The 72089-nt window shown below is 35.9% G+C and overlaps 4 protein-coding genes across 9 annotated transcripts; 1 reads left to right on the top strand and 3 right to left on the bottom strand.

Moving 5' to 3' along the window:
* Nucleotides 1-5763: 5763 nt before the first annotated feature.
* LOC147550073 (uncharacterized) lies at nucleotides 5764-17299 on the top strand. The gene is made up of 5 exons (XM_086668415.1): nucleotides 5764-6903; nucleotides 7603-9096; nucleotides 9919-10227; nucleotides 14391-14452; nucleotides 17119-17299. The coding sequence occupies exons 1-5, from the start codon at nucleotides 5764-5766 to the stop codon at nucleotides 17297-17299; spliced, it is 3186 nt and encodes a 1061-aa protein (XP_086524541.1).
* A 6959-nt stretch (nucleotides 17300-24258) lies between these two features.
* On the bottom strand, nucleotides 24259-25615 carry SGR9 (RING/U-box superfamily protein). The gene is made up of 2 exons (XM_086672579.1): nucleotides 24960-25615; nucleotides 24259-24788 (listed from the first exon to the last, which is right to left on the bottom strand). The coding sequence occupies exons 1-2, from the start codon at nucleotides 25528-25530 to the stop codon at nucleotides 24466-24468; spliced, it is 894 nt and encodes a 297-aa protein (XP_086528705.1). The 5' UTR covers nucleotides 25531-25615; the 3' UTR covers nucleotides 24259-24465.
* Nucleotides 25616-37907: 12292 nt separating this feature from the next.
* On the bottom strand, nucleotides 37908-41461 carry LOC147550075 (putative serine/threonine-protein kinase PBL7). The gene is made up of 5 exons (XM_086670804.1): nucleotides 41208-41461; nucleotides 40262-40452; nucleotides 39958-40147; nucleotides 39211-39602; nucleotides 37908-38657 (listed from the first exon to the last, which is right to left on the bottom strand). Exons 1-5 carry the CDS (start codon nucleotides 41293-41295, stop codon nucleotides 38337-38339), a joined length of 1182 nt encoding a protein of 393 aa, XP_086526930.1. The 5' UTR covers nucleotides 41296-41461; the 3' UTR covers nucleotides 37908-38336.
* A 9472-nt stretch (nucleotides 41462-50933) lies between these two features.
* Nucleotides 50934-55126, bottom strand: LOC147550076 (WRKY transcription factor 44-like). 6 transcript variants are annotated; one of them, XM_086669742.1, is made up of 7 exons: nucleotides 54681-55024; nucleotides 53893-53990; nucleotides 53540-53819; nucleotides 53323-53451; nucleotides 52501-53186; nucleotides 52171-52329; nucleotides 50934-51261 (listed from the first exon to the last, which is right to left on the bottom strand). In XM_086669742.1, exons 3-7 carry the CDS (start codon nucleotides 53747-53749, stop codon nucleotides 51084-51086), a joined length of 1362 nt encoding a protein of 453 aa, XP_086525868.1. In that variant the 5' UTR covers nucleotides 53750-53819; nucleotides 53893-53990; nucleotides 54681-55024; the 3' UTR covers nucleotides 50934-51083. The 6 variants fall into 6 exon arrangements, 4 of the variants coding, with proteins under 4 accessions (XP_086525868.1, XP_086525869.1, XP_086525866.1 ...); XM_086669743.1 differs by having other exon boundaries at nucleotides 54737-54944; XM_086669740.1 differs by lacking the exon at nucleotides 54681-55024 and adding an exon at nucleotides 54501-54661.
* Nucleotides 55127-72089: the final 16963 nt, after the last annotated feature.

The raw sequence follows: 72089 nt of genomic DNA on the forward strand, positions 1-72089 counted from the left end.
TCAATGGTGCTCATGACTGAGCTCCACCTCTCCTCGAGCTTCCTATTACAGTACATTAGTCTTACTAAAATATAAAAGGACAAAACGGTCATTTGATAGTTACATAACTGTCAAGAGTCCTCTTGCGGAGCAAGAATGCATGAAATGAATGAAACTATACTAGGAATGTCTTATCGGCACTGTAGAATTCACTGAGACGTTCCACCGAATAACTAAAATGCATACAAACCAACCAACCAACTTCCCATAAACTCTATTTTTACATTTTAGAGTCTTTGCAAGCTGACAAATCATCTAACAAACCCAATAATATGAATTTATAACTCAAACTGTCCATTCATGTGAAATATGACAAAGTTCGGGTAACCATCTCTATTCCAACTCACTGTAAAACTGATCCGAATATGAAATTTGAGCAGTAAAATAATTCAGCAGCAATCCGTCTATATTGGACACCCCAAAATAGTCCATAATCTCCTAAACATGATCCTGAACATAAATTATTCGAAGAAACTAAATAATAATTGCTTTAAATTATGGATCCAAAAGAGATTAGACCCAACTATACAGTTATGAATATAACTATCATAAAACCACAAATTTCGGATTAAATAGAAAATTCTAAACTGGGAAATATGTAGAATGATTCAAATATAATTACCTGGAAGAAGTTTCACTGAATTTCGACCAAAACCGACTTAACCCGACGAAAATCGACCAAGAGCTTCAAAACCCCCCAATGCTACAGTAGTGCTCGTTGGAACTAGATAGAAAATCCGGGAGGGAGTTCCATGTGCGCTTACGATGGTGTTTTCTTGCCTATTTTGCTAGAGAGTCTGTCTGCTTGTTGTTATTTCTTGGGATGTAGGAGAAAATGATGCTGGTAAATTACGTCTTGGGATATGGATTTCTTCTGTATGTTTGCTTGATTGCCATTGTATTGATCTGCTAGGGTCGTGAAGATGTTTGATGACGTTGAGATTATCACTTTCAATATGCAGATGTCTAATTTGTAGATTGATCGCCCATTGTATTGCACACAGGATCGCTATACATTCACATTCTTCTGAGTTCTGCCTCTGGTTGTATCTGTCAGGGCTACTATGAAGTTTGCTTGGTCATCATACATAATGCAACCAATGCCTGCTAATTCCCTCAAACTTTTAAACTGCATCTACGTTGATGTTGAGATATGGTGTTGTTGCGGGGCTCCATTTATGACGATGTTTTTTATCAGGTCTAATGCTTGTTTTCAGTTGTTTGGTGGACGTCGTTTTGATTATGTTTATTACCTGTGTTGGGGTTTGTATCTGCGTAGAAAAACATTTCTCACATCTAGCCTTCCATATAACCAAATCATAGTCTAAATCTTGCCATGAAGAATCAAATCATCATGTAAATTTGTACTACTCATTCTAATCCTCTGTGCTTTGAAAATGAGTTTTGAAATAGAGAAAGTGAATTTAAAATGGGGTGGTTTGGTGGCAGCGATGTGTACACAGGTGAGGTAAAAGCCAAACATTTGATCAATCCATTTGCAATTCCAATTTATTAACCAATCAATTTAAGAACCCACGTGTTTACTGCCCACGTGCAAACCCACTTTCAAAATCTTTGACCATTCAAACTTTAATCTTTTTTAAAAATATTAATATCTATACTTCTCAAACTTAGTTATAGAAAACCAACCATTTATTAATTATTTCTTATGACTGGTAGAAAAATGTCATAACTATGTAATTATTATTATACTAGATAAAATATTTTGACTCGAAAAAATATCGAAAATAGGTCAGCAGCTGACACCCATCCATCATAGTAACTTCTATCTGCCCTCCAGTAAAGTTTGAATAACGTTGAAACCTCACAAATGACCAGTCAAATTTTATGGGTCCTCGAGTGCTATCCGTTAAATGTCTCGGCTCAACCAAATAACTATTCAAAGTCAAATCTCAAAACAAATGACTAGATTCACTCGACATTCCAACTCGTCCGATTCTCCCACTTGAAGGTTTGGGTGGTACATGGACAGTAAGAAAGCATACATATTTCAAAAGTTTGATTGGAAATCTACGTTATATTACATGTACAAGACCATACATTCTTTATGGAGTTGGGCTAGTGAGTAGGTACATGGAGACCCCGGATGAATCTCATCTTAATGTTGCAACGAGGCTCCTTCGATATATTAAAGGTACGGCTTAATGATGGTTTATTTTTCTCTTGTGCACAAGATTTTAAGCTTATTGGTTATTCCTATAGTGATTGGGGTAAAGACTTAGTTGAAAGAAAGAGTACATCGGGGTTTGTATTTTTCATGGGCTATACGGCATTTACTTAGTCTTCTAAGAAACAACCTATTGTGACATTATCTACTTGTGAAGCGGAATATGTAGCTGCTCGCTCTATGGTTTGTCATGTCATTTGGTTAAGAAATATGTTGAAGCATGTTCAATGCTATCAAGTTGGTCCAACCGAAATGTTTCTTGCAAAAAACTCGGCTATTGTTTTAGCCAAAAATCCCGTTTGTCATGAAAGAAGCAAGCACATCGATACACACTATGATTTTTATTCATGAACATGTTAAAGAATGTGATATTATGGTGATGTATTGCAAGTCTCAAGATCAAATGGAGGACACATTTACAAAACCTTTGAAGCATGATGTCTTTGAAAGATTGAAGTGGATGTTAGGTATGAGAAGCTATGGAAATTTTGTTTGAGGGGGGATGTTGAAAATGGGCTTTATACCAAATTTGGGTTTGAGCCTATATAAAGTATGTGGTAGTTTGGGCTTGAGTAAATTAGTTGTATCAAATAGAAGTAGTAAAAATAAGAAGAAAATAATCCAAGAGTTAGTAAAAAGAAAAGAAAGAGATATATGAAGGTTTTTGTAGATCTAGAATATTCTAGAGAGAGAAAGAACTAGGGCTTTCTTTGAAGAAGATCATTTTGTGAAAAAACTTGAAGTAATCAATTGGTATGTATCTATAGCTATTATCTAATGTTTTTTAATGTCTATGTCGTTGTTAATGAAAAGAACAACAACAATGTTAGTTTTTATGTTAAATGAAGATTTGTGATTGAAGGTTAATTAATTTGAGTATATTGTCTTAGATTGTTTATGTTATAGTTGGTATATCTTATTAATCTCCAACATTAATATGCTTTTAGAAACTTAAATAAACAAGCTAAAAAGACTCGAGAAAAGAGTGAAAGATGGGTAAGCAACGGCTGAGCCGGATCCCCAAGTAGCTAGGGTAGCTTAATCATGGTTATTCTTTAACCTAACAGGTTCAAATATTATTCCTGGGTGCACTATTTGGCAAAGAATGACATGGTTTTAGGCAAGGAATGAAATATCGACTTCGGTCGGTCGAAAAGTAGACACGTTTTGTGGAAATATTTCGGTCAGTGTGGAAATTCTAGAAAACCACATAAATGATTTAAATATGTTGCAATTATATATTATACTCAAAAATAACATTGTTACTGTGAGTAGTTATAAATAGTTGACAGAAGGCGCAAACATAATTAATATTAACAAAATTATAACATAATCCGTTAATTTAAGGGTTAATATGCAATCTCACAGTTAGTTTAGGGATGAAAGTGAATGGCTTCTCCATATGACAGTTATAACAAGAGGTAAATTACAAATTAAAACTTCCCAAAATCAGGTGTGCCTTTAACAGTAACATGGGGTGACTTTAACAGTTGCAGGGCGCTTGTAACAGTTGTGGAGGGTGCATATATAATTTCCCAGATAAAGTATTAGGATTTCTTTTTCAATAATTATCTCCCTCGTCTTCCTCGACAAACTTTAGAGTTTTTTTATTTTCCTTCTCTAGATTTTGAAATCGAACCAAAACCACTTTAAGTTTCATGATTTTTGGGAGTGATTTAATGGGAAAGATGATATTAATGAATTAGAGAAGAAATTTTAAAGGATTCAAAAGAAAGTTTGAAGTAATCGCCCTCAAATTGAGAAGAAAAACTGTAGAAAGTTAAGCTTCAAGGTATGTTATTTCATCATGTCGAAAAGTTTATGAAAAACGTCGAAATTTCTTGATGTTTTGACCGAACTATGTTGACTTTTCATTCCTTAACTAAGACTATAAAAACTGTATGATAAATGACAAAAATTCTTTTGAAAGATTCCCTTTAGAAATTGACGAATAAGAATTTGTTAAAATGCAGACTTTTAATTCTGTTTTAACAATAGTAATTTATTATTTTAATTTAGATATCTTGAAGATATCTCCCCAAGATAGAAAGAAATACATAATATAGCAATTGTAATTTTAATTGTTTCCTCTTTGTAATATTTCCTTATTTATTATTTCTCTACAAACCCTATTGTAATCTCTATAAATATGTACCCAAGTCTATCAATGAAATTACCTTTGATAATTATATCTCTTGTTCCTCCTTCAATTTAATATGGTATTAGAGCAAAGTTGATATTTCTGGGATTTCTACTCGATAATAATTATTTCGTTTATTCGGATTTTATTCATTCTAAGGAGCTCTACGGATTCTTATTATCGTTATACTTTGAGCATCCCAACTCCATCTTCAAAGGTCAGTTACTAACACAATTTTTCTGAATTTTTTCAAATTTTTTCGAATTTTTTTCGATTTTTTTAACCTATTTTTAGGTTATGAATAGTTCTGTTCCAGAATTAGGTTAAAATTAATCCTGTTCCGATTCAGATTAGAATTTTTCCGTTCTGGTTTATCTAAAAACAGAACAGACCTAATCCGGTACATCTTTACTCCGGAATAGAGAAAACCTGGTATACTTGTATACCAGAATAGACTTAACCTGGTATTTTCCAATACCAGTGTATAAACTAAACCCGGAACACAACAAACTCTGTTCCCGATCGGAACCAAAAAATCACTTTTGGTTCCCGACACCAACTTCATCTTCTCCGGTGACTACTTCTAGGGTTTTTTTGTTTTTCCGCCGGAATTAGGTTACAGACGAAGGAAAGCAAAGTCTCCGACGTCTGACCGCGAAGGGTTTTCCCTCATCTAAACCGAGATATTATTTCCCCCGACGTTTCTCTCTCTACACCATTAAAACTTGATCGGAAACCCTAGTTTTTCTCGATCGGATTTTTTTAAAAAATTACAACCCACCATCTCGGTTTCCAGCCATCTCTCTTTGCGAAAACCTGTCCCTTCGATCACCTCACAAAAGCCCCTGTTTTTTTACTCGGAACCCTAAATTTTTGGCCGGAAATCAACCTCCCTGTTCCTTGATCGGAACCCTAATTTTGGCCGGCGAGATTTCATCGGAACCCTAATTTGGCCGGCGATAACTGACGCAACTGAGTCAAACCAATTTGACTCAACCCTGTTGCTTTGACCCGTGACTTTACTTCTGTTGACTTGACTACAGTCAGCCGACCTTGACCGACCCAGCTTTGACTTTGACTGACCCAGACTTTTGACTTTCTTTTTGTGACACCTCACGTTTGTGACGTTTTTTTTTCCCCACAGTCCATAAACTGTTTGGCTTATTTGTGACAGCATCTACTGTCATATTAACTTCCCAACACTTCTGTTAAGTTGTGACATTCTGGGCTGTCCCTTTTATTTCCTAACACTTCTGTTTGGACTATTTGAGACAGCACCTACTTCCTTTTTTCTTTCCGCCACTTCTGTTAGTTGTGCAAATTCTGAACCGTCCCTTACATATTATTGTGACGTTGATTTTAAAATAGATTATTTTCTTCTATTCTTTACAGAACAATGACTTCTGGACAATCTGCCAACATCAGTGATCTGAACTCGAATTCAGATGACACTCCACCGATGACAGACACTACTCCTCCTCTTCAAATATGTGAGGCTTATTATGTGCATCCTTCGGATAATGCCACTTCTGTTGGTGTTAATCCCGTTCTTACCGGTCCAGACTATGCTGAATGGGCTCACAGTATGCACGATGCTCTTATCATTAAAAATAAGCAAGGTTTTATCGATGGGTCGCTCCCTAAACCGACGGATCCTGCGCAACTTCATGCATGGACCCGTTGTGACACCATGGTGGCTGCTTGGATATCCAATTCTGTCAGCGAGGAAATCCGACGTAGCACGAGACGTTCGGCTTCTGCTTTTGATCTTTGGAAGAATTTGAAGGAGCGTTTTGCTACGTCTAACGCTACCTACATTTATCAGCTGAAGAAAAAGATTTCTGCCCTTACTCAGGAGCACCAGACTATTTCAGCTTATTATTCTCAGTTGAAGTCTTATTGGGACGAATTGGATGCTATCATCCCACCCACTTCATGTGCTTGCCCTGTTGGCAAAACAACTATTGAATATCATCTTACCTCGCGTACGATTGAATTTCTCATGGGTCTTCATGAACGTTATTCTGCGACTTGCAATAACATACTTCTCATGGAACCACTACCTTCTCTGGCCAAGGTATATAATTTGGTCATTCAAGAAGAGCAGAAAAATAAGATCAATGCTCCTTTTGACTTTCACGCTTTCAACGCTAAGATCACGGCTGCTAACAAGTTGAAAGAAAGTGATTTACCTCGCCCGAAAAATAAGCGAGTTCGTCCTTATTGTACTAAGTGCAACCTTCATGGACACATTGCTGACACTTGTAACAGAGATGTAATGTGCACTCATTGCAAACGTCTCGGTCATTCTGTTGATCGATGTTATCTCCTACATGGTCGCCCCCCTCGTCCAGGTGGTGCCCGTAGCACTTCTCAGGGTTCCAGCTCTTCTGCAGCTCCAACTCTTACCAGAGAAGACTATGACCGCATTATGGCAGTTATCAATGCACAAACTCCTTCCAGTTCTGCTATGATGTCAGGTACTTCCCTATCTCACCCTTCTGTTTGGATTGTTGATAGTGGTGCTTCAAACCATGTTTGCTTCTCTCTAGATGCTTTTAGCTCTTATGCTTTAGCACCACCATCTTGTTATGTTCAAATTCCTGATGGAGCGACTTACTTAGTCAAATACATTGGCAGAGTCGTCTTTTCCGACTCTCTCTCTATTGACCAAGTTTATTACATTCCTAATTTCAAATTTAATTTGATGTCTGTAAATCAGACTTGTAAATCTTTGAAATCTGGTATTTATTTTGATTCAACTCATTGCCTTTTTCGGACGATCTCAAATCATCAGGAGATTGGTCGGGCTGATGCTATTGATGGACTCTACATTCTCCGTAGGAATTTTACTGCACTTGCTTTGAATAAGTCAATCGACGTCTGGCACCGTCGACTTGGACATCCTAATTTAGGCCGTTTACGTACTTTATCAGAACGTTTCCCGTTTATTTCCTTTAATAAGTCGCATGAATGCGTTGTATGCCCTATGGCAAAACAATCTAAGTTGGTTTTTAATAAAAGTAGTAGTTTTAGTACTTTTGCTTTTCAACTTATTCATGCTGATATTTGGGGACCCTTTCCGGTTCCATCTTTAACCAACAAGCGTTATTTCCTCACACTTGTTGATGACTTCTCCAGATTTACTTGGACATTCCTTATGCAAACTAAGTCTGAGACTAAAACACATTTAAACTTCTTTTTTCAGTTTGTTTCTAAGCAATATCATAAGAAGATTAAATCTATATCCTCGAGTCCTGAAAATACATTTTCAAACCCGATTGAAACATTTCGTTCTGATAATGGAGCCGAGTTCTTATCCAATGATCTCCAAACTTGGTTCCATTCTCATGGAATTCTCCATCAACGCAGTTGCGTCTCCACACCCGAACAAAATGGTGTCGTCGAACGTAAACATCGTCATTTACTCGATGTTGCTCGCGCTTTGCGTTTTCAAGCACATCTCCCTTTAAAATTTTGGGGGGAATGTTTAAAAACGGCAACCTATTTAATCAATAGAATGCCGACTCCAATACTTTCATACAAATCTCCTTATGAAATGTTATATGATTCTCCACCGGACTACTTAGCTCTCCGAGTTTTCGGTTGTTTATGTTTTGCAACCAATACCAACATCCAAAATAAGTTCGATCATCGAGCTAAACCTGGAATATTTGTTGGTTATCCGCCTGGGAAGAAAGGATACACCATTTACGATTTAGAGACACACAATCTCTATGATTCCCGGAACGTGCGTTTTTTTGAGGATAAGTTCCCTTTCGCTGAACGTCAATCGACATTCTCTGAACCTACCTCCTTCACTCCGCTTTCATCGGACGCCTATTACTTCAGTCCCATCGACGATACCCACTCGCCTCATCCGGATTTGTATACTCTCCCGTCTTTGGTCGACGACCATTTACACTCTTCCACTGACGCGACCCCCATCCCACCTATTGTGTTAGACTCCTCATCTTCCGCTGCTTCTTCCTCGGAGGAATCTCCCGAGCTTCCTTCTGACTCTGTTATTCCCTCGCAAGGTATTTCCCCTCTGCAAGGTGCTTCTCCTTCGAAAGAACCTTCACCTTCGAATTCTGACACCACCCCGGTTTCAGCTACTTCTCCCGAAGAACCTTTACCTTCTTCTAGACCAGTCCGTACAACGAGACGTCCTGCCCATCTGGCTGACTATCTTTGTTCTTGTACTACTGCACCTACGACTTCCACCAAATATCCCTTAACTGACTATGTCAGTTTTGAAAAATTCACCCCTTCCCATCGAGCATTTCTTACTTCCGTTGTCAATACGGAAGAACCCACATCCTATTCCGCCGCCAAGGCTTTTCCAGAATGGCGTGCTGCAATGGATAAGGAAATTCAAGCTCTTGAACAAAATCAAACTTGGTCATTAACTCCCTTACCCCCTGGAAAGAAACCAATTGGTTGTAAATGGGTGTACAAAATCAAATACCGCTCTGACGGATCAATTGAACGTCATAAAGCGCGACTCGTTGCCAAGGGTTATACCCAAGTAGAAGGCATCGATTATCATGATACTTTCGCCCCAGTCGCCAAATTGGTCACTGTTCGTGCACTTCTTTCCGTTGCTGCCATTAAAGATTGGCCCCTCCATCAGTTGGATGTGAATAATGCTTTTCTCCAAGGTGACTTGGATGAAGAAGTCTACATGACTATTCCACCTGGGTTTTCCAGGACTGGTGACCACAAAGTATGTCGCTTGCACAAATCCCTTTACGGATTAAAACAAGCTTCTCGACAGTGGTTTGCCAAATTTTCTACCGGCTTACAAGCTGAAGGTTTTAAACAGTCATCTTCTGATCATTCACTGTTTTGTTTTTTTGATGGTCCGACTGCCATTTACGTCTTAGTTTACGTAGATGACATCATTATCACCGGCAATAATGCCTCGGAAATTTCATCTCTTCAATTACGTCTCGAGAAACGTTTTTCTCTTAAAAACCTTGGACGACTTCAATACTTTCTTGGAATCGAAGTATCTCGTTCCCCAAAAGGCATTTTCCTTTGTCAACGCAAATACACGTTGGACATTCTTCGCGACTCGGGTCTCCTCGGAGCTAAACCAAGTCTTTTTCCTATGGAACAACACTTAAAGTTATTACCTACTGATGGTACGCCATTAGACGATCCAACTTCGTTTCGGCGTCTTATTGGTCGACTTTTATATGTCACGGTGACTCGTCCTGACATTTCATTTTCTGTGAATTACCTTAGTCAATTCATGCAAAATCCCCACTCCAATCATATGGATGCGGCTACTCGAGTTGTTCGTTATTTGAAAGGCACCATGAATCATGGCATCCTTCTCTCTTCGTCCAGCACTCTAACTATTTCTGGTTTTACCGACTCTGATTGGGCTAGTTGTCCCATCACCCGTCGCTCGACCACCGGCTACTTCACTATGCTTGGTTCAAGTCCGTTGTCTTGGAAGTCCAAGAAACAACCGACTGTTTCCCGATCCTCGGCTGAGGCAGAATATCGGGCTCTAGCTACACTCACTGCGGAACTGCAGTGGCTGAAATATTTGTTTCAAGACCTTCGTGTCTCAATTCCAGAACCCTTTCAGGTCTTCTGTGACAATATGGCGGCTATGCACATTGCCGCCAATCCTGTCTTTCACGAACGTACAAAGCATATCGAGATCGATTGCCATTTCGTTCGGGAGAAAATTGAATCTGGTCTTATTAAAACGACTCACCTTCGCTCTGCCGATCAGATAGCTGACATCTTTACGAAACCACTTGGTTCAGATCCATTTCATCGGTTACTCTCCAAGTTGGGCTTGATTCAGATTCCTTCCCCTGCTCCAACTTGCGGGGGGGTATTGAAGTATATTGAAGAAAAGGAAGATATCTTGAAGATATCTCCCCAAGATAGAAAGAAATACATAATATAGCAATTGTAATTTTAATTGTTTCCTCTTTGTAATATTTCCTTATTTATTATTTCTCTACAAACCCTATTGTAATCTCTATAAATATGTACCCAAGTCTATCAATGAAATTACCTTTGATAATTATATCTCTTGTTCCTCCTTCAATTTAATACTTACGTTTTAGACGTAGACTTTTAAATACATTTTAGCAACAAACGTTTATTTACTTTCTAGATACAAACTTTTAGATCTGTTTTTACAACAAACGTTTATTCATGTTTTGGATATGGGATTATCAACAAAAAAAAAGGACAATAATCTCAAAAGAAGAAGAGATGAGAGAGAGAGAGAGAGATATATTCGTCGTATCGAGTAATCTGTGCCCTTACCATGTGGTATAAATAGGAGTGAACAGATGTTGTGACTTGGCACCCAAATTTGGATCATAGGATCTCTGATGGGCATCGGCTTAAATCCTAACTACCTTAGACCACCTGACTAAAGTGTGACTTGGCGACCCAATTTGGACTATTGGATCTCCAAATGGCCATGTGTTAAAATCCTAACTACCTCGGGTCAGACCAAAGTGTGCCACTAAAGTATCGTCGTGTAACATTCCATGTCTTCGGTTGAAGAAATAAATGACTACAGTTAGAAGAGGGACTATTTTGCATTTGGGCCAAGTCAAGATAAGGCTTAGATCTGTAACTAGTTCTGATTTCAGAGGTTATGTTGCGATCCGGCCAAATCCAGGGACTTAGTTAGAATTAGGAGCAGCCACCTGAGAACAAAACATTATAAATGAGATAAACTTTCCAACGATTTAAGAATGGGTTAAAATGGATAACGATGAAAGAGTTGTGACTGCTATAGTGCACAGTGCGTTGTTAAGAAACATCTGAGGTATCTTGCTATTTAGGAGATGATTCAATCTGAATTTGGCGAAGACATTTAATAACTAAATGTTAAGGATATCAATACCTTTCAAATGGTGTATGACTGAAAAATGGATGTGGCTATGAAAGTTAGAGATTGATCGAAAATCAGTTATATTTGAAGTCTTCTGAAGTTAGCGACTGTGAGTTTATGTTTTAAGTTTTCTTTGTTTTCTTTGTTTTATTTTATCTATTCTTTTTGTTGTACTAAGGTTCTTATATAAGAACTCAATGGTAGAGGGGGAAATCGGAGCTTATTATTGACGATCATGCTACGGTTTTGGCGGAGTAGAAGTACTGCCAGGTAGGGGTTCTGAATCCTTTGTCTATCATGGTTTTATAAATAATGAAATGTGCTAGGTCTTTTAGTTTTATGCACCATTATAACTAGAGTTTAGGTAGCATGAAACTCGATTTTACGTGATGGACTGAAATATGTTTGAATGGTTTTACTGTGATACGAGAAATGTCTTCGAACTATTTTTACTGTGATTGTGAAATTACTTGGGATTTTCTTGTATGTAACCGACTGCGGATTATGTCAACATAACAGCATGAGGCATAAAGGTTAAGATGACATACTGACTTGGGTTTCCGTGTGAGACCGGTGAGGTGGTGTGACACTAGTCATGAGACCCGTGGGTGTGAAGTACTCCACTCGCTCACCATTAGTGTTCGTGCCTCCAGTTCGAGGCTCAGGGTCATACACCCTGACCGTTCGCTTGGAAGGTGACATTGATTGGGAATCCCTCTTCTTTGTGTGTGATATGACTCTTGGTTGTTCCTTTTTCGTGTTTGATAAGATAATGAAATGAATGAGAATACTGGGTTTGATATATGCATGTAAAGGAATTTTGAAATATCGAATTAGCAGCATGACATGGTACCGAAGAGAATGAGGTTCAGGTCCTTTCATGGATATTGGGGGGCGGGCCTCTTATTCGAACTCGGTGATCAAAAACGTATGTGGGTACTTAAGATATATATATCATTAGGTAAACTCTTCACTGATTGGTGAGTCCCTTGCTGGAAGAGGGACTTACCGGCTAGGGTAAGTCTCTTTCTCGAGGAGATGCTAGTGCATTAGCTAGTGCCGAAATGGACGATACTATCTAACGTACTATAGATTCTCCTGAGGAACTGTCTCTTAATTGGGAGTACACCATGGGTGGGCAGCTAATAACTGCTATTGCTTGCTAGATTAAGGAAAACAGTTTATAAATAGTAAATACAGTTTTGATAAATCGTTTTATCATGATGTTTGGAATTTATTAAATGAACTTTTGAAAAGTGATGGGTTTTGAATTGGTCTTCTACTAGAATAACTCGTGTTGGTTAGTTATCTGACCCCCTAACGGTTGTTAGCGTGCAGGTGCTTCATCGTAGTCTCAAGGCGGAGTGTGTATTCCAGTGAAGAGGCTAATGGCGTTACGTCGTTTTCTTTGGATTTTGCTTATTGACTTTTCGTTATTTCCAAGTTATGTAGTTATTACAGAAACTAAACTCGAATATGTATATACTTAACACTTAGAGTTGTTTATAAGTTGTATTGGTGTTTAAGAGGCTTTTGTAGTTCTTTTTGTGTTTTGAGTTTTGACCCGAAACTGAGTTGAGATTGTTTAGCTTCCGCTTCGTAGTTTATTTTGTGTATGTGAATGTATGATTTGCATGACTAGTGCGACTGGTTCGATTTGCAGAGGAGACTCTGTCAGATTTTTGTCTCGTCTGTGAATTGTCGGGTGTGGTTGTGTCTATTTTGGGCCACGGGCCATCACAGTTGGTATTAGAGCAGTTAATTCAGGTGGCCGATAAGTCGTGTATAGTGTATGTTGTAGACTTTAGAGAAAGATAAAAGTATCCAAGACTAGGTGTCTAACAGGTTCAAGATTAAAAACTATCAAGAGTAGAAGATGTTATATAGTATTTGATTTGTATTTTTTCTTGTGATTTTCGTTTCTTGCTTCATTTTACTCGCGAAGGAAGACTCGATGGATGATTTGGGATGGTTTTTATCTCCTTCAATGTTGTGTAAGATGGTATGACGGACAATTAAGGGTTAAGAGGTTTTGGTGGTAAATTTTGAGTAGGTCGACATATTGAAGATGTTGAAGTTTTGAAGACAGAAGAGTATGAGGAGGTTAAGTGTGATTGGTATTTGACAATATAAAGGTTTACAACGACCTACAACAGGAAACTGTTAAGAAAGTTGTGCACTCCGTTTTATCTTTTTCTTGTTGTCTATCGGGTTACTGAGTTTTCTTTTCCAAATCTAATTTGACTAATCTCATATTCAAATATCAATTTTCTCCAGGTAATTTCTATTACCCACACAAGATTTTAAATTAACTTTAAGAATTCATGATTCATCGTGTTCAAGTAATATAGTAGGAACCAGACATCCGAAGGGTTTAAGGTAAAGCATGCCCTCGTATCATGGGTTTTGCTTGGGAACTAGAGATCCAAAGGTTCAGGATAAAACATGCCCTCTAGTTATATGTTGTGTCTGCCATCTCAATCAGGTTGCTTCACAAAGTAAGCAAATCGAATGATAAGAAAAAAAATCATTAGATAAGAAAACCATAAAATTATCTCAGATTTTGGAATTGACTGACTGGAATAGATTTGAGGAACTATAGAAAAAAAAATTGGAGTCGAGGATCACGGTGAGAGAGAGAGAGAAAACGAGAACGATGGTGAGAAAGATAGATGAAGATTCGGGGGGGAACAGATAACAAAGTCAATTTTTGGACTTAGTTTAATTGAACTACTATATACCAACTTAAGCAATTAATAACTCATTCATCTGGTTTTGGCAAACTTTAGGTCTAAATTTAAGAGCTCGATGAGACAAACGCAATGATTTTTTTAACTCCTTATTTGAACTTTGTTTGGTCCTTGAAAATCACGTACGGTTCCAGGTAAATTCTTAGCTTGGATCCGATTTGATCTTATGCAAATAATCAAGTGGCTTACAATAGTAGCAACGAACAAACATGACATAATAGCTATTGATTCAGATGTCATCTAAAAATTGTTGCACTTAGTGAGCATAACCACTCTGAGTTCAGAGGCCCATGACAACAAGATTGCACTTAGTGAGCATAATCGCGACAGATACAGATGCTCATGACGTTAAACGATTGCACTTAGTTAACATAATCACGATTGATTCAGAGACCCATGGCAATAGAAGGGAGCATGGTCATTCTGGATTCAGAAGTTCTTCAGCAACCTCTGTAATAAAGCTACCTCTTTTGCGATTCTTTTGTGATTGAACACAGGGCCGGCCCTGAAGCCAAAGCGAGCAAAGCCTCGCTTCGGGCCTCAGGTCCAAGGGGCCCACATTTGGTAGGAATTTGTTGTTTTGTCATTTGCCAGCTTAATAGAACTTAGCCTACTCAGTGAGAATAACAAATGAAGTATTGTTGTAGCTTGTTAGTAAGGGGCCTTTTTCATGATGCAAAGGTACTGAGTTCGAGCCCCTCAAAAGTTTTTTTTAATTATTATTATCATCATCACCAGACAATTTACTCTTAAGAATTAACATGACGTTCACAGGAGTCGAACATCCAATCTCATGCTTAAATAGTTTATAGACTTGACCATATGAGCTACAACTAATATCATTAACGAAACATAAACTTTATAAAATGTATTTGTATCTCCGTATATACTGGAAAGATGGAAATAAGTCAAGAACTACAATTTTATTCTCGAAGTATTTAATGCAATTGTTAATATAACAAAATTTGAACTAAATCTTTTCTTTTGTATATTTTTTAAATCAATGTAAAGTATTTAGTTATGAAATCAATATATAGATAAGATGCATGATTTAAAAGCTATAATATTCACAAAAGTCTTTTAGATAGTAGTTTTTTTTTTTTTTGACGGAATCTTTTAGATAGCAGGTGGTTAAGTAATTATGTATTTATAAGTTGTTGTTTAATTATAGTGGCATCTTCGTCAATATCATCTTGTTAAGTTAATATCCCTAACATGAATTTATGTTTCCACCTCTGTATGTAAGAATGTCATGCATTTTCAATTTTTAGTAAAACTAAAACTAAGGTATCTCTAGAAGAATCAAAATTTTAGAATTGCTATATCACAAATATTAGTTTAAAAACAAAAAAAATATTCTATTTGTTCAGATATTAACATACATAAAGCAAAAAAAGGGCGCCTCTATAGGTGCCTCCACGAATTGCTATAGGGGCCTCCCATAGCTGTTTGACCAGCAGTCAACACCCGACACCGATAGGCGCCCCCCATTCGGGCAGACCAGTCCGAGGCCCACAACTTTGTCTCGGACTGGCCCAGCCCGAAACAAATCGGACTGGAGTCCGACAGTCGTCAACTTCCAAAACCTTATTTCTAATATCAAAAAGCATTTTGATTCATCACCAATCAGTTTAGGTTAAGATCAATCAAAATCCACATTTTTTTTACACTTTCAAATATAGAGATTTGGTTATTTCTTATTGTTGGTTTGATCTTTTTTATAGATTAATGGATCTTTTTTTGCTTAATTTTTGAAATTGGACAATATATCTAGGGTTTTTTTCACCAAATTTTCGAAATTGGATGGTCAATCTAGGGTAATCAGTTTTGTGTTTAAGATGGTTTAAGATAGAGAGAGAGGAAGTAGAGAGAGAAAGAAGCCAAAGGAGATAGAAAATGGATTATCGTTTTGTGTTTAATCTTTTGTGTTAAATCTTTTTGAAGATGAATGAGTTTTAGTTGGTTGATTTTCAGACTTGGGATTAATTTTTAGATTGAAAGTAGAGAGAGATGAAGAGAAAAACGATGAAGAGGAGGAGAAGAGGGAGGTGCTCGGGAGGCCCCTATAGTCGGTTAGGGAGGCGCCTACAGAGGGGAGGCCCCTACAGTAGTTTTGGGAGGCGCCTATAGACGCACCCAAAAAGAAAGGATAGTGAGAGTCCACTCTAATCAAGAAGCACTTAAATTGTCAAATCTTTCGTTTATTGTGTTTTCTTAACAAAACACAACATTAATAATTTTTTGTTCATTTCTAAAAATAAATTTCAATAGTTTATTTTATAGGTTGTCAACTCATAAAAATATATTTATCATAAATCAAGTCTTGAGAAATGGACTAAGAAAATCTAGAATTAATTATGTTACATGACATAAACATGACCTTTTTTTAATCTGTTAAGAGGGCCACAAAAATTTATTTGGGCCACCAAAAATTCAGGATCGACCTTGATTGAACATGCACTAAAATGGAAGTTATTGGAATAATAATTAAATATCTTAAAATCTTCTCTTGTTTGCTAAAGATGGTTAAAGAAGATTTAAAATTAAGTGTTTCATGGGAGTGGTAGTTGTTTTATGGAGTGGGTGGAATGTATTTGCTGCCCTAATTCATGCCACACTAAAAACATTGATAAGAACGGGAGGGTTTTTGAGGAGAGAGAAGGACCCGCATGACGTAAGCAAGGCGATTCCTCATCCCTCTCCTTTTCCCCTAAAGAAACCCTAATTTCAACTACTTCACAAGCAGATCTAGCTAATCAGTGAAATCATTACAAAGATCCTCACTCAGATCCAGAATAACCAATAGAAACTTAGAAGAGCTTCAGAAAATCCGCCACTTAGCCATCATCGAAGATCATCAGCCACTTAGCAGCCATACATAGCATCAAGTTCAACAAGTGTCAAGAAAGAAGACGAAGCGTTCTCGCCTTGGGAATCAACTACGAGCTATCAGCAATTAAATCAGAGAATAACCCTCAACCAAGGTTTGTCTTTTTCCTTTTTAACTTTCATTTACTGCCTTTGTAACATGTGTAACAAATAAATTGGTAGGATTAGTCTGTTCAATTCCCTTCAAATTTTGCATGAAACGAACCAACATCGTTCAACCTTTTGGCAGCACTGGATTGGTTGAACCCCCTCGAGCCTCCAAGTGTTCTTCTAGATCAGCGAACCTAGAGAAGCGTGGGCAACTTAAAGATGGTCTTGGTCAGATCTTTACGTGTAGGGTTCAACCTGATGATTATCTGCAGACTCTTCGAGAATTTATTTTCATTAAAGTGGAGGTTGATCTCGATTAAAGGTTATAACCCTAAGGTGTCTGTTTCTCTTCCTATGCAGAGAACAAAACCTTCACCTAAGCTTATAAACTCTCACCTTCTTTTTCTAACCCTTTTTCTCTTCATGTCGTCTTCTCATATAGACTTTGATATTAACCATCTCTCTGACAACATGGCTCTTCAGCTTAACCTTTCAGAATATGGTAACCTTACCATCACTTACCTAAAACCCTCAGAGAATAGAGAACTTCAAGAGATTTCTTCTGGTTTTGTTGCTAGGTTAGTGTGTCACTATGAGTATGGGATTGGGTTTATCAAGAAGCACCTCTCGCTGCAGTCCAAGTTCTTCAGAGAATGTAAGATCACACCTCTAAAACAAGGTCACAACCACTTCATCATGAGACTTCCTAACTTGATAGTGATGAATGAAATAGGGGAGACCATGGATCATCAGAGGTCTCCTAGTAGTCATGCAGGAGATGGATTTCCCACTTGAAGGTGAACTTCCTGAGTTAATGCAGAAACCAATATGGTGCAGCTTAACAGGGCTTCCCTCGTCTATCCAAAACCAACATGATCTGGAGATCATTTTTTCTTGCATGGGGTACATCTTACAGATTCAGCCTAAAAACTTCAGTATGGTAACTAACCCATACATAAGAATTCAGTTCATGTATGATGTTAGACAACCCCTCCTTGCTACTCTGAATTCCATCTTCACAGATGGAGGGAAGCCAGTCAACTTCAGTTACCTTCGTTTCCCTAAAGCTATATGTCATGTGTGTTGTATAGTTGAACATCCTATCACTCCATGCATTAGGCCAAACCCTCATCCAATGTATACCCCAATGGATATCAGTTCAAGTCAAGCTTTTCCTGCTGCTAATTGGGCCTTAACTGTAGCCAATTCACCCTCTCCTTCCAAGGCTCCCATCCCTCCACAAGATCTCTTCCAACAGAGAGGTAAGAGGAAGGAAAACCAGGCACTTATCGAAGTAAAAATAGAAGAAGGTGAGGTCAAATAGGCAGCTAAGAGAAAGCAGAAAGAAAAATGGGTAGGTGGTACTTCAGATGGGGTCAGAAGTTACAATGGGTTTCAAAGAGTTCATCGGATTCAATGGGTTTCTCCTCTTCTATTCCTACTAGTTGGCTTTACACTCCTCCACCAGAATCCATTGATAGTCAAGAGGAGAGAAGGAGACATATATTTGCTGATTCGTTGTTGGTCTCACCAGGTCATATCTCAGATGCAAAGGAGGAAGGTCGAATTGAACAGACTAATTTTATTGACTAGGTCGGCAGTTGGTTTTAGTTGCTTTTTAATATTATAGTTTCTAGGTTATTTTCGGTTTTTAGCTCAGTCCTTTTACATGCTAGTTTCTGTCTAGCTTTTGATTCTGTGCAGAGCCTATCTCTCTCTAGTATAATATAGTGTAGATATAGCTTCGTCCTCTTTTGATAGCTCTGGTTCATAGATTATGTTTTTTTGGTTATGATATGTATCTTGTCTAGTTGGGAATGTGGTAATACTGTTAATCTTTTGGGTATTATATGTTAAGTTATTTTAGTTTTAATCTCTGATCTTATTGTTGAGCTGTTTAATTTCTGTTCTAGGTTCAGTTTCCAAGCTAGAAGTTTCATTTGCTTTTAATTAGTTGTTCGATCCTTTTTGCATGCGAGCTATTTGCTCTTAGTTTTCGGTGTTTTGGTTTTTGGTTCCTTTGCCTTTAGACTTATACCCTAGACCCATTCTGCCTGACCTTCAGGCCCTTAGTTTGTTTTCTCTCTACCTTTCAAGGATAATCCTTCCATCCTTAGTTGGAATGTGAGGGGAGTCTCTTCTTTCCTCACTAAGAAACATGCCCAAAAGATTATCATGAAACATAGGCCGGATGTAATATTCCTTTCGGAAACAAACAACAAATCCTACAATATGAATAAGCACATTCCCATCTCCAAAAACTACTCTACTTACTTTGTGGACCCTATTAACAAAGCAGGGGGCCTCGCTATTTACTGGAAGCACCACCTCAACCTCAAAATTACGCACTCGGACAACAACATTATTCAAGCTGAATTGAATAATGACAGCTGGCCTACTCCCATCACGATTACTGGATTTTATGGATCCCCATACCACAAAAACAAGTTCAAGCCTTGGAAAATGCTCAGCCAACTGAATCAAGACCAATCAAACCCGTGGGTGATGATTGGGGATCTCAATTCAATTCTTGACCCCATGGAGAAGAGTGGCGGCTCGAAAGGGTCCAATTCTAATATTCCTAAAATCTTGGAGATTATCAATAAATTAGGTTTATTAGATTTAGGCTATCAAGGTAATCCCTACACTTGGAGTAATAAACAACTTGGAGAGAATCTGATTCAAGAGAGGCTTGATAGGGCTTTGGCAAACCTTCAATGGCTTCACCAATTTCACTCTTATGGAGTAACTCACTTGGAAGCAGTAGGATCAGACCATTTGCCCATCCTGCTTGACAACAAAGATCCTAGTCAAACTACCCCTAAACCTTTCAAGTTTATCAGGACTTGGATGACCCACCCCGACTGCTTTCACTTCATCGCCAACAATTGGGATCACATCAAACAATATCAGAACCCCAACAACATTCAGCAAGACCTTAAAAAGCTTAGCAAACAGCTTTCTAAATGGAACAAGCAGGTCTCCGGTAACATAGATAATAACATCAACCAGATTACAAAAAGCCTTCAAAATAGTAAATCTAAGGAGGAAGATCACAAGCTTACTGTTGCTCTTGAGGAGCTCCACAACTATCAAGAGAGTTTATGGAAGGAAAAAATCAAGAAACAACTTTATCACTTTAGGAGACAAAAACACCAAATACTTTCACTCTCAGGCTATTCAACGCAATAGGATCAACAAGATCAATGCTATCAAAGATAAGAATGGAGAGTGGCATGAAGACATTAAAGACATTCAAGATACCTTCACTTCTCACCTCCTAGATATTAGCACAACGATTAACCCCGGAGAAGATCAGAATACTCCCAACCTTTTCAACCCCACTATCACGCAGAATCAGAATAGATACCTGCTAGCTATTCCGGATAAGGAAGAAATCAATTGGGCTATTCAAAATCTCAAGAAAGAAGCTGCCCCGGGCCCAGACGGTTACCCTCCTTTTTTCTACCAATCTAACTGGGAGACTGTCAACGAGGATATTTATGACCTGGTTCAAAACTTCTTCAAAACAGCATACCTTCCACTTGAAATAAATCATACTCATATCTGCCTTATTCCCAAAACTCCTATCCCCCAAACCCCGGCAGACTATAGACTTATCAGTCTCCTGAACACCACTTACAAGATCATCACCAAGCTGCTAGCTGAACGCTTCAAACACACCTTAAACCCTATCATCTCTCCTCTTCAAACAGCCTATGTCCCCGGTCAACAGGTAATTGACAACATCATTATGGGCCAGGAAATTATCCATTCTTTCAAGAAGATGAAAGGTCCCGCCGGCTATTTTGGTCTTAAGTTAGACATGTCCAAAGCGTTCGATAGAATTGAATGGAAATTTATAATAGACATCATGAGAAAACTGAACTATGATGAGCATTGGATTAAGACGATCTATACTTGCATCTCCACTTCTTCAATGTCAGTGCTTATAAATGGTCGGCCAGGCAAAGCTTTTTATCCTTCTAGGGGTATTCGTCAAGGAGATCCGCTTTCCCCGTTTCTCTTCACTATAGCGATGGAAGGCCTCAGTCGGCAGTTAATAATGAATAGTAGTCATGATAGGTTTTTGGGTTTTCCTACCTATCATGCAGACTTTGAGATCTCCCACCTCCTCTTCCTCGACGATTGCATCATCTTTGGTAAGAACACGATAGACAACATCCACATCCTCAAAAAGATTCTTCAGGACTTCTGTGATAGCTCTGGTCAAATGATTAATTATGCTAAATCTAACATTTTCTACTCAAAGAATTCGCACCCCAAGTTTAAGAGGCTGATCATGCGCACTCTCAAAGTTAAATATGCCTCTGCCTCAGAGAAACACCTGGGAGCCCAACTGTTTATTGGAGCGTAAAAAACCAAAGTTTTCAACGATATCCTAGAGCACATCAAGAATAAGCTCAACAAGTGGAACTACGCGTTCCTATCCCAAGCTGGTCGCACAGTGGTCATCTCAGCCATAACGGCGGCCGTACCCCAATACCAGATGCAGTGCTTTGTGATTCCTAAAGGAATAAGCAAAATCATCAAGGTCGTTAAACGGAATTTCGGGTGGGGTAAGTCGAAAGGAGTCTGTACCAAAGCCTGGTCTCATATCTGCACTCCCAAGAAAGTTGGAGGTCTTGGGCTTCATCTGTCAGATCTGGATAATACTGCTCTTCTCTCTAAGATGGCATGGCGGCTCAAGACTGAACCTGAAGCAATTTGGGTAAAACTCCTAAAAGCCAAGTATTTTCCGCACTCCAACACCCCAGGCCCTACTAAAGTTCATCACTCCTGGAATTGGAAGGCGATCAGAAAATACTATAATATTATTGAAGACCTTTCAACATGGGAAGTACAATCGGGAAATGACATTAACATCTGGACTGACAATTGGATCCCCGAAATCAATGGAACTATTCAGAATACCAATCAATCCGATCTATCCAAAGTAGCTCAACTTATCTCGAACAACAATTGAAATAATGAAGTTCTCAGAGCCAATTTTGATGTTAACACGCAGAACCTCATCAGAACTATCCCGGTGAACATCGAAGGTAAAGACCAGCTCAAATGGAAACTTATCAAATCGGGTAAATTCACTATTGCTTCCATGTACCAGCACCTCAACAATAATAATAGCAACCAAAACACTAACAGCCAGAACTGGAATTTTATCTGGTCTCTCCCGACCGTTCCACACATCAAAATGTTCATCTGGAAAATCGGTACCAAAGCTCTCTCGGTTAGGGAGAGAATCGGAAAATACATCAACAATAATACCAATTATCTTAATTGCACTAATATAGAATCTATTGAACATGCTCTATTACACTGCGCTTTGGCTAAAACCATCTGGTTTAACTTCAATATAATAATTGTGAACATTACGTCTATCACTGACTGGATCTTCTCTTGGGAAGATAATACTAATCTCTGCTACACCAAAGAAAATATTCACTTTTCGACCATTTTATGGATAATATGGAAAGTGAGGTGTGACCATTGTTTTCAATATGAAATCAATGACCTAAATAAAATCATCAGAATGATCGAAAACTTCCCTAAAATCAATAAAAACCAAGAGAAAATCAAACCAACTTCCTGTGAGAAATGGCAACCCCCGCCCCAGAATTTTATTAAGGTGAATGTCGATGCATCTTTTACTAATATAACTTCTAATGTGGGAATTAGCTTGATTGTTCACAATGCAGAATCGAAATACATTAAAGCGAAGGTAAAATCTACTAGAGCCAGAAACAGTGAAGAAGGAGAGGCGATGGCGATTTTATTCGGCCTCGAATGGGCGCAAGCTAATCAACTCAAGAATATTATCGTAGAAAGCGACAACATCAACCTCATCAAACATCTTCACAATAAACATCACACGTTACACTGAAAATCTTTAATCCACGTTCGGAAAATTCGAGAAAGCAGAAAAGAATTCGAAGTGGTGAAATTCAAGTACACAAAAAGAGAACTCAATTCCAGCGCAGACAAACTAGCTAAATGGGCAAGGAAAAAGAACGTGAGTAAAGAGTGGAGGAAAGTTCCTTGTTTTTTAGTTAATAAATATTGTAATAATGTTGTTATTTAATCTATACAAGCTAGTTCAACAAAAAAAAAAAAAAACAATTATACACTTCATCCAAAACTGCCCTGTTACTAAGAATGTCTTGGGGGAATTCTATCAGCCATACCACACTCACCTCTCAAGCACAAACTTGTCTGAATGGTATGATTATTTTAGCTTGGTTGAAGACAATGTTGATCATTCAAGCAATCTATCTCCTATCGAAATTTTGGCTACTGCTCTCTGGTTACTATGGAAAAATAGGTGTTCTCTCATCTTCAATGAAAGTCCTATTCACATTCCTACTTTGATCACCAGCATTAAAAGTTTTCTTCAAGTCCATGTTTCAACACTCACTCCCACCTCAGGTGGTGGCACAACCTTCCGTTCATCTTGGATTGCCCCCCCCCCCCCCCCCCCCCCCCGCGCCCTTGGATTTGTCAAAATTAACTATGATGTATCTTATGATAAAAGGTCTCTGAATGCAGCTTTGGCAATTGTTGTTTCTGATTTTACAGGATCCCAATGCACCACAGACTCAATCCTCACTTCCTCCAGATCAGTAGATGAGGGTGAAGGACTGGCAGCTCTGCATGGAGTTCGATGGGCCATTAATCATAGAATCAGGAAGCTTATTTTGGAGGGAGATTCCGCTAACATATATAACTTTTTGAATGGTCGACAAAACTCCATCCACTGGACTGCCAAACATATTTTGAAGGAGATTAAGGCTCTTCTCCACTCTTTTGAATCTATAACTTTCTCTTATGTACATAGAAAGCTTAACTTTATGGCGAATTCGGTCGCCCGTAGCACTAGGAAAGAGAGACGTACTTACTCTACTTGTATTCCTAACTGCTCCTCTTCTTACCATAACATCCATGTAACTAACCTTGATATTTATCAATAGATGTTATGTTTTGTTAAAAAAAAAACAAAAAAAATAAAAAAAATAACTCAAGCCACACTACCACATGGTTTAATTTTTGACAAAAGATTAGTGAGTTTATCCAAAAGATCAGTGAGTTTATCCAAAAGATCCTGAAACATTAAGCTCGAGTTTACGCTTATACTACATTCTCATGATGAGCTCTAAACTCGCAAGCGATGTAGACTATCAATCCTTTCATAACTAGAACCGGGTCATTTTATATAGGAGTTTGAAGTACTTAATTCTAACCATTGTTGATAATGTTTATATTTTTGGCACCCATGTATGCACCTTTATTGATTCTTGCAAAAACTAAAATCCATAGAATCATCAGATCCAATGTGAACAAAATCCAACTAGTCACGTGTAAAACTACTAGTTTTATTTATACATACATCAGCACCCAAGAACTCCCATCCCAATTGACCAAGTCCCAAAATTTATACCTAACAAATCTTCTTTTCTTCATTTCCAATTCACAATTCCCCACAAAAATTCCTTCCATTAATGCAACCTTTCTTGATCAGAAGCGACCATAATCTATCAATTTCACCTAAAACATCATCTGTTGGTATTTGAAGCCTACAACAAGGACAAGTATTTCTCTTTTTCAACCATGGTAATATACATATCCAATGAAACAAATGCTCACATGGCATTTCACATACATCTCTCCCTTCTCTCATTTCCTCCTTGCATATGGCACACTCTTCCCCTTCACCTTTTGCTTCCACCCACCTCAATGCCACCACGGCTGACGGCGACGCTGCCACCCCCCTTGACATCGCTAAATCTGGTCCTGTCACGTGTGTCGGCAAAGAAAATCATTAATCTTACCTCTTAAACTAAGTTTTAAGGCGAAAGAAGCCCAAGACCACCAAAAAAAACACAATTATATTTATACTCACCATGCTAACAAATTAACTACTATAGATCAACTAAATAAATAAATAAAAATTATATATCTTACCATTGCCATTACTGCAACTCATCATAGCATGAAGAAACCTTCTGCACTTGATAGCAATATCAATATAAGAACATACCACCAAATTAGTACTAGAAGCTCCCAAACCAGAAATGGACATTAAAGTGTTCTTGAACAAGTAATCATTTAGAATTGTTCTCCATTCAGAAAATGAACAACTCTGTAGAATATTGGAATTATCTTGATGCCTAAATTCAGAGAGAAGCATTAGTAAACAAATGGCGTCAGAATCTCTTAATCTAATTCGACTAGAACCCATGTTTGTAAGATTAAGAGAAGTTTGGGTTTTTGATTCCCAGATCATAGTGAGTTGTTTTAGGGTTTTTAATAGGTAACGAGCTATGAGGAAGGTTTTATCATGAAGAGAAAGAGTTTGAAGGAATTGAAGAGTGTGGGAGAAACGAATAGGGGAGGTGAGGAGAGAGAAAATACGGTGGTTTTGGAGACGGAAATCTGAAGAGAGAGAATGGGTCAGATCAGAGAATTGGGTTGGAGTTAGAGTTGAGAGTGCTGCCATGATTATAGAGCTTGAGCTCTGGTTCTGATCTTCCATTGGATATTCCTGTGAGTAATTCAGGAATTCTGAGGAATTTGGAAGAGTTTTGGAGACCGTTTTACTTAAAAAGAAGTAAATGAGTAAGTCATCAAAATGACTAATATAGACATTTAGTTTTCTTTAATTTCGACACGTAATTTTTTTTTTTTAATGTATCAAATTTCAATTGAGATTTTCATTCTTATATAGTGAAATAGAGATCCTTGAAGTTTTGTTTGTCTCCAATGCAAATTACTAAAGTTGTTTTTTTTCACTTATGTGATATGATTTCTTTTGGAGTGAAATCATTTATTATTTTAAAGATTTATGAAGAGATATTTTATATAGTTCAAATTCAAATATTGATGAGTTAAACAAACAGAGATATCTCAAATAGACGTTCTACTTGAGATATCTCAAAAGGACGTTCTACTTGAGATATATTTATTTATTACGTCACATCTTCGTAGGGATGCAAATTAAGTTTTGCATTATAGAGCTTTTAAAAGAATAAGAATAATGTGTGGAGTTCAAATTTCTAAGATTGTGTGTTGTATTAGAGATATTCTTAGAAATAGAAAATCTCAATTGAAACATAATTAGAGATTATTTTTTTTGGATTTTGGAGGGAAGATTTCTAAGCAATAAGAAAATATAATTTCTCTCTTAGTAACTTCGAAATTATATACCAGAGGTATACACCTAATAAATCTAGAACAAACAGATTTACTTTACTTTTTATTTTTATTTTTATTTTTATTTTATTTTTGGAAATTGATTACGATCTACGATAGTCATTACATTGTCATTGATACATCAAAGATGTGATAAACACGAAACTTCCGAATTCAAATTCTTACAAAGAATATTTATAATTTAATAACCCAAGTTCAATTAAATCATTGAATTCATCTCCTCTGAGAATCAAATCTGGGACCTCCGAAATTTTGGAGTTTATGCTAATAAAATCTGGGACCTCCAGAATTTTGGAGTTTATGTCAATACATTGGACCTAACCAATTGTTGGCAACAGATTTAGTTTATTGAACTATACTACTCATAAACGTAAGAAACACAAAACTTTCCTTCATGCATGTTACATATATATATATATATATATATGGATGAAAGATGGGCTAAATTTGTTAATTTGGAAGTGAGAGAAATTAGATGTTGGATTGTTGGGTATGGATGGGGGAATTAGGTTCTCCATTATTAGAGGAAGAGAAGTCATTATTGTAGAATATCATGTCGAGAGAGAGGATATGACAGGAGTGGCTGTGAAGTAGAATGGGGTTGGAAGGCGGTATAATTTTGTCCACGAGTATATCTCCTATTTGGAACTCTTTCTTCCTCTACTATGAGTCTCTGTCTTGTTCTTTCTTTTTTTATCTATTTGGCTCCATCATCTGCATTTTACTTTCTCCTTCTAGATCACAGCCCGGCCGACACGTCATCCCGCCAGGTTTCGGTCGGGTTTCGTGTCGGGATGTATATCATTTTCCATATATCCAAAGACCACGTCTCTTCTTTCTTTTCTATTTTGCCCTATAATTTTGGGTTTCCTACTCCTAAAAGCTCATGTGGCTTCTATTTTAGTCATTGTTTTTGGTGTTTAGTATAGGAAGAACACTAACCGGTATATGTGGTGCTATAAAAAGGGAGAGCGGTAACTTTAGTATAGAGAGAAATATTTTTATTTGTTTACAAAACAACCCATACAATTATTAGGACAAAAACAATCTCCGACTCTAACACAAGAGCGGTGTTCATTCATCTTCAACTTAGTTTCTTCGCTAATCCATCTTGTCATCATCTCCATTAAAAATAATTTTTGTAAGGATTTTAGATATTTGTGTGTGTTCATCTCCATCTTGACATGCTCTTCATATTTCCAAGTCTCATACTTGGTTTAAGTATTTTGTGTATACTTCGTTCATGAGATCTTAATGCATAATTAAGAACTCGTAACTAAATCAATAATGATAATAAAATTATTTATTTTGCAGTGTTAGTTATGTTAATGGTAGCGTTGTTATTTATAAAAATAAAAAAAAAAATCTTATGCTTAGTGTTATTTATTGAATTTTGAGCGTATAGACCAAAAAACGGGCTCTAATAACAGTTTTAGTCATCTCTAATCCCAAAAAGGTTTAAAAACCAAAATATTAATTTAGATGGATATCTAGTCCATTTGGATCCATCTCGATAGAATACCCAGATCTCTAGGATGCTTAGTAATTCATCATACCAAATATAATCTTATATATATATATATTAAACTCAAATCCGTTTTGATCAAATCTACTAATATTCTGTTTTCTTTTTTATCTCCTTCTTTGTCTCTCCAATCACCATCTTAATAACCGAAACATGATCTTCATTTATAGTCAAAATCGAAAATCCATAATTGTTTCTCTTTCTAAAACCAAAACTTTTTATATTCTTTCTTATTGTGAAGAAGCTTCGTATATCATTATAATCCAATACACAAGTTCAGAACTCCATTTCCATTTATATCTCTTCATATCAAGTTTATTTTCAAGATCTACAGTTTCATCTTATTATAAGGTAAGAAACCATCTTTCAAATTTATGTTTTCGCTTAACATCTTCTAAGATTTATATGATTTTGTTTATAAATGGTTGTAATCACTGTATCATCGAATCATCATATCATATTTCATTAGATTTAGTTTTCCTATTGATTATAAATCGTTTTGATTATTTACAAACCAGATTTTGATCTCTTTCTAAAACCGAAACATCATTCATTCTCTTTTTCATACAAAAGATTTCAGATCTGTAATTTAGGTTTTTGATTTTCTGATATTAGGTTTTTGATTTTCTGACATTTCTTCACATCAGAACTTTGCATCCGTACAATTTTTAATCTAGATATTATTCCGTACGGTTTCTCTTAACAGAATGTACATTATAAGTAATTCGTATTAAATTTTTCATACTTTAAAGTACATTAAGTCAATTTCGGTCGTACTGCAAATGTATAACAGGATGTAAAATATATGTAATCTGTTAACAGTTATACATACTTTAGCAGCCTTATTTAAAAACAATGTTTAATTATTCATAAAGTACGTATAATTGCGTAATTTCTGAAACAGTACATGTAATTTATAGCAAATTACACATATCTGTGTTATATTACAGTGTCAATGTGATTCAAACTAAAATACTATTTATCTCCAACACATGTTGAAGTTTATCGAACATTATGGATAAGTTATTCATTGTTTCATGTCGTTTATGATAAATTATAAATTTTTATAACTAACGTATATGTTTTTTTTCTTGTAGTAAACCAGCACTGATGGAATTTCCTACAGAATCATCACATAAACTATAGAAGCATAAATTACGATGAAGAAGATTGTTTCTATGATCCTGTTTGGACAACGGAGTCTTATGTGAAGACTTACAAGGAACATAAAAGCCTTGCCCCTAACTTTGATGAACCACGTACATTTAATGAAGAGTCAAAAACACTACCATGTTTGATTCGCCGTAGACCTGGAAGACCAAAGACAGTAAGGATCGAGAGCTCGGGCAACATTCCAACGGAGTTTTTTTTTAAGTTACCTAGTCTACTATGTTCTTTTCATTTATAATAAAACACAGATTATTATTCAATAAAATTTCATTTCAGTCGTACAAAGGTTGTGTTATTTACTATACAGTATACATAATTTATGATAAATCACATAAACATGATTTCAGATTTACATTTCCTAACATGTTACCATAATTTATGGTACATAATGGGCATGTACGCTTAAAAAAACAAGTAATTTATGTCAGAAAATAATCTAAGTATTCAATGGTACATAATGGACATAACACACATACATATGACAAATTACGTTGTATACATGACAAATTATGATTTCCTCGTCATAAATAACATATAATTTACAAACTTGTTTCATAATTTGTATTGGAAGTGTCTTTATATATGAGTAAAAACGAAAGTTAAGTGAGAGAAAGTTGATATATAGTATATGTTTTGAATATTAACCCTCAAATCACGCTAATTGATCTCAGAAATATACTCTTTCCAAATCTGAAAGTTAAGTGAGAGAAAGTGATATATAGATTTGGTTTCCAAATCTGAAAGGATGAGAGAGAAAATTTGTTTTGGAAAATATCCGTTTTCCAAATCTGTTTTGGAAAATATCCTTGATCCGTTACTTCCTATTAAAACCCCCAAATCACGTCCAAATCTTGCCTTTCCAGATTCTTTCCGCCCACAAATTGAAAATCCATGAAATATGAAGGTGGGACATTGACGGGGCTCTGTTTTAGAAAGTGAGGGTTTTTATGTCCATATGGTAAAAGGTATAAAAATCCATTTTTTGAGAAGATTGGATTCTAAACCCTTGAAGCAATTTGGTATAACAAGAGTTAAGAGTTAAGACGTAAATTAACCCTCTTTAATGAACTCCCTATACGAGGTGATACTCTTCTTGTACCAAAAACCTTGTTTTTATCTCATTTTTAGTCTATTTGTATATAAATGGAAACATGAAATTATGACCAACAATTCTTGGTTCGAGCGGTAAGAAGTATAACTTCCACCTTAGAGGTCAAGGGTTCGAGACGCGCTGAACAATTGAAAAATAAACATGAAATTTATGTATGAAAATCAACAATTTATTCAAACCCCTTTAACAAAAAAAAAATAAAAAACAATTTATTCAAACATTAAAATAAAATCCGTAACTATAATTTACTGTGATTAGTGATCAAATTTTCTTTGTACAAATAGCTGAAATTATTCTGATTTACTTTGTTTACATTTTAGGATTGCTACCATCAAATCAATCATCACTAATGGGGTAGGACTTTTTCAAAGACATAGTGCTTGGACTCATTCAAGAACAACAATGGTGTGGCAGCTTACATGGGTGGGGGTCACTAGGGACCAATACAATGCCAAAAGATACCACTGCACACACATGTGGGGAAGGTGGGTCCTAATTATAACGTAGTAGTTTACTTATCAAGTCATGGGCTCTATCTACACAACTTCTAGGTGCCAACATGGCCATAGGAAGTCAAGTCAAAGGCGATTATGGGTGGGCACTCAAAATACTGCCCCGTCCCCAACTAGGCCACCCAAAATGAGATTTTTCAAAGTCCAAACACATTACTAAGAGCACATGATTAAGAGCACCTCTAATGAAGGACTCAACGCGCGTATCATACATGATTCTTATTAAAAATGGGATCTAGTAGGAATCGAGATATCTTGTTCTGTTTGACTACCAAGAATTTAAAGACTCTAGAATCCTAAGTTCAAATTTCATTAGACCAAAATCTCGCCCTGCCTCCTAAGATTTGTTATGATTTAGGATTATTAAGTCCAAATTTCAAACAAAAGACATATTTCTCTGAAAATACTTTTTTCCCCGAAAAAAAAATTCTCCGAGATTCATATTTTGAGGAAATTTTTTTTCTTTTGACAATTCGTTTTTTATTTTCGAATATCATTTTTTTCCTTCGAAAAGCAATTTTTTTCAGAAATCATTATTTTCAGAACCCTTCTTTTTCGAAAAACTGTTTTTCTTCACAAGAACTGTTTTATTTTCAGATTTTTTTTTCAGAAAACTGTTTTTTCCTCGAACATTGTTGTTCCGGAGCCGTTTATTTTATTAACGTTTTTTCTGAGAAAATCGTCTTTTCAGAAATCGATTTCTTAGAGAAAATATTGTTTTTTCGAGAAATTGTTTTTTTTCAAGAAAGCTGTTTTCTTTTTAGATTTTTCTTTCAAAACCCGATTTTTTTCGAGAGTTTTACATAACCGATTTTTTCACGAAAAAAGGTTTCTGAAAAAAATAGTTTTCTTGGGAAAAAACGGTTTTCGTGATAAAAAAAACTGTTTCCTTGAAAAAAAAATAATTTCGTGGAAAAATAAACTGTTCTTGTGATAAAAAGAGGTTTCCGGAAGAACAGTTTTGGGGAAAATAAACAGTTTTCGGGAAAATAAACAGTTTTCGGAAAAATGGTTTGCGGAGTGAAAAACAGTTTATGGAAAAAAAAGTTTTCAGAAAAAAACAATTTTTTAAAACAAAATAATTTTAAAGATGTGTTTAAAAATAAATTGTAAATCATAAGATCCTTACCCTTACTAGTTACCAAACAAACCAAAAAAATAATTTGGACTCATGAACTCTTGGAATCATGAATCCGAAGGACTCGTGGAATCATGAATCCGTAGATTCATGCTTCTTTCATCTAAACGCACTATAGAAAACATATGTTTCAAGTTTCAATTATGGTTCTCTTTCATACATCTATATAATAAAACACAAAGTTTTTTGCTGACTGGGACAAACCAAGAGATAAGTCTGGCCGTCCATGCCATATCAGCAGTAATATCAACCTTTAGATCTATCACCTACTTCAAACAGGGGCGGCCCGGGCCCAAAGCAACCAAAGCGGTCGCTTTGGGCCCCAACATAGTGAAGGGCCTAAAGTTTCGAATTTTGTATACTGACTTTGAAATAATAATTATATTGCAAATAGATTTAAGACATGACTTAAGTTGTAGCTTAGTGGATAAGGACATGGACTTTATGGAAGAGGTCAAGGGTTCGACTCCTCTTTATAGCGTTTTTTGGAATTTTATTTATTTTTTCGAATATGCAATATATTAGGGCCCCAAATTTAATTTTCGCTGGGGGCCTCCCAAATGTTTGGGCCGGCCCTGACTTCAAAAAAAAGAAGATATCATTCACCCTCTCATTAAACCTATTTAATATAGACCTTTAAATCATGAGCGTCCAATTCTTTATCTTCGCATTATAGCCTTTGGACCAATTATTTCGGCTCATTAAATTTCCTTAAACCCCTTCCGTTTCAAAATGCAACTTTCTCAATGCCCATTAAATATGCAATTCATCATTTCTCTAAAACTCCTCTCTCTTCCGTTTCAATATGATAACTCAAATCCATCCATCCAATAGTATTTTTTGGGATATTTAGTAGTTCATATCCAAGTGTTCTCAACACCAGGGCATCATGTTTTACTTACGGGAGAAACAGTAAGTTGGGAGTCTCATCTCTGGTAAGTAATCGAGTTATCATTTTAACATCTCTCACTCTCTCAAGTCTTATGATTTGTTTTTTTATACTTTTATCTTTTTATTTATATTTGATGGACATGGACGGTGGGAAACAAGTGTATTTAGGTAAGATGGCATTTTAAGTTTCTCTTTCGTTACTGTTCATTTTGTTATCCTGCTTGGGGTATTAGTAATCAAATTTGGTTAGGTTATTTTTTCAGGTGGATTTGATACAAAGAAAACGGGCATTTCTAAAGTTCACATTGTTTACTCAAATGAATTCAATTATCATTCTAGCATGCTCTTTTGGTGATTGGGTAAGTCTGAAGAAATTGAAAAGCACAATAGAGAGAAAAGTGTAGAGTTGAGGAGCGCTAACCAACAGGTACAGAGTCAACTTCAACCTTTTGGTTTCTCCTTTAGGGTGCTTTGGACTTGAAATTGGCCTTATTAGATGCTCAATGACCTATACCATTTCTCAACTTCAATTCAGGTATTATTACTTTTGTTTTATCTTTAAAGACTATTCAATATGTTTGAATTTTATTTATGCTTTCTTTTCGTTTTTGTATTTTTGATGTTTTGTCTTTTTGGGTTACTATGGTTGGCATTACGCATTTGTTAATGGTTTTGTGCATTTGATGCTCATTTACGTACAAGGGTTTTCCACAAAACCGATGGTGAATCCATTATCCATGGAAGACTTATTGGGAGGTCTCTATTTATCTTATGAGTTTCAATAGATTAACGGAAGGATCTTTTTCTTATTTTAAATTTAGTTTCTACATGATCTTAATTAGAGAATTATCGTCTTATTTTTCTTAGGTTGCTTTAATTTGTAGTTCTGAGTGATTTTGGAGTCAACCAATGGTGTCGGGAAATCAATTACTCATATGTACTGCAAAATCCAAGATAGTTTAGGTTTATAGAATTGTCAGACATTATCTTCTCGTTCCTTGGTAAGAAAACCTAAGATATAAAGATTATTCATTTTACCTGAAGTTGATTTCTTGATAGATTATTAATGAATAATGACTTTCTCTGTACATGAAACTAACCTCTAAATTTCTTTCCTGTTTTTCTATATATTTTGTATGAGATCTATTATAATGAAGAAATATAATTATTCCTATGTTACATCTAAATTATACAAACCTAAACTATAAACAACATATATAAATCTGAAATTACTAAAGTAAGGCATTAGAGTAAACTTTCCCATTTTTCAATCTGATTAGGGAGTATTATATTGAGATAATTCCCCTGGGTTTCACGCAGGTGGAGCCTGAGAGACATGTGAAAACCGACTAATCTATTATACTCATTAACACTATTTGCATCTGAATCGGCTAAGGAATTAACGAGAATCAGGAACTTAAAGATGCAAACAAAAAATAATCCATGATGAGACTACAGATCTAAAGGTATTGTTTTGTGCTTTCAAATCGAGGTTACTTGCGATTATAAAATTTCTTTCCTTGTATCTTCCTCGTGTGGAGACCATTTCGACTGAAACATGAATGTGGCGCGTGGTCTCAATCGGTCTGTGGTATGGTACTGAATTGTTGAAATCAACCGAAATTAGAACTTGACTTAACCAGTTTATTAAATTAAAGGTATTTGCTGCCATCTTTTTTTTTCCTTTAGTAACATGAACTTGACTTATATTCTTATTTTTTTTCTCATTTTCTGCAAGTACATAATTCATCTCAAGAATTATTCTTCGTTCAAACTGGATAACCATCGTAGCCATCGCGAAGGCCAATCCAAAGACGTTTGAGGAATTTGTTGTTCTGTTTGTATTTTCTTTAACATTCGTATTTTTTTCCTTTCTTAGTTTCTTAATTACTCAAAAGTTTGTATTGAATTTAGTTTCGATGATAGTATTCAAACTGTATTTTTGTTCTTCACATAATTTAATTCATGATTTCATTCATAGGAAATGGAAGAGTTCAGAAATTAATAAATGCAACATATGAATACCAGCGGGATGCAGTGGACCTTTGCACTTGCAAATTAAATAATGCATCAAACAAGTTCATCCGTGCCGGAGGCACGGGTTATATCTAGTAGAATAATAAAGATACTTTAAAGTTTTTGTCTCTAATGAGATTTCTACTCAATTTAACAGAGAAAGAAGGTTTCCATAATGTCCATTGGGAAAAAGAATTATTGGATAAAAAAAATTTCTTTTAACAAATACTTCAAATTCTTATGTGACACTGTAAGTTTTAGAGATTGAGTTGAAGATGTTGTAAATACACGAACTCATTTTGAAAAGAAAATAAATAAAGAAGTTGAAATGAAATGCTGGCGACAAATCCCTCTCTGTCGTGGGCCGTTCTCTCATTCTTACCACCACCATGGTTCTCTTACCTCTCTCTCTCTCTTGTCTCTCTTCCTGCACCATCAACATCTCCCTATCACCAAAAGATTTTGTGGAAGGACTTAACAATTGATTTGGTCCACTTACATGGACCAAGTGAAGAAGGTAGGTAAGCATGTGGGGTTTGTTGTGGTGCCTGTAAAACTCTCCTTTTAATTTCTCTAAGTTTGGGCTATTGGCAAGGCCACCATGACCACATTCAACGGTGCCTTTAGAATCTCCCACTTGGGAGGGAGCTCCCTGCCTCTTGGAGAGCCCGAGGGGCTCTCTTTGGGCAACCTGGCTAGGGTTTGGGCACTCAGCCCCAACTGTTGGGTTTGAGATTACAATAGATTTGTATAGCTTAACATTTATAAGGGGCTCCCCTCTTTTATACACAGCCACCATAACCTAATTGACCCAGGGAATTTGTTCGAGTAGCTATTTTAGTCTTCACTGTATAATGCACTAAATTCGTCCACAGATTTCTTTTTTAGAAGATAGCTTAACATTTATTAGGGCATTTATTGATGTTCCTTTTGTAGGACTCATGAGAAATATATCTTCACAAGGACTCAAATGATTAATTACGTTATCCCGATCGCATTTTAGAGTCATCCTAATACAATGTACAGAGTCTTGAAATCATCTTGTTCTTTCATTTAGCAGCATCAAACACTGAGATTGTCAGTTGATGTTTTTTACCTAGTTTTACTTTTATCGGGACAGTTTCAGTTTAGTCCCCAAAATTTGACAAATTCGTTGGTTTCAATATCCGAATGTGACTAACGGACTGTTTTGCCCTCTCTTACGAGTACCGTCAAGGTTAACATTTTTTCTATCAGAAATGACGACAAACTTTCTATTGGTCACATACGAGTCAAATCTTCATCTTATGTTCTAACTTCAAGTTTGGCTGATTGGCCCGGCCAGGGTTTTAACTTGTAACCAAGTACTAAGCAAAATGAATCTCTCAACCCTTTGAGATCTTTCTCCCATCTGAAATCTAAAACAACAAATCCTAATCACACAATTGAACAAACAATCCAATCATGCAATCATAATTACTATGTTTTGTGGTCTTCAACATTCAAATAATTGTTATTATCTACTAGTTTGATTGAAAAATAATAATATAAATAACAGTTGTTATAACAATCGTCTTATCAAAATATCTTCTACCAAAGATCGGTTAACAAAATTTAGTCGAAGGTGATATTTAGTTCTTAAATGTATAGTACTTGTATAGAATTGTCTGAACCCGGATAGTCTTTATCAGTCAATGTATTCAAATACAAAAGTCGATTACTCTGACTGCCTATAACTTTTGTGTACCTATAAAAAGGAAATTTCATTATATATACACCAATTTCCGATGATAAAAATGTTGAGTGAATCTAGTAGTCTTGTCACTAAACATGTTAAAGACAAGATAAGTATAAATGCACATGGTATTTCATATTTCTATAAGTTTTGTTCATTAAATAACAGAGTAGGTAGAGAAGAAGAAGAAAAATAAGATATAAAAATTTAAACATAAAAGACAATCTTCAATTACTAGAGGAAAGAAACAAGAGACAATAAATTTCTAGCTTCATCCATGGATGACAGATCTATCTGTTTCTTCTTTTAAAGAAAATATTCTCTGTTTTTTGTTTGTTCATCAATTTTTTTTTACATTTCAATTCTATATTAAAGTCAAGACGCCTATGTTAATCTTATAAAAAGTTTTACCGTTTTATTAAGTCTGACCCTGTCCGTAATCTAGTCTCGAATCTTATATTCGGGTTATCTCTAAAGGGTTTTGACCGATGAACAAAATGTCCCAATACAGCTTAACAAGATCCCTATACCAAAGACCTTTGAGAGTGGTAGGAGTTGTTTCTATCAAAAAAAGAACAATAAGGGCGGGAATCATTTTTCTTTTTATAAACAACAAGTCTACATGACCCGCCTCTTTGGACTCCGACTTAAACCACCTGTGAGAGAAACAAGAATTTCCCTCTCCACGTGACTGAACATGTGAGAGGAGGGCAAACCCTTGTTTCCTTCACAGACAGTTTAAGTGGGAGTCTTAGGAGGCAGGTTGAGTATACTTTTTATTTTATAAATGTTGAGCATGGAGGATAAATTGTTGATTGGTTATTTATCTTGTATTTAATAAAGTAATAAATTTTATAATGATAATCTAAGAAAATGAATAACTAATAATAATGAGTCATAAATATTAATAAAATTATTGTAATGCATTATGGGCATTTTGACAAGATTGGTCTCCTAATGAGATACAAGACATGTTCTGACACTCCTAACCATCCCTTTAGATTCCTCTTTCTTTCTTTTTTTTTTGTTGAAAATTAGATTCCTCTTTCTATTATTCTCTTTTGTTAATTCCCTTTTTTAAGTTTTATACCATTAGTTCAACAAAAAAAAAAAAAAAAGTTTTATACCACTAACAAAAATGTCTTTGGATACCATTTGCACCAAAAATAGGGCACATGGATAACAACTTACAGAGACTCTAATCCGAAAACACCTAATTTGTAAGACTGGGCAGGTGATACCTATTGCAGGGCCACCTATAACACATTTTTATCATGTTTTAATGTTTGTTTCGATTTACAAAAGAGACTTATCAGAAAGAAAGAAAAAAGATCCACTCTTTCAGAAGAACAGGTGGCACCGGCTACTAAGGCATCTACTATAACACATTTTTAACAACCTTGGGTGTTTCGATTTACAGAAGAGACTCTGAGAAAAAAAAAAAATCTACTCTTGAAGACGAACCAGTGAAACCTATGGCAGAGGCATCTATAACACATTTCAATAAGTTATCAGGGTATCCTAGGGAAGGTAGGGACACAAGGATGTAAATGCAGGAATTGTTTCATCAATCACTAAAATTGCAAAACCCTAATCCTTTCAAATACCTCAGAAAGTGAAAAGTTTGTGAAACCCTATCCTTTCAAACTTTATTAACTCACTAATGGATCAAATGTGACGAGAGATATATATACACACAAGGAAACATGGAAATAAATGGAATTTAGTCTATTTAGATACAAGGACCAAACTCACATATACACCAAAGAAGGGGGGAAAATAACATCAGAAAGAAGAAAACAAAAAAAAGAAAAGAAAAAACAGATTTCGGCAGCATGATGCAACTGTTATCGGAAACAATCGACAAAATTTGACAACCAGTGATCACCATGTATGCAACCAAAAGAATAGGTGTGTAAACTAATAAGTGCAGATTAACCGGATCAAGATAACATACCCAAATCCTCATTTGAAATGAACCATCGGATCAGTGTCTTCTTGAAGATCATGAAGGATCAAAAGCCATGAGCATAATCTCAACTTAGCCTTTTTCTATCTTACCCTTCTGGTTTGATCTCTCTCAGATCCATTGACGATGTTAAATCGCCTATCGGTATCCCTTCTTGTTCGAGGAGTGGAAGGAGACATTCGAGAATATTGGACTGGTTGTGTTTCGGGATTGTATGTTTGGGAAGCAAGATAAGTCAAAGCCGTGACAACGTCTGCTATGAGAGGTCGCATATTGGGTTGCTCTTGAACACACATAGCAGCAACTGCAAGCGCTTGGTATAAGCCTCTCGCAGGATATCGTCCTTGAAGTGTTGGATCTGCCATTTGTGCGAATTTCCTCCGATCTTTAAACAAGGGTCGAGCCTGCACTCAAAATCAAAAGTTCAGCAACAACGAATAGCGATGCGATGTTTTTACTGCAAAGAGTAATGATGTGATCTTCAAGATTATCATTAAAAGAAACTAACAAGAAATATAGATCCCTATATTAGGCTTTTTCTATGCCTTTTAATGGTGGTATTGGCAAGACGTAGACTTGATTTGTGAAGTACTAAGACCTTTGCTTGGGGCACGAGAACTTCAAGTAGTTCCAGTTACAGTGAACCCCTCAAGATCCAATTAGAGTAACACCGAAATAGTTAATAGTCACGGTGCCAAAAAAGCAAGGTGCCACCATGTCGAGTTTCTCACTCATTACTCGGACCATTCTTTAATTGTCTCAGACTCTCGGGCTAATGACTAGTAATAACAACAACCTTTGGCACATATTTAAGACTAATATCCTCGAAAAGTGGACGGCGAAGAAATGCTGGAACTATTCTAAGGTGGAGAAATTTATACTCATCAATCTCGGCAAAAAAAGATATATCTGAGAAAAAAGTAATATAAAAGACAAGGAGATGCCAATAAATCTTACCCAAGCAACCAAATTTTCCTCCGCTTTAGATCTTGTACTGTCTATTGCCTTCCTGCCTGTTAAGATTTCCAAAAGAACTACCCCGAAACTATAAACATCTGACTTCAGCGTAAGTTGACCAGTCATAGCATATTCTGGCGCACAATACCCATAAGTGCCCATAACCCTAGTCGAGACGTGAGTGTTATCCCCAACAGGACCCAGTTTGGCCAACCCAAAATCGGACAACTTAGGATAGTATCCCTCACCGAGCAAAATATTTGAGCATTTTAAATCACGGTATATAACGGGGGGATTCGCCTTGTCGTGCAAATACTCCAATCCTTTTGCTGCACCAGCGGCAATTTTCATTCTAGTGTTCCAATCAAGTGGTTTCCTATCGGGCGGGAGGTCTGCACCAAGCAAATCAGAGACAAATATTAGCATGTGTAATAAGATTTAAAGGGAGAATACTCACAAATGGACCAAGAGAAGTACTATGACCTAAATATTATAATATTTAGAACCTCTCCACTCATTACAGATTGATTTGAGTTGGTTGACGACAAACTTAATATGGTATGAAAGATAAGTACACATGTTCAACATGACCCAAAAGAAAAAATAACAGGATAGGTTAAAAGAACGGCAGAACTCACAAGTGAGGGGGATTGGACGTGTGAGAATAATACCACAGACCATGGAAAGTTTCATGACAAACAATATTAATATTTACCAAATAGTTTATTAAGAGGAAAAGGTATTTACCATGGAGGTGATCTTCCAAAGATCCTAAAGGCATGAACTCGTAGACCAAAAGCCTCTGATCTCCATCAGCACAATACCCTATTAGATTGACCAGATTAGGATGGTGAAGTAGACTTAACATCAAAACTTCAACCAGAAACTCCCTATTTCCTTGCAATCCATTCCGATCAAGTTGCTTGATAGCTACAATCTACACCAAACACAGACACAACATTCGAACATCATGACCAGCTCAACGATACAAGTTCAAAATAAATAAAAAATTTATAGCACTAATGATGTAATATTTGTTAACTTGACAAACCTGGTTAGTATTCTCTAATCGCCCTTTATAAACTCTACCGAAACCACCCTCACCCACTAGACAATCATCCCTGAAATTCTTTGTAACAGCTGCCAATTCACGAAAGGTAAACGTCTGAGCTGCAATGTGATTAGACCCTCCATCCCTCGAATTGTCTTGCACATCTACTGAGGGATTCACCCTTATGTTCTCTGAACGAAAGGAGTAGGAAAATAAGTAATTTATACTCTCGTAACTCAAAAATCTATCTAAAAATAACAAACAAGTAGATGCAAAAGTGAAACAAGATCACTGATTTATTTTCTCAGTTCCTCACTTGGAAAAGAAGAACATAATCAACAATCCAAAAACCAGACCAAAAATACATAGAAAAGGCAAAACCAACTTAAATGAAGGAATCCAACTTGGGTCGTTCAAATTACAGAAAACAAAAGAAACCCTATATGTTAAAGCAATAGCAAGTTATAATTCAATCCAAACCCATTTAATCCAAAAGAGCATACTCATATCTATTCACTTAGTACTCCAATAAGTGAATTTTTGGCATAAAAGTATTATATTACCAGCATAATTACATCTCTAATATCAATTAATCAACACCCTAATGATAACCAACCCCAAATCAGTAAAACAGTATCTCCAAAATTTAATGAAATCCCACAATCTTAAGGTTCCTCAACTTTAGCCCAAATAGACCCACTGATCCCAAAACAAAAGCAAAAGAAAAAAAAACTATATCCTATAAATCATTTTAAAATTTAGTCTTCTCTTCTCAAAATCAACCAGATCAAAGAGAAGAATGAAAATACCTAAATGGGTACTTAAAAGAATCTCATATTGACCATATTAAAACAACCCCAGATTTACAAACCCCATTAAAGTAGAAAAAAAATAAGATATGGGATTAAGATAGAAATTGGGTTTTTGAAGATGGTAGAAATTATACCTGAGGAAGAGTTAGGTTGGATCTGATCTTTGAGAAACTTTTGTTTAGGTTTCTTATTTGATTTCCCAGAGCAAAGAAACCATCCCATCTTTCTTTCCTCTCTATAAGTTTTGTCGCGAGAGAGAGAGAGAGTATCAGTTTTAGAGAGAGAAAGAAGAGAAAACACAGTAGAGAAGAGAGGAGTAGTTAAAAATGAGAGGAGAGAGCTATTGTATATATTCTCTTTATCGTTTTGTTGTTTTCAATTTAAAAGCGTTCTAGAAAAAACTATTTTCCTACTTTAAGAAATTAATTTCTGCAATGCCTGTCTAGATATCTTCTCTGGGTTCGCAAGTCTGGAATTTTGACCAAATTTTTGAATTTTGACCCAAGAGAGCTAGTTTGTTTTTTAATAGAGTTAATTCCTATTTATCCCCTACTTTTTGACCAGCTTCAAATATGGTCCCTAAATTTCTGTAAATTCAAATATGACCCCCTATTTTCATACAAATGCGATAACTACCCCTCCTATTAATGTATTTTCAAAATAAAATAAAAAAATAAAACCTAAAATCCACCTCACTTCCCTCTCCACCACTCATCTCTCTCCACGTCACCTCTCTCTCCAACTCACCTCTCTCTGTCTCCACCTCACCAGTCTCTTCTCCGATGAAGGTCGCCGGACGGAAAATTTTCCGGTCGGCGACCTTCAAACTAAAAAAAAAAAATTTCTCTCTTCTCTCTCTCTCTCTCTCTCTCTCTAAAAACTCCGGCGAAGGGAAAAATTTTTAGAGAGATGAGAGAAAAAAAAATTAGTTTAAAAGTCGCCGGCCAGAAAATCAGAAAAGAGACTGGTGAGGTGGAGAGAGAGAGGTGACGTGGAGAGAGATGAGTGGTGGAGAGGGAAGTGAGGTGGAATTTAGGTTTTCTTTTTTATTTTATTTTGAAAATACATTAATGGGAGGGGCAGTTATGACATTTGTATGAAAATAGGAGGTCATATTTGAATTTACATAAATTTTGGGACCATATTTGAAGCTGATCACAAAATAGGGGGCCAAATAGGAATTAACAAACTTTTTGTAACGTTTTTTATAGTGTGATATTATACACTAATTGAGAGAATTCTGGGGTGATGGTAACGTTTTTTAATAACAATTTTGTTTTTTAATAAAAATTTGAACCCAATTTGCCCTCACATGTATAACTATCAACCCTAAACTGATTCACTTATTATGTATTATAGGGTTTCGCATTGTTGACTTTCATAATATATTTGACAGTTTATAATGTAATGTGAACCTTTATACAATCGTACGAGCGCTCATGTTGTATTTACGTTAGAAATATATGTAATTACATTGTATGATCTGAATTTGCTAATAATCATGAATGTTACTACAATTAAAATGTTTATGTAGAAAATAGTAATGATGTTTGGTTATAACGAATGTTGTGAATAAATATTTTAACTTTTGACGTTAATTGAAGTGACGAAGTAGCTAGACATGTGAAATACTCGCAAATAATATCATGTGGAGTTCATAATACGTTATGAAAAAAGAAAATACCATATGATAGTTTTCAAATGACCTAAAAACGGATGGGAATAATTGGTTATGAAACAAAAGAATACAAACACGTTATGAACAAGAAGAACACAATATGGTAGTTCAGAAAACTGCAATAGTAGAACAAAAATATTTTTTCATGCAAGATTACAACAAATGAGGGTTATATTGTGATTTTGGAGCAAGAGAAAAGGACTAGTGGCCAAAAAAACCTTTCATTGTAGCAGGGAGAGTGTTTTCAAGGATTTATGTTCAAATGGGTGGGATATAGTTGGCAACGGATCACACGCGGCATTATTACATTTCACGAAGACGGACAAAAACGTCCAAAAGGAAGAACTCATACGAGGGACCTCTGCTCGCGTGTGGAGCATTGGCTCATTTTGTGTCCGAGATAGATTTTCGGGCATTGCTCCGCCAAAGAGAAGAAGATTTGGAGATGGGAGAAAAATGGTGGCGGTAGTGGTCGACAATGAAAGAAGGAATGTTAGATAAATAGTGATAGTGGTGGTCAAAATGGGGGCGATGGTGGTCAAATGTGAAAGATGAAGATAAAAGAATAACAAATAAATAAGTCAATTTTTAAATTCAAAAATAAAACTTTCTAATTCAAATCTAACTGTAAATGTGTTTATTCTCTGAAAAAAATTAACAGTTTGAATGAGGGTTACTAAACTCACACTTCATCCTAAAGTATTTGTCTCATCCTTAAGTTTATATCATTGGATTATTTCTCAGATGGCCCATAAATTATGACTAGCTTCCCGCCTAGCCCCTAGTTTATCGAAAATATCCAGATGACTTCTTTTTTGTTGTTTCGTCTGTTGACTGTTAACTTTGTATGAGACTTCCCAGATATATGCCCTCTTTTAATTACCACATAGCTAACGGTCTTTTTATCTCTCTCTAAAAACTCTCTTCCTCATCTCCTTCTTTCTTAACTAGTTCATCTTCTCCAATTATTTATCTCTTTTAGAAAGTTTCTCTCCCGTCCTTTAAAATTAGGTCAAAGTCCTCTGGTATGAGATTAAACATTGCAACCAAGGTTTTCATTTCAATTTCAGTGATTCCAAGTTGGGGAAGCTTTGCCCTAAGACAATCAGACATTGTTGAATAACTCAAAACAATCCTAATGTGCTTCCTTGTCAAAGCATCAATTTCGTACCATCTACAACACAACAAGGATACATCGTCTCGATCATGAGGGTCATCTATGCATGCCATTCTGCATTCTAGAGCAACACCTGATACACCACAACTTGTCATCTTAGTCAAGGGCGGGCTATTCTCCATTGATTAATACCAAAATCAAAACCCTTTTACCTCGTAACTTAGGAATAACCAAAATAATAAGAACACCAACTCCTATGGCAGCTTCACTAGAACACCAACTTCACCGAGCTAGATAAAATTAACAAATCGTACAACAATGTTGTGTCCAAGTGATTAAAATTCTAATCTAAAAACCCTAAATGAATGAACTTTGAAGCCTTAATCAACCATAATTGTTAACAAAACTCTCGGATGGAATAAATCTTAGAAAAAAGAATTAGATCAGGTCAATCTAAATGTCTTATACACCAACACACACGAAGTCCAAAGCAAGAATCAGAAGTCACCTTTATATACTAGAATTCAAATCACTTTTAATAAAGAACCAATCATAAACAGTGATTAACGAACTGAAATCCAAGTCAAGAAAGTGTAATCTAAAAGCAAAATTTAAGTATCTTCAATTACCTGTTGAAGAAATCAAAGAGATAATTTAATCAAACTAGCAATAACACAAACTCCAATCAATGATTTTCTTTTATCTTGGAGAGAAATCTTCAAAGTTAATAATGACAGAGAAATCTTCAAAGAGATAAATTTTCTCTCTCTAGAAACTTTATCTCTCCTCCCTTTTATATACTGAACTTCATAATGAGCTTAGAGAGGGAAATAATTGGGAAAGAGATATCAGAATACTTAGAGAAAGAAATAATTGGGGAAGATGAATTGGTTAAAGCAAAAGAAAGAGATGATTTTTAGAAAGAGCAAAAGTTGACTATGTGACTATGTGCCAATTAAAAGTGATTGCTGGAAAGTTTTAAAAATTTTAAACCGTCAATAAATGGTAAAGGCAAAGAAAACACCATCTAGAAATTTTTTAGGGTTAATTCCGTTTTGGCCCCCGATTTGTGACCAACTGGCCGTTTTGGCCCCCATAAGTGTCCGGCAGTTCGTTTTGGCCCCAAAAAATTCCTAAATGGCCCCAAATTTTTTCAACCTCCCAATTTTACCCCCATGGCATTTCTGTAATTATCTTTTTTTTCTTTTTCTTTGTCCACCTCATCTAACAATCACCACATCACCTGTCCACCTCACCCTTCTTCTCCGGCGAAAGGTTGCCGGCCGGAATAAAAAATTCCGGCCGGCCACCTTTACCCCAAAAAAAAAAAAAAAATAATTTTTTTCTTCATCTTCTTCATTTCTCTCTCTTCTTCATCTCCTTCTTTCTCTCTCTTCTTCATCTCCTTCTTTCTCTCTCTTCTTCTTCTTTCTCTCTTCTTCCTCTTTCTCTCTAACCCCTCTCTCTTCTCTCTCTATAACTCCGGCGAAGGGGCGGAGCCCCTTCGCCGGAGAACCAGACCGAGATCTGGTTTCTACAACCAGACCGGGACTGGTTGTAGAAACCAGACCTTCAAGGTCTGGTTCTCCGGCGAAGGGGCTCCGCCCCTTCGCCGGAGTTATAGAGAGAGAAGAGAGAGGGGTTAGAGAGAAAGAGGAAGAAGAGAGAAAGAAGAAGAGAGAGAAAGAAGGAGAAGAAGAAGAGAGAGAAAGAAGGAGATGAAGAAGAGAGAGAAATGAAGAAGATGAAGAAAATTTTTTTTTTTTTTTTTGGGTAAAGGTGGCCGGCCGGAATTTTTTATTCCTGCCGGCAAAATTTCGCCGGAGAAGAAGGGTGAGGTGGACAGGTGATGTGGTGATTGTTAGATGAGGTGGACAAAGAAAAAGAAAAAAAAGATAATTACAGAAATGCCATGAGGGTAAAATTGGGAGGTTGAAAAAATTTGGGGCCATTTAGGAATTTTTTGGGGCCAAAACGAACTGCCGGACACTTATGGGGGCCAAAACGGCCAGTTGGTCACAAATCGGGGGCCAAAACGGAATTAACCCAATTTTTTATAAAGTAAAGGACTAGACAGTACGCTGGTGATAACCCATGGATGCCATTTTGAAAATGGGTGCCTCCCGAGCACCCCACTTTTCTTTTCATATTCTTCTTTCATTCTTCTTTATCTCTCTACTTTCTCTGAAACAAGTGACTTGAAAGGCCACTGCCCGATTATATTAACCCTAACCATTTATTTCTGACTTTTTCATCTTTTGAATTCATGAGAAAAGAAAAAAATTGTAGCTTGAATCCATGAAAACCATAGCTTGAAATGAAGAGCCCTAGCTATTTATGGTTTTTCAGCTTTTAGATCCATGGAAGAGGTGAAAACCATAGCTTGAATCCATGAAAACATAGCTTGAAACGAAGAACCCTAACCATTTTACAAAACTTGCATCCATGAAAACAATAGCTTGAAATGAAGAACCCAAACTTTTTTTTGTTTTCAAATTTTGAACCCATGGAAGAAGATGGAATCCGCAGCTTGAATCCATGAAAACCATAGCTTGAAACAAAGAACCCTAACCATTTCAGATGTTTTTAGCTTTTGAATCCCTAGAGAAAGATGAAAATCATAGCATGAATCCATGAAAACCATAGCTTGAAGAGAATAACCCTATTCAGATGATTTTCAACTTTTCAGGTTGGGCTAGTCCGAGACGTTTTGGGCTGGACGGTCAGTCTCCTTTCGGACTGGCCCAATCCAAGGACATGATTTGGCTCTCGGACTTCTCAGTCCAAAATGGTGGGGGGGGGGGGGGGGGGGGGTCGGAATTGGACCTTAGTCAAACTCTCTTGAGAGGCCCCTACAACTAGGTAGGGGTGGGAAACGGGTCGGGCTTGGGTGCCCGTGGGCACTAATGTTCCGGGCTCGGGCGTTTCGGGTAACTCAAGTCAATGCCCACTTAACTAAACGGGCGGGCACGGGTCGGGCGAAAACCTAAATCTCTTGCTCAAACCCCGCCGAGTGCATTAGCCCGTGGCGGGTACTTCGGGCTACGGGCGGGTCGGGTAAATCATCAAAATTATGAAAATTAAAATAAATATCCAGATTTAGAAGTATAAAGTTAAAGATCTAAGATGAATTTTTATGGGTTAATTCCGTTTTGGCCCCCGATTTGTGACCAACTGGCCGTTTTAGCCCCCATAAGTGTCCGGCAGTTCGTTTTGGCCCCAAGGGCTAAATTTTTGACGAAATTATCCTCGGGGGCCAAAACAGAATTATTTGTGAAAAAGGTTAAAAACAAAAAAAAACCACATCACACCTTTCTTTATCATCCACCTCATCTTATCACTCCTCCACCACACCACCTCCTCTCCACCTCACCCTTCTTCTCCGGCGGAGTGTTGCCGGCCGGAATAAAAAATTCCGGCCGGCCACTTTAGTAAAAAAAAAAAATTTCTCTCTCTTCTTCTTCCTTTCTCTCTCTTCTTCCTCCTTTCTCTCTCTCTCTCTCTCTTCTTCCTCCTTTCTCTCTCTCCTCTTCTCTCTCCCTCCTCTTCTCTCTCCCTCCTCTCTTTATCTCTCCCAATTTCCGGCGAAGGTAAACCTTCGCCGGAAATTTCTGGATCTGGGGTTTCAAACCCCAGATCCAGACGAAGAGAAGGTTCTCTTCGTCTGGAATCTCCCAGACGAAGAGAGGGTTCTCTTCGTCTGGGATTCCAGACGAAGAGAAGGTTCTCTTCGTCTGGGATTTCCCAGACGAAGGGGATCTGGATCTGGGGAAATCCCAGATCCAGAATTTTCCGGCGAAGGATTACCTTCGCCGGAATAGAGAGAGATAAAGAGAGGAGAGAGAGAAAGGAGGAAGAAGAGAGAGAAAGGAGGAAGAAGAGAGAGAAAGGAGGAAGAAGAGAGAGGAAGAAGAGAGAGAAATTTTTTTTTTTTTTTAAAAGTGGCCGGCCGGAATTTTTTATTCCGGCCGGCAACATCCTGCCGGAGAAGAAGGGTGAGGTGGAGAGGAGGTGGTGTGGTGGAGGAGAGAGATTAGATGAGGTGGACAAAACAAAAAGAAAAAATAAAAATTACAGAAATGCCACCGGGGTAGAATTGGGAGGTTGGATAAAATTTGGGGCCAAATAGGAAATTTTTGGGGCCAAAACGAACTGCCGGACACTTATGGGGGCTAAAACGGCCAGTTGGTCACAAATCGGGGGCCAAAACGGAATTAACCCAATTTTTATTAGAAGTATAAAAGTTAAAGATCTAACAGTCCTTAAGCGTCGGGTATATGAGTCGGGTTGTGCACTCGAGTCTCGAGTGAGGAATTTCTTAATAGAGCTCAAGTTCGCCCACTAAAAATTAACGGCATGGGCGGGTAGAGCCTATCTCGGGCTTCGTGTTGTACGCTCTCCCTTCGAAATCAGATGTTCAGGACCGGGTTTCGAGCTTCCGGGCTAAAGTCCCAGCCTTAATCATAGAGGACAAACCGAGGGAGAAAGTTAGAGAGAGGGGGAAAGAGAGCGAGAAAGATAGAGGGAGACATGAAGGCGAAGAAAGCGAGTGATTTAAACATGTCTGCTATTGTTTTTTAATTGAAATCAAGTGGTTTTTAAGGACATTTTGTACTATTTCTGCACAAGAATGTGAAGAAATCAAGTGGTTTTTAAGGACATTTTGTACTATTTCTGCACAAGAATGTGAAGAAATCAAGTGGTTCTTAGCCTTTCTTTTGCTTCTTAATCATCTGTTTCTTGTATATCACTCTTGCATTTGGCCTCTCTTAAAGATTAATGTATATCTTTTATTGAATCTGTAATTTCTCTTTTATTTCATGTGATGATGATAATATATGTAGTTTATCTCCCTCTCTTTGTAGTTCTCTGTGTATATTTTTCTCTGTATCTCTCTCAAACTATATGTATATAGCTGAGTACAAGTTGATGATAACCAAAGAGAATGGTGAAGAAAATTTGTCAATAGAATATAATTTTGAGCTTTATTGGGCTAGGGTTTGTAGAGATATTTTCTCGGTTTTCATACTTGATGGTGTGATCGTTTGTATCTTTATATCATTTTAGATTCATAATCCTAAATTTGTGAAAAAAATTCATGTATGATTTTATTTTATACTTCTAAACAAAAATTCATCTTAGATCTTTAACTTTATACTTCTAAATCTGGATATTTATTTTATTTTTCATAATTTTGATGATTAACCCGGCCCGCCCGTATTCCGAAGTACCTGCCACGGGCTAATGCACAAGGCGGGCTTTGTACAAGAGATTTAAGTTTTCGCGTGACCCGAACCCGCCCGTTTAGTTAAGTGGCCATTGACTTAAGTTACCCGAAACGCCTGAATCCGGAACATTAGTGCCCACCGACATCCGTGCCCGGCCCATTTTCCACCCCTGGCTGCTACAACAATTTTGGGAGGCGGCTATAGACGCTCCCTTTGAAAATAACCCATTTCATAAACAAAAAATTGCAATCCTCCGTGAGAATTGTTCAATGATTTGGTGATAGTATAACCCTAGCTAGAAGTCTAGGGTCATAAAACAATCCAACTTTCTTGCTACTAGGCCTTCGTTGGAATATTACACCTTCTCAATTTTAAGTTCTTGGAGTTAGCAAACTTTTAATGGCATACTGATGCCATTTTTCCACTGACTAGTTTAGCCTTCTCTATAGGACTCTTGCAACTGGCAACTTTTAATTAGCCGTTGTATTTAGGTTATTGTCTTGTCTACCTGAGTGGGTTACCATTACTGTAAGTCTGGTCAAAGAAAGGTGAAGTTGTGTTTTTGACCATATTCTACTAGGTATCTATTATATAAAACAGAAAAAAAATCTTTTTTCAAGTGTTTAAAAAATATGACTGAGACAAACATCTTTTTTTAATAAAGGATATTGTCTAGAAGTCCTTCTCAAAATTTAAAATATAGCCCTTTGTAGAAATAAAATTACATATTTAAAATACAATAATCGTTTCCTTTTTAGAAATAAAATAACTAATTTAAGAAAAAAAAAATTTCAAAGGTTTAAAAAAAGAAATTAAAATCTCTCTCTCTCTCTTTCAATAAAATAGTAACTAATTTAAGAGAGAAGAAACAAAAAATAATAATAACTAATAAAAATCTCTCTCTCTCTCAATAAAATATAACAATAAATTTCGTAACATTTTATTGATACAAGTGTCCGTGCCCTAGGGCACGGCATATACCCTAGTTTATAGTTAAAATAGAAAATTCCACGTCAGCATTTGTAGACATATTCTATATCCTGGAGTGATGTCGTTGTCTAAAATTTCTTGTTTGCACTCTAATTTCTTAACTTCAAGGACGTGTTTGGGGACCAAAAAAAATGTAATTATGAGACGTAGCAATTTTATAATATCATTCTAGTCACGATATAATTTTATGAGAGATTTTATAGGGGCCCCTCATTTTTGTTAAAAGGCCTCCCCTCAGTGATAATTTAGCGGGAGGCCTTTTAACAAAATTGGGGAGGCCTTTTAACAAAATTGGGGAGGCCTTATAAAACTTCCCTAATTTTATTTGGCTAACGTTGTGATTAGTAGATTTGATTTTGTGACTTTTGCCAACAAATTATTTGATTGACAATAAAGAGTAAGAGAATCACAACTCCAACTAGTAAAAAAAAAATGTAATTACTGAGACATAACAATTTTATAATATCATTCTCACACGGTAAACATGACTTAAGTGTCTCCTACAAAGATGGTATTTCACTTCGAAACTTGTTTTCTTTTGTTATTTCCCAACAAAACTAGTTCGAATAAAAAAGAGGACTTACATGAATAAAAATAACAGAGAGATAGATGCTAGTCCGTCTCCGTCAGGATACTTCTATGCTAATAAAATGATGTGATTTCTAATAAAGATGATAAGTAGATGATTAGAACTTTTAAGAAGTGATAATGCCACTTTATGGCACAACGGCTAGAAATGCCAAAAATGATCGACAATCAAATTGTTTCAAAATTCAGGCTTTGTGCTTAGTGTTACAACCATCATAATGTCTGTTATTAAACAAATAACAGAGAGTCTAGTAAGTAGTTTTTGATAATAATCAAGTGGTGGTGGTATTGCTTACAACAAAAGAAGACAGGAATTGAAAGTTTATAACTTTGAGAAAAACCAGTAATGAACTTCAATGTTCTAAACAGATAACAATAATAAACACAATAACAGCAAAAAAAAAAAACATCATCGTTTATTAGACTTGTTAGCCAGATGTACTGAGTATGAGTTCGAAGCAATGGAAGAAGGCATTTCGTGATTATGTGTTCCTTCGTACGTTGTCACAAAAGCTCCTTGATTATCTGACGTCCTCTCAACATGCTTTCGCACATTGCATTTTAGATTTGCGCATTTGTAGTAGCTTCTGCACCGAAGAGCAAACAACAACTACATGAATAATATGAAGGTGATACATATTATTTGCAGGAAAGAACAATCAAAAGCTGAAGTAAGCAATTTGTAGTTCATTTTAGTTATATTTTAACCTACAAAATCTCAAGGACGGAGACGATTTGAACATAGAGGAAGCAAATGAGGAACCGTATATGTTACGGTCAAACTTAGAATAGGATTTCATTGAGATGGTGAAGTTGGATGGAAGGGTCATTTGTAACGTGTGCGTTGGCTTGGTATCCACTAACCAATCCAAAGGGTTCTAATAATGGAATCTAGCACACCCCTAGTCCAACTTAGTCCCACATTTCTTAGAATAAACTTCTAGAATCCAGACCTGGTTACAAGGTAGCACCTTATCCTACTGAGGTACCCTTAAGGAAACTTGATTTATATTACTTGTGTATTTACTGGGACTTCTGTGTAGGGGACTTGCCGCTTAAGCATTGTTCCCATTGGTTCTGGGAGAGGATGTGGTCGTAACTTTATAAATGTGAGGAGAAGGCTCGGCTCTTGAGGTAGCTTTTGGGTTGTGAGAGGCCCAAAACAACTTGGGGAGAATGAAGACCGAAGACCACAGCCACAGCATGGCATGTGGAGAAGCTTGCGTTAAAGTCTAGAGTAGACTCATGCCAAGCAATAACAATGTACCATGTGGAATTGGGCTAAGTTACGTCAACCTGGGGGTGCCTAAATGATGTGGCCGGTTCTGAGACAGGTGTTGCATCTGACAACCAAGCATAAGGGAGCGAGTGAAACGATTCCTTCCCACGCAGGTTTAATGTAAGGTTCTTATGCGAGGACTGAGGACAATTGCCTTTATATGTTTGCTCTACTTTACATGCATTCAATAAGTTTATCCAAATATGTAATTACGAACCTCGGGTATGGATTCCCCTTCACTACCTTTTGCCCATATTTCCGCCAACGAAAGCCATCTCCAAGAACCTCAGAGTCGACGGAACTTTGAACCATTATAGATGGCTCACTTCCACATTTCACTGATATGCCTACTCCATCAGATTGACAACCATTTTTACTGAATGGAATAACAAAAATAGGATCAATAACAACAATCACAAAACACATATATAATCAGGCAATGATCATCAGCAAAAAAACGAGGAAACCAAATCATAACATAAAACAGTGTAATTTACTATTTATTGGACAAGATGTCTGCCAGATATGGGACTAAAGCATGTCTTACCTTCGCTTATATTTAGGTTCATCTGGCTCTACTTCGAATCTCCTGCCCTGTTTGTCATAATGTCCAGTATAACCATACGAATCACAAGGTATCATAACTCCATTACTAAATGCTCCAGATGTAGAAGAATCAAGAAGAATGGATTTTCTTGGAGAAGCAGGATTTACCAAGAACTCTACTTGACTTTGATTATCTGATCGACTTTCAGAGCTTTTATTCTTATCAAGGGGCAAAGTGTTCCTCAGAGGGATATCAATTTCTACACGACTCTTCTTAAATCTAAGTTCTTGATCTTGTGCCATTGATAATAGGTGCTCAGTCGTCTTACGTTTCGGATGATTATGGTCTCCCTTATAGATAACTTCTGCTATATTTCCATCACATGATCTCTCAACCATCTTTTTCACAAGACATCTTGGATATGTGCACTTATAGTAATTTCGTGGACACTCACTTCCTTTCACTTGCTTTTGCCCATATTTTCTCCAGGTATATCCATCGGAAGAGAGCTGGCTCGGAGGCAGGACTCTCGGACCCTTTTCCAAGTTCCGTATCCCCATCTCTGAAGGCCTGTCCTTCGGGCCTCTTTCTACTTGCAAAGGTGATTTCAGATGACATTTTTCGGTCTGTTGAAGACGGACCTCTGCCTGCATCCGCATTTTTTCGTGGATCATATTGAAGGTTCCCTGCCAGAAGATGCGGGTTGTAACCTTTTAGTCTCTGATGTAAACAAACAAGAACATTTCTTTCCTAACAACACCCTAACTTTACACATAAAAGATTTTATACCAAAAATGTGGTTGAAATGAAATAAATGCTAACCGAATTTGCCGAGAGAGAAAAAGTTCTCTTTGTAGCAAGCTTTGCTAAAGGTTTATATGGCATAGTAGAATTAATGTCTGATCTGAAAACCTCGGATGAACAAGAAACAGTAGCTCCTGACGTCTCCCTCTGAAGAGAAATAAGAAACCACAAATTTCAAAGGGTCAAGATCTCTAAAATGGAAAACAACGAAGAAACCGATAGAAATAGGACTAACCGAAGAGGGAACAATTCCAACTGGAGCCGAGGTCGCCACCGGTTTAAGCCTTACAGTTTTGGGTCTAATCGCGACCACATCTGTTGTAGAAGTCGAAGCAGTTGGTGAGGCATTGATGGAATCTTGGAGGAGTTTCGTGAAGGATTTGAAGGTGGAACAGGAAGGTTTTGAAGCGACTGGCCTAACTACAACTATTCTCGTAACTTCCATTATCAATGACTATGAAGGGTTCGATCTAAAGCTCGTTCGATCTTTATATCCCTTACACACTCAATACAACCTACTGAACCAAACAGGTCAGTCACTACGGAATTCAGATGGAATTCGGTGAACTGGAGAAGGATTTATCTTACAAGCAGATTCTAGTTATGGGATTAGGGTGATCGGAGGTCCGGGTAGTTCGTTTTGGCTTTGTTGATTCAAGAACTAATCAAACTTAACACCTTCAAACCTGCAAAAACAAATCAGAATACACAATTATAAGCTATTACCTTAGAACAGAAGTAAAAAAAATAAGTGAACTCCAAAAAAAGAGGAAATCTAAGAATGTCCTTGTGAAAGAAAAGATAGTTAATAGCTTATAATTGTGACTTGGGGATATCAATTCTCTACTTGTTCACTAGAATAGACATGGCAGAATTTGGTAGAACTAGTCAAAATGCTTCACAATTTTCAATAAGTTAGGGTTTACTAAAATAACATTGTATCATACACTCCAGGTTAAACAATTCTCCAAGAAAAAACAGAAGAAAATCCTGAGGAAAACAAAAAACTGGTTTCTAAAGAAACAACAGAAAATTTTGTTATGAATAGAAATAAAAAAAAGAACTCTTCTTCTAAAGTTCACCACCCTAGAAACCCAGACTGTAAAATTATCCATGAAAACACATTATAATCTGAACTCATAATCAAAATGAACATAAACAAGAAGTACCCATTAGAGCAAAAATTAAGAACAAACCATGATCTGGTAAATGACTGAAAAAATAGATTCAGTTGATTTTCACCAAAACCCAATTTAAAGATTTTAAAGTATTAAGAGAATCCAAGAAGAACAAACATTGAAATTTGAAACAGCATAAGAAGACATGATGAAAAAACAAAAATAAATAGATTAGTAGTAGAAAAGTAATGTGCTAACCTATGTACACCTATATAAAGTTAAAGGTAGAAACTAGGGTTTCATTTTCACATTACTTTTCCCATCAAAAGCATATCCAAAGTGTGATGGGGAGGGCCTAATTTTCTTCAATTGGGTTCTTGTGGGATTTTAAAAATCTTTAGTGTTTTTTTTCCCAACTGTTCAGAGAATGATAAGTAGAGAAATAAGACAAAGATTTAAATTGAGTGGATACAGATCACTATAAAGCAGAGAGAAAGAGAGAGAGAGAGATTCAAGATGGTCTCTTGACTGGGAACAATTTTTCACCCTTTTGACAGCTTTGACTGCTGGTTGGAAATTTTACTTCCAGTATTTTGAACTCCAGTTACTTTACTGCATTGTGTTTAAAAATATAATGATTTTTGCACTTTTTATACACAAAAGTATTCCATTGGGGTCAAATAAATGGTCTTTAGAGAATATTCACTTGTAAAGTAACATGGGTTGATTTTTTTTTTTTTTTTTTGTTGAAGAGTAACATGGGTTGATTTCAACAACAAAAAAAAAAAAAAGAAAAGTAGTTTAGGTTGGATGATGGGAAAACTTTTGTAATTGAAAACAAAGAAAAATGGTCGGTAAGAAAAACAAAAGAAACTCAAATCATACAAGAGAAGGTAGAGCAAGAAGGAGTAAATATAAGTCATTTCATCTAGACAACCAAACCAATAGATGACCGTGAAAAAAAGTATTTTGTTATTGGACTTCCCTTAAGTGTCTACAAATGTCATCTTCTCTTGATCATTTGTAGCAACATCATTTGATCTTCCTGCATCGACTTTAATCGTTGCACCGTTGTATTTTGTCTATAGACTCTGACTAAACAACAACAACAACTGAGTCTAGGTTCAAGTTTTTTAGGAGGCAAAACATCTTCATACTTGTCTCAAGTGCTCATAACAAAATTTTTTTTTTGTTGTGTTAAGTTTGTGATCATCCAACTCAAAATCAATTGACAATGAGTAGAGAGGATCTATATTTTATATTCTTGGTTGCTAGTTACCCATTCTTCCATGTGAGACTATTTTCACATGTTGAAATCTGTAACAAACGTTTCCTATATTAGTTGAAATCATTCATGAGAAGTGCACAAATTTAATTGGCATTAGTAATTCCAAAAGATATTATTAAACCATAAAATACTATATTTTACCCCAGTCACGATACAAAGAACATCAACAAATATTGATTAGAAAATGATAGCAATAGCACAAGGTGATTGACATAACTTTTAAAAGTTACCCACCATGATTATGGAATCAAAATGATGACTTGATTATGGGTAATGACCACAAATAATTAGTTAGATCAATAATATAAAAGAGGAGGTATATGCCATGTGATGATTAAAAAATTATTATAGTATAGTACTATAGTGTTTAAAGAAGGATTGTGGACACCCTAATCTAGATTTCAATTAGGTCGACTGACTGGTTGTTAGGAAGAGTATGCTTCTTTTCTCCTCATTTTAAGCAACGGCAATTCAATCACGTGCTTAGGCTACCGCTAGTCACTCTTACCCGTCAAGACGTCAATAGGGATAACAACGTTGTTTGAACTCACCACTAAAAGAGGTCAACCATGGTAATCACCTTCAATCTCACAGAATGATACTTTATGTAGTGTCATTGTTTTGATAAAAAAAAACTAAAAAGATGAGCTATTATGTGTTCTTAAAGGGAAATGATTCTTTACTCAAAAAAAAAATGTTTGAAATTTGGACATATTGTAAATTAAATTTATTTTCTAAAATTAGAAATTAGTTTTTATATTTAAATTTAAATATGTCTTATCTTTTGATGAAAACATTGGAGATATATATTTTTAGGCCGGCGCTTTGGGAAAAGCAAAATAGTTTCCGGGGTGTGAAGACTGGGTCAAAAATTGGTCAACTTTGTTTGACAATTTTATTTTGTAATTTGTTAGGGGGAAATCAAAATCTCCACCTCACTTCCCTCCACCTCACCTCACTATCTCTCCACCTCACTCTCTCTGCCACCTCACCTTCTCGCCACCTCATTGTCTTCTCCGGCAAAATTCGCCGGCCGGAAAAATTCCGGCCGGCAACCTTCAAACTTAAAAAAAAAAAAATCTCTCTCCTCTCTCACTCAAGAACACTTTTTTTTTTCTTCCTCTCTCTAAATCTAGAGAGAGAGAGAGGAAGTCTGTTCAAGATCTGTTCAAGGTCTGTTCATCTCTCTCTCTCTCTCTAGATCTAGAGAGAGAAGAGAAAAAAAATTTAAAAAGAGAGAGAGAAGAGAGAGCAAAAAGTTTTTCTCTTTTTTTAGTTTTAAAAGTCGCCGGTCGGAAAAAATTTCCGGCCGACGACCTTGTCGGAGAAGAGAGGGAGGTGTGGTGGTGAGAGAAAAGTGAGGTGGATAATTTCCCCATAAAATATATTTCCCCGGAAAATTTTCAAAATTTTACATATTCCCTTTAAAATTTCACACCCCTGAGACTATTTAGCTTTCCCCAAAGCGCTGGCCTATTTTTATTATAAAATGACAATTTTATCTGAAAACGTGTCTTTTTGTTTTTATAACTAAGAGTAAAAGAAATTTATTTTCTGATTGAAATTCTTTGTGGTTGTTGTGTTAGAGAGATCTTTACAATAACCGTTAGGTTCAAATACTCCCTACGTAAGATCTTCACAAATTAATTACTTGATGTAATTATACAGAGGCTTGTCATATATAAGAAGAAACTTGCCTATAAGAGCAACTCCAATGTGGGGGGGCTGGGGCTCCCAAATTCAAACGGAGTCCAACCCGGGAGCCCCGGGACTGGGCTCCCGGTGGGGCTGGGAGCCCCATGCTCCCTGACTCCCAAATGGGAGCCCGGGCAGGGGGATCCCAGCTATGGGTGGGAAAAAGATCCGGAAGACCGCTATCCGACCCGTTCGACAGAGATAAAAAGTGTCCATGGACACCCGATGGTCATAACGGTCAGTGTCCGACCGGCCCGAAAGAATTGGCGGACGGTCACGGTCAAAATTCTATGTCGAAGGACCGACCGCTGACCGACCGGTACGAGTGACCGAATAGGTTGACCGACTAAACCGTCTTCATTTTTAGAAGTTGACCGTTGAATTTTATAGACATATGAATATATGATGATCGTTGGCTATAGTCATATAGTCCTCTGGAAGACCAAACATTAGTGCATGGCTTAATTATATCTTGTCAAATGATGATCCACTGTGTTTTTTCTTTTTTATATTTACTTTTGATTTCTTGGCTAAACATCTTCATTTGTAAGTAATTTTGTTTGCAGTAATAAAAATAAAGTTTTGAATTAAGTAAATTTATTGGAAAGTCCGGACCGAGACCGTCCGGTGTCCGACTGGACCGGTAAAATAAACGGTCTTGGACGGTCAATGGACAAAGAATTCTTGAGAGTTACCGTCCGAGTCCGCCCGAGTAAATAGGTGGTCACCAACAGTTTATGTCCGAGTCGACCGGTTCGATGAAGTTAGAGTCCGATTCCGACCGGTCCGGACCGATTCCCACCCTTACTCCCAGCCCCAAATATGGCCGTTGGGGGTCTCCCAACAGCCATATTTGGGGTGGATCCCCTTTTTCCACCCCACTTCTTTTTATTTTTTTTAAGGCCAGCGCTTTGGGGAAAGCTAAATAGTTTCCGGGGTGTGAAGACTTGGTCAAAAATTGGTCAGTTTTGTTTGACAATTTTATTTTGTAAATTGTTAGGGGGAAAAATAAAAAATCTCCACCTCACCTCTCTCTCTCTCTCCACCTCACCTCATCATCTTCACCGGCGAAGGTCGCCTGCCGGTCAATTTTCCGGCCGGCGACCTTCAAACATTAAAAAAAAAAAAATTTCTCTCTCCTCTCTCTCTCTAAAAAAAAATTTATTTTAAGACCTAGATCTGGTCTTAAAATAAAAAATCTCCACCTCACCTCTCTCTCTCCACCTCACCTCATTATCTTTACCGGCGAAGGTCGCCGGCCGGTCAATTTTTCGGCCGGCGACCTTCGTCGGTGAAGATGATGAGGTGGCAGAGATAGAAGATGAGATGGAGGAGAGAGGTGAGGTGGAGAGTTTTTATTTTTATTTTGAAACATATTCCCCAAAAAATATGTTTCCCCGGAAAATTTTCAAAATTTTGCATATTCCCTTTAAAGTTTCACACCCCAGAAACTATTTAGCTTTCCCCAAAGCGCTGGCCTTTTTTAATTTTTCTTTTAAATTAATTTTTTTTCAAAAAATGTAAATTGTTTTAAATTTGTTTTTCCAATCATTTCTCTAATTTTTTCTTTTTTTTTAATTTTTTTCATCTTTTCAAAATTCCTTCTCTCTCTCTAACATAATATTAAATTTCAATTCTATATTTGAAATTTATAATTGAAAATTGAAATTAAAAGTCCGCACACGTACATTACACGCGTACATAATTTAGATTTGGGAGCCTCTGTTAGGAGCCCGACGTTGGAATTGAAAAAAGCCTCGGGACTCCTAAAAATAAAGGGATCCCAAAATTGGGAGCCCGAGCCCCACATTGGACCTGCCCTAAGTAATATTGGTCGAGAGGAGACAAAAAATGTTTGAAGGATAGTGTATCTCATACATGTTTCATGTCTCTAATCTCTTTTCCAGTTTATTTTTATTTTCAAAGATATTTTTGTAACAAAATGTCATGTTTAGTTTAGAAAACGATATCGTCACGTCGGCAGTAGGGACTTGGGAGTGGGGGTGTCGCCTAGGGCCTCCAAATCTAGGGGTCCCCAATTTATATAACATTTATCTATATAAGGTATTATTATATGCATTTTTTCACACACATATATGTATTCTCTAGGAATCCATGTTTCTTTGTAAATCTCCACGGAATATTTTCCTATCAGGAACACTTTTAGAATATTGTGTTTGATGATTTTAATTTTTTTATTGTCCTTCCCCTCTCTTTCTTCTTCCCCTCCTCTTTCTTCTTCCCCTCCTCTTTCTTTCTTTTCTAGAGAAAACTCATCCATCTCATCTCCTCCATAACTTATAGTCAAACTTTTTGTTCTCCCTTCTCTCACTTATCTTTTCTGAATTTCAAACTTCTACCGCCTTTATTTCTCTAAAATTAAAAACAAAGTTAGAGAGATAAAGAGAGAAAAAAAAATATTCTAACCCCTACAAATCATCAAACAAAATCTCTTGAAGCTCTTAATACATCTTCCACGGACATCCAAAGCAGGGCCGTGTGGTGGGGGGTGCGGGCCGTGCGCCCGCACAGGGCCCCCCACCACAAGGGGCCCATTTTTGGAATGGTCACAAGTCCTGGGTTAGTTCAAAATAACGCTATTATATTAAAACGCACATTTTCAACAGCAAAGATGGTGTAGCTCAATGGACAAGTTAGTGACTTTTAACTCATATGGTCATGGGTTCAAACCTAATAGCAAGCAGTTTTCTACTCTTGCTTTTTAAAAGCCAACTCAAACTCTCCATACTTGCATGTCTTTCACACAAATATTTGTCTTCCAATCTTCTTTTTCTATTTTTTTTTCTCTCTCACTCTTTATACAATTTCCTTTTCTCATATGCCCCTCTCTTATAAATTTCTATCTATTCTCATTTCTCTCTTTCTCTCCCTCAAGTCTCTCTAGACTATAATTTTGGATTGTGTAAGAAAGAAAAATCAGTGACCCTACTTTCGAATAATAGTCTGTACTAATCAAGGACAACTTTATTAGACTAATGTTTGACCAATCGTATAAAGTTGTTGTTCATGTTCACTCAGTTTAGATTCATCATTGTTTTAATACAACAATTTATAGGTAAACTATTTTAAATTTGTATTATCACTTTGCATGCCAATTCTATTTGCGTCACATCTATATAAAAGGCCCCGATTAAGTTTGGCACTGGGCCCCTAAATTGTCAGGCACGGCCCTGATCCAAAGCAAGTTTTTCAATCCATTAATCTTCTCCAAGTGAGGTAAACACATTCTAAACTCTAGAAATGAGTTAATTTTGAGCCACATATTTTTCATCACTTCTATACATATTAGGTTTGTTCACCATGTTTCTAGAGTTCATCGATTAAAAGAAAACAAAGCTTTGGAGAAAAAGATGAAGAACAGAAGAAACACTTGGAAGGAGTTTAGGATTTAGATCCTTATAAAGATTGTGTTGAGTTTATAAAAGTTTCTTTTAAATTCTTACCTCCATGTAGCAACAAATAGAAATAAAAAAGTCAATCTCAGTTGACCAATTATGTAGAAAAATATTCCTTGGTGATTTTTCTTTAGGGTCCGTGGGTATATAGCCGAAAATAATGTTCAAAAAGGGTTTAGGGTCCAATCTTCCCAAAAAATAGATTTTTAGTCCTTTTGCTCTTGGGACTAAAAACCCTTAATATATACTACATAATTCCTTCCATGTCCCATTCGTTTTTTGCGGGATTTTAATATGTGGGGCCGGACAAAAATTTCAAACGGTTTAATGTACCTTGATTTTAGGATAAATTTAGGAAAAAAAACGGATAGATTCTCACGAAATTTTCTCTCTCTTCTATAATCTGTTTAGAAACAAAATCCAAACTTTTCCAAATCAATTTTCTCTCTCTTCTTTACAGATTTAATATGGAGATTTATTAGCAAAAAATATGGAGATTTATTATGAAAAAATGGATAGAAACAAATCATAATTTCTTTCTCCTATAAACAGATTTGGAAATCAAATTTTCTCTTTTCCATTGTCCGAATCAATCAAAAATCAAAATCCTAACCAAAACCAAAACGTCATCACCACGGATATTTCCAAATCAATTTTCTTTCTCTTCTTTACAGATTTGGAAACCAAATCAATTTTCTCTATCTTACTATGTAAATTTTTTTTTCGATTCAAAACAATTTTCTCTCACTTAACTTTCATATTTGGAAATAGTATATAATATAGGATCAATTTAGCGTGATGGAGTTAATATACAAAACATATACTCCCTCCGTCTCAAATTAAGAGACCCAGACCTAAAATCCTTCAAAATTTTCACGTATTTTTTCTTCCACTTATACCCTCATTTTATGTTCAGATTTGTGTGATTCTTTTTTTAGACTAAATCTAAAATGAATTTCTTTACCGAAAATAGGTGGAGAAAAATTGGATTTCAATTTAATGGTCAAATTATTTTGGGTAACAATATAAATTGTTCCTAATATTAGATGGTATTTTTCTTTTAAATTGGATGGTATTTTTTCTTCGAAGTTAGATTGTTACCAATAATCAAGCAAATACAAATAGACTTCTATAGAATTCCTCCATTGACACAAATATTTTCACAAAAAAATTGTTGAAACTTGAAATTTTTTTGGAGGTAAATTTAGATCCAACTTAGATTTAAATTTTTTGGCGGTAAAATTTGGTTGAAACTTAAATTTTGTTTTTGAGAGTAAAATTAGATTTAATCAATCAAAAAGTATGCCGCCAAAACTTGATTTAGACAAAGAATACAAAAATTTGAGCTCTATATATGTCATGACTTTCATCTTCATACACAGTGTACCCTTTAGCTAGAGTAATTTTTTGTTTACCAAACTAGAAATTCAAGTCCATACTTTCTAAATCTCTTTAGTTCTCGATATCCGATCTCCACTTGAATCCCTCTAACTTTGGTTCTAAGAAAAAAGTTTCAAATCATGAACAAAATATTCGTAGTAAAAAAATTAATTAAGTAAGTATTCTTAGTTAAGTAATTTTGATTTAGTTACCTTTTTGGTTGTTGGCCAATATATATTTGAGCACAAACGTGTAATATAGAGATAAAGGGTAATGTTGGAAATTTAATGAATTTTATATGATAAAAAGGGAAATGAGACTCTTATTTTGAGACAAACCAAAAGGGAAACTGGGTCTCTTAATTTGAGACGGAGGGAGTATATCACTTTCTCTCACTTAACTTTCAGTTTTGGAAATAGTAAATTTTTCTGGGAACATTAAAGCAGCATTTGTTTTCGTTTTTACTCATACATAAATTAGTGATGCTTAAAAGGTCGGGCCGGACCTAGCCAACCCGGGCCGGGCCGGACCTAGCCAACCCGGGTTGAAAGTGTCCCGGGTCGGGCCTCAAACCGGGGTGGCTATACAAGGGCCCAACCCGGGACTGGGTATAGACCCAGGCCTGGCCGGGCCCGGTCAGCCCGGATTTAATATAATATTTTTTTTCTTTTTTTAAATTTGAAAACCAAAATTTAAATTAAAAAAATATAAATCTATAGTTTATTTTGAATACTCCCTCCGTCTCAAATTAAGAGACCCAGTTTCCCTTTTGGTTTGTCTCAAAATAAGAGACTCATTTCCCTTTTTATCATATAAAATTCATTATATTTCCAACATTACCCTTATCTCTATATTACACGTTTGTGCTCAAATATATATTGGCCAACAACCAAAAAGGTAACTAAATCAAAATTACTAAACTAAGAATACTTAATTTTTTTTTATTACGAATATTTTGTTCTTGATTTGAAACTTTTTTCTTAGAACCAAAGTTAGAGGGATTCAAGTGGAGATCGGACATCGAGAACTAAAGAGATTTAGAAAGTATGGACTTGAATTTCTAGTTTGGTAAACAAAAAATTACTCTAGCTAAAGGGTACATTGTGTATGAAGATGAAAGTCATGACATATATAGAGCTCAAATTTTTGTATTCTTTGTCTAAATCAAGTTTTGGCGGCATACTTTTTGATTGATTAAATCTAATTTTACTCTCAAAAACAAAATTTAAGTTTCAACCAAATTTTACCTTCAAAAAATTTAAATTTAAGTTGGATCTAAATTTACCTCCAAAAAAATTTCAAGTTTAACAATTTTTTTGTGAAAATATTTGTGTCAATGGAGGAATTGTATAGAAAGTCTATTTGTATTTTCTTGATTATTGGTAACAATCTAACTTGGAAGAAAAAATACCATCCAATTTAAAAGAAAAATACCATCTAATATTAGGAACAATTTATATTGTTACCCAAAATAATTTGATCATTAAATTGAAATTTAATTTTCCTCCACCTATTTTCGGTAAAGGAATTCATTTTAGATTTAGTCTAAAAAAAGAATCACACAAATTTGAACATTAAATGAGGGTATAAGTGGAAGAAAAAATACGTGAAAATTTTGAAGGATTTTAGGTCTGGGTCTCTTAATTTGAGACGGAGGGAGTATAAAAATTTAAAACTTTAGAGACGATTTTCTATAAATAATGACATGATTTAGAAATGACTTTTGGAAAGATTTTAGGAATAGTTATTAGTTAATAGGATATAATTTTCATAAATAAGTATAGAAAAGATTTTTAGAAAGAGTTTTTTGAATTGATTTTAGAAATTACTTTGTGGAAATAATTAATAGAGGGTGACTTACATAAATAAATTAATAAGTTTAGGAAAGATTCTATGAAAAGATTTTTGGGAAATGATTTTAGAAATTATATTTTGAAACTAATTAGTAGAGGATGATTTATATAAATAGAAGATGATTTACATAAATAGGTTAACAAGTTTAAGAAAGATTTTTGAAAAGATTTCGTGAAAGTGATTTTAGAAATTACGTTTTGGAAATAATAGAGAGGATGATTTAAACAGATAAATTAACAAGTTAGGAAAGATTTTTCGAAAATATTGTATGGAAATGAATCTTTTAGGAACGATTTTGTTGGATAGATCTTTTCGAAAAGGAATGTTTTCAAATTCTCTATGAAATTTTTAAGAATAAGGCATGGAAAAAAAGGTTTTGACGGGAGGGGTCGGCCTGGCCCGTCGGACCCAAACCATAGGCCCAGCCCGGACCCGGAATAGAACCCGGGTTGGCCAGGCCCGTTTTCCGTACGGGCCAGGTCGGGTCGGGCCTGTACGGAACGGGCCGGCCTGGCCTTTATAACATCACTAACATAAATACACATCGAATACAAATTATGAAACAAATACGTAAATTATGTATTATTTATGACGATGAAACCATCATTTGTCAAGTATACAATGTAATTTGTCAAATGTATTTGGGTCTTGTTCAGTAACTTACACATAATTTCTTTTACATTACACATCGTTTACATTCTGTTACAAAAAAAACGTACAAAATCTTCTCTGGTTCAATAATGGTGCCCATCCAGGTTGTCCTATTGCTTGGGATGCCAATGGAGGGGGCCAAATATGAGGCTTTTCCAAGGAATCATGATCAAGATCCATTCAAGTCTGCATTTCTTATGAAATATTTCGAGGAGCCAATCAAAAAATCCAGTAACAAGAACAAGGGTATTTCAAGTTTGATTTGCTTATTTCGATTTGATGAATCTCCCTGGAACTCCATCTGTGATAACAAATGAAGAGAGATTAATACATATAAATTATATAGAAAAGTATATTATTTACAATAAATTACATGAACATTTACGTAAATTCTACGTAAGTTATTTCAAAGTACACGGGATTTACATATATAAGCGAAGTTGTTTTAATAATGAAACGAGTACTGTTTTGAGATTAAAGCATACATAATGTTCCATAAATTACGTATAATTTATGGACAATGATATAATATTCATGATATTCGTGATAAAGTATATAGAATTTGTCAGAAAATACATATATCATGTTCTCATTTTGAAAAATATCGTAGGGGAGATGTTTGTATAATTTACTTTAAATTATGGTAATTTAAGATAAAGTAAATGTAATGTTAATTCTGTTATGAGGAACCGTACGAAAAATCACGGTTCATAAATCCGTACGGATTGAAAACCAGATCTGAAGAAAAACGTGAATATCATACTTCGCATAATCTACAAATCTATAGATATCTGATATGATGATTGATTGCAACAATCAACATACTCGATTTGTAGGATTCAGTAATGAAGGATTATCTCATTAAGATCAAAATCATTAATGAAATATTTAGAGAGAGAAAGACAATAATAACTTACTCGATTTGAAACAGAACCAGTAAAGAAGAATTTTGTTTACCTGATTAACAATTAAGATGATGATTTTCAAAAGCTCTAATGAATATGAAACAAGTTAATGGAAGATTTTCAGTCGATTAAGATTTATAGAGAGATAATCAACTATAATAAACTGAAACAGAAAGTGTTTTACCTGATTAACGATGAAGAAGATGATTTCAACAGCTCTAATGAATCAGAAACAGATGCTCAGATTTAATGGAGTATTTTCAGACGATTAAGATGTAGAGAGAGAAAAAAAAACCAAAAGGTTTCGGTTACTAAATATAATGAAGATCACGGTTTCTTTGTTTATAAACGTGATTGGAGAGAGAAATTGGGAGATAAAAATGGAAAAGATATTTGGTGAATATGAAGATAAATGTGTTTTTATATTTAAAGAAGGTTAGTTTAGGTATTAAAATTTATTTTATATTCTAGGGATTTGTGTTTTCTCTCTAGATGTATTCAAATGGACTAGATATCTATTTGTATTAATATTTTGACTTTTATACCCTTTATGAGATTAGAGAGGATTAAAAGTGTTATTAGGGCCCGTTTTATGGGCCATACACCAAAAAATTCTTTTCTTTATTTCCCAAAGTCGCGACCACAGACAAAGACAAATAACAAAGCCTATCCAAATTCTAATTTCAAGCCTATCCATTATTTTTAAGCAATTTTTTTACTTTAATTAACCCCTAACCAAGAGCATCTCCAATGGAACACACAAACTCTAAAACTTAGAGTGTCACTTAGGATTTATTGAGATTTAGTCAAAAAACTTTCTCTAATGGGGCACTCTACTAGACACTCTATGATGATGTAGAGCATTTATTAATAGAGACTCTCAAGAGAGACACTCTAAAATTAGAGTGTCTCATTGAGACTCTTTAAGTGCCTATCTAAAATTTTAGCCAATAGAAACTTTTGTTTTTTTAACTACTTTTTCTCTATTAAATTTAAGAGTGACATGTGTATTAAGTAAAGGGATTTTAGAGATCTCCATTGGAGACTAACAAAAATTAAAGCGTCTCTATATTGACACTCGGGAAAGATAATCTTCATTGACACTGGACAACTAGAACTTTAGAGTGTTTGTCAGAGTGTCACATTGGAGATGTTCTAAGAGGGAGTTTAAAAGACTGACAAAATCATACTAACATTTAAACTTAAGGCCAGTGTTTTGGGGAAATCAGCAAAGTTTCTGGGGCAATAAGTTTTGGGTGGAAACAAACTTTTATTATTTCCTCCAAACATTACCCTTTCAATTTTTTATTTTATCTTCTTCTCCTCTACCTCAACTAAAACTCCGGCTACCTCCACCGGATTCCGGCAACTTCTACCATTAACGCCGGCGACCCTCTCTCTCTTCCTCCCTTTCTCCCTCTCTCTCTCTTCATCCCTTTCTCTCTCGCTCTCTCTCTCTCTTCTGCCTTTCTCTCTCTCTAAATTCCGGCAAAGGGAATGGTCCCTTCACCGGAATCTTCGTCTGGAAAACCAGACCAAGGTCGTCTGGATGTCGAGTCTACAATAATTGGATCTTTGCCATTTTCAACTTTCATCTTTCCTCCGCCAAGCAAATCTCCCACTACACCTCCAAAAACCAGGTAAGATTTCTTCTAAAAGTTTGGGTTTTAACTGATTGATCATATAGTTGTCGATTTCTCTATAACTGCAAAAAACTTATATAGAGTTGCATATTAAACCCCCCTTTGCAAGGTTGTTGACAAAACTGTTGATTAAAGACAGAACAATATTGACATCTACTAATTTAGAGTTCCTACCCTTTGCTTTAAACTATACAGAGATCAGCTGATGATGATTTTGAGCATACTATTAGTTGAAAAAGCAATCTGCAGAAATGGTTGAAGAGAAGTCTACAATTGCAAAAGATGTTACTCAAGTAAGTTGACTTTCTATATATATATATATATTTGGAATTAGTTGTAGATTAAGTTTTTTGAAACTTCAATTTTGTATGATTATCTTGGTACAGTTGATTGGTAATACCCCCATGGTTTACCTGAACAATGCTGTAGAGGGATGTACCGCTAAGCTTGAGATGATGGAACCTTGCTCCAGTGTTTCTCATATTCTTTAGAATTTTTCTCGGGTCATGTGTTTCTCATATTCTTGATTGTAAAAGAACATGAGAACTTGACTTGATAGCTTTAGCGACAAATTATATGTTTTTTTATCTCATTCGAGTTTATACGGCATTATGGTTTGCCTGAATTTACAGAGAGAGAAAGGAGAGAAGAGAGAGAGAGAGACAGAAGAGAGAGAAAAAGAGAAGAGAGAGAAGAAAGAGAGAGAGAAGAGAGAGAGAGAGAGAAACGGGGAGAAAGAAGATGATGAAGTCGCCGGCGTCGCCGATAACATGCGGCCGTCGACTTCTTAGGTGCGTTTGGTCTGCGTTTTTTTTATTTTGCACCGTCTTTCCCGGAAATTTTTCTGCTTTCCCCAAAGCAGTGGCCAAACTTAATTACCTACTCATAGAAGCCTACAAGACACAAAAAAAATATCAAATTAAAAACATAATCTTATAATTCTTTTATTTTCTAATTTCTCTTCAAAGTTAAATCTCACATTTCTATTTCATCCTCTACAAAAATTTATTACACAATTACATAGAGCTAAGATTCTTGTTCCTTTAACTTTTTTTTGTGTTTTTTATTTTTTGTTTATGTTTAAGTGGTTAGCTTTGTTATATATTAAACTGAGTTGGCAGAGATCCAGAGAATAATGTTGACTATAGCAATGTGTTTAGTGATTTTGCATCAAAAAAGGTAAGAGGAGCAGTGTTTGAGTAGTATTTGTTTCATTTTTAATTTTAACAATTGTAAATTTTATGGAAGAAAAAATGTCAACTTTTACATTTTTTTCAGCTTAAAGTGTGTAGGGTCCCCATCGATACGTTTGCCTAGCCCCCTCCCTCCAAAAGTCAGGGTCGGTACTGCGTACCGTCCCCGTTCCCTTTTAAGGGACCCCTTCTTGGTACACGTTGAAAGGTGACTTATAAAAGGAGTTTTATCCTGATCCTTGAAACAACAACAATAACTCAGCTGATGCTATTGTTAACCTGTACCTAGGTGACCCTCGCATTGAAACCATAGGTTACACATTTTTTCTATGAATCAATTAAAGATTCTTCCGGCCCCAAGGTTCATATGGTTTAAAGTTTAAGACTCACTTATCATAATTTTATAGGTCAATCTTACTCTTATCTTTTTCTCATTATCTTTTTTTGTCTTTTTTCCTCTTCTCTTTTCTATTTCTTTTTGTCTCTCTCGAATATATTCATCAATTGTTTAGGCAAAATATAATTATCTTTTGAAACATGCAAAATATTGTATTTGCTGATGTCAAAAAATGACAATCTGGTTATCAGTCTGGAATAACGAGACTTGATGTTGGATCACGTCTGAATAGATGATACTACTCCTTTGATTCTCGCTCCTGAAAACCTGTTGGGAAAACCTGCAAAGATTTCGGAAACCTCTCCGAGTCAGATTGCCCTTTGTAGTTAAAGATTGATTATTCATGAACCTTTCGGAACGTATTCAACTTACCTTGTTGAAGGTGATGTGATGCCCTTTTATAGGCTGCTTTAGACCGATGTGATAGACGGTGCCATTGAGGCGGTTGAGATCCATCGTGTTGTATTAGAAGTACTATTTCGTAGTTAGTGTTTCCTATTTGTGTTTATCTCGTATCTTGGATATTTAGAAGTTCCTATGTTCAAGGATCCTTGCTAAATTTCCTGCTGAGCTGATAGATATTTTTAAGACATGTTTGCTCCTGTGAGACGCTTGAAACCCAAGTTGATCAAACACGTAAGATCTTGGCCTAATGAGATATTTCAGAATATTTAGAATTAATTTGGTAAGCGTGCGGCGCGCTTCTGTCTTCCAAGGCGTAAGACATCGACATTGCTTACGCGGACCCCAACCCTCCTTACGAATCTGAGGACAAACCTAGTTGTGTTTGAGGCAGGACAAGGCTGAAGCTCCTTAGATGATCTTGCCGACCTCCCTTTTAGATGGCAGACCTCTTCCAGCTCAGCGGTCATGTTGCCTTGAGATAGGTTGACCCATTGAACTTTTGGTGTTTTCTTGACTTATTGACGATAGTCAACGGGTGACCATTTTATGAATCATCAATATTTTTTTGTATTCACATGCCAATTTTGTTATAATTTTTGGATTTATTTCATTACAACATTCAAATGTTTAACAAATTTATTTTGTTATTCATACATATATACAAAATATTTTCAGTCAAATTAGTTCGTTAAATAACGCATGTATAAATACCTTTTAATAGAAAATTTATGTGAGAGTATTCTCTTTAATAATATTAACAACTAATTTATTCGAATATTGATTTATCCTTCAAGCAAAATTTTAGCTTTTAAATTATCATATGTCGGCCCCAATTATAAGTTCGCATCGGTCCCCCAAAACATCGGCCACATTGGGCCAGCAGTCGGGCCATTTTCGGCCACGTAGCACAGTTGTTCTTTAAATTGCTTTTGAACAACCCATTTTTAGAATTTCATAGTTTTCATTTATGAGGTAGCCCATTTGAGTGGATCCATTAGGCCACATCTCACCTTGTAACCGGTTGACCCATGCTGCTACCCTAAATGGCTATTTGACCTTTTATTGACTCATTTTTCTAGTTTAGTTACTTTTTTAGGTATCCTTAATTTTATTTCTATATACTCTTCTCAGAAACGTTGGTTTTACTTCTTGGTTACCTAGTTTGCTAATTAATGTAGATATTTTCTTATGACATAATTCAGATGGATAATCGTCATGTTCTTTGTTGGAGAATTTGGTTAATGGATGTTTCGTGATGATCATCTAGAACCGTAGCTGACAATTTTGGGGTCCAGTGTCAAATATTAATCGCGGCCAGTTCATACGAATTCGTGGTTAAAAAAAATTTTACACGCGAAGTAATGAGCATAAATTTGAAATAGTTTAGCTTTAAAACGTTACAGATGAACCCAAATGAACGGTGTTGCTCTATGATTGTCCTAACCAAATTAAAGTATCCTAATTTGTATAGGATTTTGTTAAAATTAGAATTTCAATTTTTTTAACGCAATTTGAAATTAATTAAGGTTGAAAGATAGATTGATAGAGAAAAATTTTAAAATTAAAGTTTGAAAGATAGGTTGATAGAGAAAATTGTAAAAGAAAAAATGAAAAAAAGTGGAAGAGGCCTAGAGACAGAGTTGGTTGTTTACAACTTAAAAAAAATGAAAAAAAGAAGGTTTCAATTGGAGTCGAACCCATGACTGAACAAAAACCATAAGACTTACCAACTGAGCTAAATAATTCCATGTTATGTTGTTAGTCTTGCTCCAATATATAGTCATATACGTTAAACAAATGAAATATAAAGAACTCAATGGGCCCCTTGGGGTGGGGGGTCCAGTGCGGGCGCCCTGCCCCTGCTGGTCCATCCACAGTCCTGTGATGATTACAACACTTTTAAGTTAGACTGGAACAAATATACCATCATATCCTTCTTACTTTAAACGAGAAGGGCACCAATTGTGATAATTGTGCTGAAAGTTACGAAACAATGTACTCCTCAAACATATGATATTCAAGACACGAAGCCAACATTTGGTAAGTTAAAGATGAAAATAAATGTGAGAGAAAGAACAAAAACATTTTAATCTTCACATTTTCTTTCAAAAGTAAATTAAATTTTCTCGATAATGAAAAGACAAAATATTTACATGCTAACGAGACTTCTTATCTTTTTTACCTTTTTCTAAAAGCTTAAAGACATCGCTTCTAATGTTCAAGCAATTTTGTTTGGGAACCAGAAACTGCATTTAGGATTTTTCATATGATACCATCACAATTTGAGGTCGACTATATATTTGGTACGACTAAGGTATGAAATACTTTTTTTTTTCTTTATTTCAAGAACATACCTTCACGCTTCAAGAAGAGAAAAGTTAAAGGAAGTTCTTCTCAGGGCCGACCCGAGCCCAAAGCCACCAAAGTGGTGGCTTTGGGCCTCCAATCGTATAGGGCCTCTAGTTGAATTGTTTAAGGCTATTTTATTACTTATGTTCAATCTTCAAATTGTAAGTGGCTTTGGGCCTCGTAGGCGGTAGGGCCGGACCTGCACAAAACTATGACCTTTTTATGTAGCTTCTCATCTGTCCTAATTTATCCTTTCCTTTTATATAGGAGTTTAAGATTTTTGGAAGAGCGTGACAACCAGATAATACGATATATATCCAAAATATGAAAAAACTATCAGAAGAAGAATAGGAGAATTCTGCTAAAATGATATCTATGTTACAGAACCATGGAACATATTTGAAGATCTAAAAAGTCTTCCCAATTACAAATTTGACAGTAGTAAATACGCTAAGCTTACAGATCTCTCGAAAATTATCTCCAATTTGAAA

The sequence above is a fragment of the Eschscholzia californica genome, unplaced genomic scaffold, assembly GCF_041429995.1.
Source record: "Eschscholzia californica isolate CP2 unplaced genomic scaffold, dmEscCali1.0.p SCAF_3, whole genome shotgun sequence".
NCBI lineage: Eukaryota > Viridiplantae > Streptophyta > Magnoliopsida > Ranunculales > Papaveraceae > Eschscholzia > Eschscholzia californica.

Excerpts from the sequence above, each read along its gene's own strand:
- LOC147550073 (XM_086668415.1), top strand. The coding sequence starts at position 5,764 with ATGACTTCTGGACAATCTGCCAACATCAGTGATCTGAACTCGAATTCA. Across the intron at positions 9,097-9,918 it reads CCAGGACTGGTGACCACAAA|TGGCTGAAATATTTGTTTCA; the intron begins GTATGTCGCTTG and ends GCGGAACTGCAG. Across the intron at positions 14,453-17,118 it reads GAAGTTCTTCAGCAACCTCT|CACTGGATTGGTTGAACCCC; the intron begins GTAATAAAGCTA and ends ACCTTTTGGCAG.
- SGR9 (XM_086672579.1), bottom strand. The coding sequence starts at position 25,530 with ATGGAAGATCAGAACCAGAGCTCAAGCTCTATAATCATGGCAGCACTC. Across the intron at positions 24,789-24,959 it reads GAGTTGCAGTAATGGCAATG|GACCAGATTTAGCGATGTCA; the intron begins GTAAGATATATA and ends CACACGTGACAG.
- LOC147550075 (XM_086670804.1), bottom strand. The coding sequence starts at position 41,295 with ATGGGATGGTTTCTTTGCTCTGGGAAATCAAATAAGAAACCTAAACAA. Across the intron at positions 40,453-41,207 it reads CCAACCTAACTCTTCCTCAG|AGAACATAAGGGTGAATCCC; the intron begins GTATAATTTCTA and ends CCTTTCGTTCAG. Across the intron at positions 39,603-39,957 it reads TTTGGAAGATCACCTCCATG|ACCTCCCGCCCGATAGGAAA; the intron begins GTAAATACCTTT and ends TGCTTGGTGCAG.
- LOC147550076 (XM_086669742.1), bottom strand. The coding sequence starts at position 53,749 with ATGGAAGTTACGAGAATAGTTGTAGTTAGGCCAGTCGCTTCAAAACCT. Across the intron at positions 53,452-53,539 it reads TTGGAATTGTTCCCTCTTCG|AGGGAGACGTCAGGAGCTAC; the intron begins GTTAGTCCTATT and ends ATTTCTCTTCAG. Across the intron at positions 52,330-52,500 it reads GAACCTAAATATAAGCGAAG|TAAAAATGGTTGTCAATCTG; the intron begins GTAAGACATGCT and ends TATTCCATTCAG.